This window comes from Hirsutella rhossiliensis, assembly GCF_020360975.1.
Source record: "Hirsutella rhossiliensis strain HR02 chromosome Unknown scaffold00010, whole genome shotgun sequence".
Lineage (NCBI taxonomy): Eukaryota > Fungi > Ascomycota > Sordariomycetes > Hypocreales > Ophiocordycipitaceae > Hirsutella > Hirsutella rhossiliensis.
The window spans coordinates 1427619-1499162 of NW_025408676.1; the positions used below are offsets into that span (position 1 = coordinate 1427619).

The window sequence follows — 71544 nt, forward strand, 5'->3', positions numbered from 1 at the left end:
GTCGCGCTATACTTATTAAGAGATATAAGTAAATATATTAATTAGTATAAAGGCAGTAAAGTATAGTCGCTTAGTATACTAAGAAGCGGGGTACCGCTATATAGAGTAGAGAAGCCAGCGGGCGTATAAGGGCTTATAGTAGTTATAATATAGCGCGGTACGGTAATAGAAGTTAGGTAAAGTAAGGGCGCGCGCGTAAAAGGAGTAAAGCTTAAAAGAGGAAAAAGAAAGGAAAAGGAAAAAGAGATAAAAGAAGGGTATTTATACGCGGCGGGGTATATATATAGTTAGTAAGGTATAGGGGTATATACGCGGAGGAGGGAAGGATAGGGTAGAACGGGCGTATAAAAGGGCGGTATATAAAGGGATAGGGCGAGTATAAGGTAGAAGGAAGCGACCGTGCGCGCTAAGAAAAAAGGGATAGTAATAATAAAAAGGTAGTAAGAGAGGAATAAAAGTACTATTAATAAGAAAGAGAGAGTAAGGGTAGTATTATAAGCTATACTTATAAAAGGCTAAGGTTATACTATAGCGACTATACTAAAGTTAAGCTAAAGTAGACCTATATATAGGTAAAGCTTAACTTAAACTTAGGCTAAATAGTACTTAAGTATAGGTTAAGCTAAGGACTAAGGAAGATAAATAACTATCGTAACTAAGATAGAGTTTTCCTCCTTTCTCCTTAGCTTTAAATAAATAATTATTTAGCCTTATACTATTATACTAAGTATATACTAGCCCTTAATACTAAGGTATTCCTTAAGCTTTAGTTCTTTTATAAGCTTATTATAGTTAACTATAAAAAAAACCCTTTTTACGATACTAATACGCGCTTATAGTAAGTTCGTATTATAACTAAAATATTAACTAATACTAGGAATTAATTTAGCGGTATTAATTACCCTAAGTAACGATACTATACTAAGGCTAAGGGGTAGGTAGATATAGTAGCGGCCCTTAATATACCAGGCTTAACTAGAGCGTATAGCGCGAGGAGATACTACCTAAATTTATATACCCCGATAGGGTAAGTTAATAAACCTAAAGCAGCGATACGATACCTACTTAGGCGCCGAGCGACCCTATAGAAAAAGTAGTATACGACGAACTCGCGGGCTTTATCCTAAGCGTATAGTTCGGTAGGGTATAGGCAGTAGTCGAATAGCTCTCTAAGGTAAAGAGCCGCGCTAGTAGCGCGTCGTCGGCGGTGCTCCGCGTAGATAAGAACTTTAAGATAATAATCTAAGAAGTAATTAAGGAGGCTATTAAAGAAGAACTCCGCTTAGGCGTCGCTTTAGGCCTAGAGGGCCTAAAGCGAACCTAGGCCGCGGTCGTAGCTAAGACTAAGGGACCGACCTAATATAAAGCCGCGGTAAAATAGGTCCTACTATACTACGAACGCGAAATTATTATAGTTCCTACTAAGGCACTGCCCGAAATCCTAGGCCGCGAACTAAAGGATATAGTAAAGGCGGTAAATACGGCCTTAAAGACTATAAGCGCTATAGCGGCGAGGCGCCTCTAAAGTAAGGATATCGCGGTTATATTTAATACCTTAGCGAGAGCCTATTAAAGGGACTAAGGCTAGGTTAAGGCCGCGTTTAAACTAGAGGCTATAATTACCTACCGCGCGTATATAGTAGTCGCTAAGATTATCCCCTTAAGGGTAACGATAGTAGATAGGGAGCGACTACTCTATAAGATTATAAAGGCGAATAAAGTTAAGGTCCTTTAGGCCTAGGCGCTATACCCTCGATCTAAGATATTAACGGCGATAACTATACTTATTAAGGTTAGTAGCTTAGAAGAGGCTAATAGGCTCTATAACCTAGGCTTAGTCCTTAAAGTATAAATCTTTTAATATAAACCCTATAATAAGTTAGTTTAATTATAGAGATACTATAATTACTATAGGTATAGCTATATCGCTAGGCGGTATATATTAATATAACTTTATAGCCGATATAAGAGCACGGTATATAATAAAGGTAAGGATAAATATAGGGCTAAGAAGGGCGAAATCCCTTATAACTATATCTTATACTAAGGAGACTACTTATTATAAACCTAAACTTACCTTATAGCGAATAAAGCCTAGGAAAAGGCAAGGGAAAACTACCTGCGATAACTTTAATAGTTCGCGAACTCTTAGACTTACGCCGAGCAATAGGTACTACCTACTATCGAAACCCGAGGCGTCCTTAAGCCGCCTATAGTCTAGAAGCGGGGACTAAGTAGACCGCGCTAAGATAAGAGGTCGAGCTCGAGATACCCGCTGGCTAATAGGGCTAGGGAGGCTAAACTAAGCACGAACGATATTTATAGGTATAATAGATAGAGAAGCGCTAAGAGATAGAGCGCCTCCCTCCTTATATAAACGAACCCCTTTACCCCGACCCTACCTATATATAACTAAAAGTACTATACTAGAATATATAAAAGAGATATAAGCTAGCTTAGTTAGCGCTTTACTACTAAGCTAGCTTTAACTTAATAGTACTATAAGAAGTAGAAGCTATACTAGGAGGTAGGGCCCTACCCCTTAGAGCGGCGCCTTATAGCTTAGTTTATAGGGAGGGGAGGTATATACTATATATATATAAAAGGCTTAGGCTAGGGATATAGTCGCCCTGGTCTAGACTAAACTAAAGTAAGGTAATTTTCGGGGATAGTATTAAACTAAGAGCGATTTACTTACTACTAAGGGCCGCGAGGGCTAGGGCGTTATAGGACCTAAGCGTAATCGAACTAAAGCACCCTATAGTAATAGTAAGGGACTTTAATATCTACTACCCGCTCTAAGATAGATATAATAGAACCTTAGATAGGGCGATATAACTTATATAAGAGGCGATAAGACTATAACTTAAACTTACTACCCTAAGAAGGGAGTATATAAGATTTTTCTATAGCTAAAGAGATAGTATTATCGACCTAGCTTAGGCAACGCTAAAGACTAGGATATAGTATACTAGGCTTAACCTAGACCTATCTAGGTTAGACTATATCCCTTAAACTATTATATTATAAGTTAATACCTAGGCTTAGGCGCTTAAACTAGCCCTAAGGTAAAAAGAAGTAAAAGTAAAGTAAGTTAAAGCCGAAACTATATCCTAGCTAAGGCTACTCTAGCTAACGCTTTAAACGCCTAAGGATATTAACTAGGACCTAGACTATATCTTTACTACCTTTATATAGATCGCGAAAGCTATAGTTCTATACTAAGGGCGAGTATTGCTTAAGGGCAACGTATAGTTTACCTTAGAGGTAAGAAGGGCGATAAGGGAGGCTAAGAGGGCGAGGAGGAAGTATAGGCGAGAAAGGAGTAAGGCGAACTAGGAAGACCTATATAAGGCGACTATAGCTTAGAAGCGGACCGTCCGCGAGGCGAGAAGGGCCTATTAGCGCGAGTTCTTAAAGGAATTTAGCGCGGATAATACTAAGCTCTAGAATATAGAGAGGTAGGCTAGACTCTATAGTAGGCTACTACTAGAACCGACTTATATCCCGCCGCTAGTTAAGGAAGGCGAGGACCGACTAATAGAAACCTTTAAAGGGAAGGCCTAGATACTAGCCGCTAAGTTCTTCCTACTAAAGGCTAGCACGACCTAAGGGCTACCCTAGCTTATAGCTAAGGCGACCCTTATAGTTAACTAATAGATCCGACTAGCCGACGTCGCGGCGGCGCTAAGTAAGATAGTAAGCTAGAAAGCGGCGGGACTAAATAGCGTCCTCTTAAGGTTTATTAAGAAGTATAAACTAGCCCTAGTTTAGTAACTAGCTACGATCTTTAACGCTTATACCTAACTTTTATATTTCCTAGGCCGGTTTTATAGCGCGAACGTAGTAGTAATCTAGAAGCTTAGTAAGAGGCTAGAAGCCTACTATATAGTAAGGGGATAGAGACCTATTTCCCTCCTACCTATAGTAAGGAAAGTACTTAAGTAGATACTAGCTTAGAGGATCGCGGGGGTAATAAAAGCAAATAATATCTTATTAAAAAGGTAAATAAGAAATAGGAGGGAACGCTTTATAGAGGCGGCGATCTTACTAGTAATAGACCTAGTACGCACGACCTAGGCCTATAAGGGTATTATATTATTCTTATAGCTAGATATTAAGGGCGTATTTAATATAGTTAACTATAATAAGCTTATAAGGGAACTAGAGCTTAAGGGATACCCTAGATAGCTTATAAGCTTAATATAGAGCTTTATAAGTAATAGAAGATCGACCCTTTACTTCGATAAAAGGACCTTAGAATTAACTTAGGTGCTATTAAGAGTCTCTTAGGGCTCCCCCTTATCCCTAATCCTATTCCTATACTATATAACCCCCTTATATAAGAGGCTTAGTATAATATATAGTATTTATACTATTAGCTTTACTAATAATATAAATATAGTTAGTATTAGACCTAATAAGGCTACTATAGTAGCGCGCTTAGAGGAGGCCTAGAAGGTATATATAAAGTAAGCGACTAAGTTCGCGGTTACTTTCGAACTATCGAAAAGCGAGTTAATATACTTTACGTAAAGGAGATAAGCGATAATAATACCGGTTAGCCTTAGGGCTAACGTAGTAATACCGGTCTAAGAGGCCCGCCTACTAAGGGTTTAGGTATACTAGAAATTATATTAGAAGGCATACTTAAAATAGCTTTAAGTAAAGATAAAGCGCTAGACTATAGCCCTAACTAGGCTTATAGCGTCTACGTAGGGCTATACCCTACCGCGCGCTAAGGAAGTCTATAGTAAGGTAATCCGGTCTTTAATCTCCTACGCTATAGTTATATTCTATAAGATAACGCCTATAGGGGGGAAACTATATAGGATCGCGCGGGACCTAGTATAGGACTAGTTAGCTTACCTCTAAGTAGTAATAGGTGCCTACCGCGCGACCTCGGTTTACTAAGTAAAAGTAGAAGTATAGGTGCCCTTAATCGACCTCTACCTAAACTAAAGAATAATAGATACCCTTTAGAAGCTAAAAGACTTAGGGCTCCTAGGCTAAATTTAACGCGCGTTTAATATAGTCGCGGATATACTTAAGAGGAGGCGACGCTAGAAGGAGAGTAGGCCCTTAGCGGCGCTACTACCTAGTAGGCCCCCCCTTATAGAGGAGATAAGGGGGGTCTAGAGCTAAATAGGATCGGATAACCTCTTAAATAAAGCTAAGTTACTCGAAAGGCTAAATAAAGAATAAGCCGCTTAGTAGAACGCTAAGGAAGACGCGATCTAATAATACTAGACTACCCTCTACCCCGTTAACTTCCTACTATAGTTCGATAAGGCGATAACGCTAGATCGCTATAAGGGCCTCCTTAAGTATATTAGTACGGTAATTATTTAGATATATATAAGAAAGATCGGGCTTAACGACTTCCTCTTTAACCGATAGGTCCTTAGCGTAGTCTCGCTAATATATACCTATAGATAAAAATAAGATACTATTTATTATATAATAATCGACTACCTATTAATAAAAGAGGTAAGGGAGTCCCTCTTAATATAGGCCTAGGACGTAGGCGATATAAAAGCGGGCCTTTAAGGGAAAAAGATAGTAGCGCCGCTAGCGTAATAGCTCCTTCGCTTAGGTAGGCTCTACTAGTTCGACCTAGCTTAGAGGCTATATATAGATAAGCTAGATAATAAGACTAGGGTCGCGCTAGAAATAGAGCGGCCTTAACTAAGACTACCTTAGCTAACTACTTCCCTTACTAAGGCGACCTAGGAAAGGGAGAGGACTTACAATAATAAGACTATAGTATTAGCTAAACTAAACCTAAACTAAGCGTATACCTTACTACTTAAACTATAGACTAAATAAAACTAATAAGACCTAACTATACTAGCCTTAATAGCTATAGAATAAGACCTACTATTAAAAGACTATAACTAAATAAGACCTAACCTAAAACTAAACTAAGATAGAGCCGATAACTAGCCCCTAAACTATAACCTTAGCTTAACTTATCGGTAGCGATATCCGCCTCGCTATCGTAACGGGAATAATAAGACCCCCTTAAGGTAGTACGCGGAGTACGGGAGGGAGTAACCTAAGACTTATAAGGAGTGCGAGGACTACTACTACTATAAGAAGCCTAACGACGGCTAGCTAGGCCCGACCCTAAACCTAAACTAAAGCTAGCCTAGACGGCTAGCTTATAAGATAGAGTAACGACTAGGGTCTATACTAGGGCAGGACCTACTCCGGCGGCGGCGTAGAGGCGTTCGCTACGGCCTATACTATAACTATAGATCTAATCGATATTAAGACTAGTAACGATCTTAGCTAAGACTAAACCGCGACGACTATAAATATACTACTAGATAAAGTCGGGAGCGCTAGTAGGGTCGCTAGGCGATATAAAACAGGGATACTTTAGGGCGGGTTCGGCGATAGGAGAACTACTAAGCTATAGCTTAGTATCGGAACTAATAGTAGGCAACGAGGCGGGCTCCTATACCGGCTTTAGGATAACTATAGGTATAAAGATAGCGACGGTCTCCCTAGCCTTAGCCTTAGATAGAGCTATAGATAAGGCAGCCGCCTTACCCTTACCCTTACCCTTCCCTTTATTAAAAGGGGCTAGGGCTAGACTAGGGCTAAGAAGATTAAAACTACTATTATCCTTACTATTAAGACCGTCGCCGGCGATAGAATAGAAATAGTTAGCGAGATCGTTAACCGCTATAAGAGTCTTTTAAGTAACTAAGAGCGACTTAGGCCCGACCTAAGCTAGGGTCTTAATAGTATCGCTAAACTTACCTAGGTACTTCTCTAAGGACTCGTATATATAGTAGGTATTATCTATAAAATAGGTAAAAGCTAAGGCGAGTATCTTAATATTCTTAGCGACTATAGCCGGACTAAGGGCGGACTCGCTTAACGCGCCCTTACCCTTAGCGGCGGGGGCCTTCCGACTAGCGCGGATATAGGTTTTTAGAGCAGCGCGGTAAAGGCGCTCCTATACCGAGCCCTTAATAAGAGAGGGGCGGTCGACCTTAGACTAAGCCTAGTAGAGAGTATAGGCGGCCTCCTCGCCCTTAGAGGTAATCTAAGATATAGATTAGCACTAAACTTAGACCGTACTATAGCGGGAAGGGGTTACTTACCTAGTAATAGGACTAATTAAAGTCGGCGTAAGCGATATACGCTTTAGCTTTTACGGCTAGTAAAGTTAGTAAAAAGTACTAGAGGTAGGACCGGCCTAGGAAAGGAGCGGGACTAATACTTATAAGACTAGTTTTAATAGCTAGTAAAGGACTTATAAGTAAGCTCGCCAATAAGGCGCTTAATATATATAAAATATAGGATAAAGCGCTCCGATCTTACTATAGTAGCGACTTTCTTATAGGGAGGGGGTTTTATAGGAGGCAAACCGCTACTACCTAAGTCGGCTTCTTAGTTAGATATTACGAAATAACGGCGAACGAACTTAATATAGTACTAGTAAGACCTAGGATATAAAGATAAGGCGGGTAAGAAACTAAGGCTTTTAAAGGAGAAGGTAGATAGAGAGGTAGGGGGAGGTAGGTATAAAACCGAGGGGAGAGGGTAGGTATATATATACGCGAGCCGGGCGCGCGAAATTAGTAACTATACGCTAGACGGTAAATATAAGCCGCCGTGCCCCCGATTAAGAAGCCGCGTAGCTAAACGGGAACCGATTTTCGATTAATAGAGCTAGCCGACCGAATTTTAATTAGCCGGCCCTACCTAGGAGCGACCTATACTAGCGCCTAGCCCGGTAACCGGATAGTACCTACCCTACTAACTAATAGACTAATAGGCTAACGTATACGCGGCTACGCGGTAGTAACGCGGGAGCTAAGGAGAATAAAGGTGCCCGCGAGCCGGGCCCTTAGAGAAAGACTACTACCTATAACCTTAGGCCTAGGCTAGTAAGCCCGGGCCGCGGCCGCTTAGGATAGTAGCGGCTATAGCCTAAGAGGGCCTATGCTAAAGAGCGAATACGCAGGAGGAGCCCGCGGTAGCTAGCGTAAATTTTATATATACTACTACTATAACCTCGTTTAAGGTAGACCTATACTAAAAGAAGGGAGGGTTTTTAATATAGTTAACTATATTAAATATACCCTTAATATCTAGCTATAAGAATAATATAATACCCTTTTAAGCTTAGGTTATATATATTAGTTTTATTACTAATAAGATCGCTTCCTTTATAAAGCGTTCCCTTTTATTCCTTATTTATTTATTTAGTAAGATACTATTTACTTTTATTACTCCCGCGATCTTTTAAGCTAATATTTACTTAAGTACTTTTTCTACTATAAGTAGGAGGGAAATTAGTTTCTATCCCCTTACTATATAATAAGCTTCTAGCCTCTTTCCTAGCTTTTAAATAACTACTATATTTACGCTATAAAACTAACCTAGGAAATATAAGAGTTAAGTATAAGTATTAAAGACTATAGCTAGTCGCTAAACTAAAGCTAAGCTATACTTCTTAATAAACCTTAAAGGGATACTATTTAGACCTATTACTTTCTAGCTTACTATTTTACTTAGTACTATAATAATATTAGCTAGCTAGATCTATTAGTTAATTATAAGGGTCGCCTTAGCTATAAGCTAAAGTAGCCTTTAAGTTATACTAGCCTTTAGTAAGAAGAACTTAATAGCTAATATCTAGGCTTTCTCTTTAAAGGTTTTTATTAGTTAGTCCTTACTTTCCTTAACTAATAATAAGATATAAGTTAGTTTTAATAATAGCCTATTATAAAGTCTAGCCTACCTTTTTATATTTTAAAGCTTAGTATTATTAGCGCTAAATTCCTTTAAGAACTTATACTAGTAAGCCCTCCTTACCTTATAAATAGTTTACTTTTAAGCTATAAACGCTTTATATAGGTCTTCTTAGTTCGCTTTATTCTTTTCTTACTTATACTTCCTTCTTACCTCTTTAGCTTTCTTTATAGCCCTCCTTACCTTTAAAGTAAACTATATATTACCCTTAAGTAATACTTACCCTTTAATATAAAACTATAGCTATTACGATTTATGCTAAGGTAATAAAGATATAATTTAAGTCTTAGTTAATATCCTTAAGCGTTTAAAGTATTAATTAGTATAGTCTTAGCTAAGATATAGTCTTAGCTTTAATTAGCTTTACTTTTATTTCTTTTTACCTTAAGGCTAGTTTAGGTACCTAGGCCTAGGTATTAACTTATAGTATAATAGTTTAAGGGATATAGTTTAACTTAGTTAGGTTTAAGTTAAGTCTAGTATACTATATCTTAGTCTTTAGTATTACCTAAGCTAGGTTAATAGTACTATTCTTTTAGCTATAGAAAAATCTTATATACTCCCCTCTTAAGGTAGTAAGTTTAAGTTATAATCTTATTACCTTTTATATAAGTTATATCGCGCTATTTAAAGTTCTATTATATCTATATTAAAGTAAGTAATAGATATTAAAGTCCCTTACTATTACTATAAAGTACTTTAGTTTAATTACGCTTAGGTTATATAACGCTTTAGCTTTTATAGCCTTTAATAGTAAGTAAATTACTTATAGTTTAATACTATCCTTAAAAATTACCTTACTTTAGTTTAGTTTAAACTAAAGCGACTAAGTCCCTAGCCTAAGCCTTTTATATATATATAGCGCGTACCTCCCTTCTTTATAAACTAAGCTATAAGGCGCTACTTTATAAATGCTTTTAATATAGCTTTTACTTCCTATAGTACTATTAAGTTAAAGCTAGCTTAATAGTAAAGCGCTAACTAAGCTAGCTTATATCTCTTTTATATATTCTAAAATAATACTTTTAGTTATATATAAGTAAGGTTAAAGTAAAAAGGGTCGTTTATATAAAGAGGGAAGCGCTTTATCTTTTAGCGCTTTTTTATTTACTATACCTATAAATATTATTTATACTTAGTTTAGCCTTCTTAGCCTTACTAGCTAGTAAGTATCTTAAGCTTAACCTCTTATCTTAATATAGTTTACTTAGTCCTTACTTTTAAACTATAGTTAATTTAAGAACGTATTAAGCTTTAATAGTAAAAAGTACTTATTACTTAGTATATATTTAAGTATTCGCGAACTATTAAGGTTATTATAAGTAGTTTTCCCTTACCTTTTCCTAGGCTTTATTTACTATAAGGTAAGTCTAAGTCTATAATAAGTAGTCCTTTTAATATAAGATATAGTTATAAGGGATTTTACCTTTTTTAGCTTTATATTTATCCTTACTTTTATTATATACTATACTTTTATATTATTAGAAGGTATAAGTAATAAGCGTAAAATCGGGTAATCGATACCGTAAGCGGAAAGATTAGTTAAAGGAGTATAGGGTAGGATTTCGTCCGGAATTTATAACGAGTATATAAGGGGCTAAATAATATATTAAAAGAATAGCGTTATAAAAGATACTTATAAACTTACTTATTCTATCTACTACTCCTAGGGAAATTATTCGTCTTTTATAGACTATTGCTCGCCTACTAGTAGACTAATTAGTTAGCTTTCTAGCATATTCTATAGTGCTTAAAAAGCTCTATCTATAGTATATCTTCCTAACTTAGTAGGTGGTCTAATTATAGCGTGATAGTTAACGTAAGACTATAGGTTCTAGTATAAGTAGTAGATTTAACTAGAATGTTCTATGCCCTACCTATTCTTATATCGCGGATATCTTCGGAACCGCTAGGCTAAAATAGGCAATAGGGTATCCGTTATGCTCGTAATTAACTTATGCATTTTATGTATATTTTTGTTTGTAAGGATAGGCTTATCCTAACCCGCTTTTCCTAGAGGAAGGTATAGATGTCTAGTAGAGGTCTTTGTCTTTTAAGGGTTATTCCCTTAGACTATATTATAGAGCCTCTTTTTACTAGCTTATTTTATAAAGCCTCCCTATGCCTATTATTTCTTTATAATAGTAAAATAGGAATATAAGGGTATATTCTTATAGCCTCCCTTAAAGAGTACTAAGTAAATAGTGCTCTTTACTAGTTATTTCTTTTATAGTAGAATTATCCTTATTAAGAATAAGGTATATAATAGGAATATAAGGGAAAATTTTTAAAACCCTTTCTAAGAAAAACCTTAGTAGGAAAAATCCTAGTTATAGTTATAATTATTTCTCCTCTTTTTAGGTAAACCTTTATAAGGAAAAAGCCTTATAGAGTTATTATTATAGGAAACCTTTTAATAAGGAAAAACCCTATTTTTATAAGTTATTTTTTATTAATAGGAAACCTTTTTAAAGGAAAAACCTATTAGTTATATATAGAGGAAAAGCTAAGAAAGTAAAAGACAGCTAAAAACCCTCTATTAAGGGGATATAAGCTTTTCTTTTTAAGGCTCTTTTAATTCCCTAAGGGAAAGAAGCTCTTAGAACTTAAAGAATTTTTCTCTTCTTAGTTCCTTAGTAAATATATTAGTAATATTATCTTCGGATTTAATATAGAAAATCCGAATCTTCTTTTCCTTAATATTTTCTTAGGTATAGAAGTAAGTAATGTCTATATACTTTATCTTTTTATAAAATTCCGGATTTTTAGCTAATTTAATAGCTGCCTCGTTATCCGTTAAGATAGGAGGTATAGTATTAGGAATTCTAATAGACAAGCTATTATTTATTATATAAAATAGCCGATTTAGATATAAAGCTTTTTTATTAGCCTCCTTAAGGGCAATAAATTTAGCTTCGTAGGTTAATAGGGCTATAGATTTTTGCTTCTAATAGGCCTAACTTATAATATTTTTATAAATATAGAAATAGTATCTAGAAACGGATTTTCTATCTATAAGGTTAGACGCTTAGCTAGCGTTAGAATAACCTTTTATAAAATCATAAGTATAAGGGATATTATAATAATAAATTATCCCTAGGTTAGGATATTTATTTAAATATTTCTAGATAGTATTTAACGCTTTAAAATACGTATTATCTAGTTTAGAAGTAAATCTAGCATAGGAAATAACAGTATATAAAATATCTAGCCTGCTTATTATAGCTAGATATAATAGAGCCCTTATTTCCCTTTAGTAAATAAGGATTTCTTTTTACGAAGGCGTTATAGTAGCCTTTTTAAGCTTTACTCCTACTATAGTAGGCGTATTAAAAGTCCCTAAGTCTTCTTTATTATATTCTCGTATTTTATTACGAGTATATTTTTCCTAGGATATAAATATCTCCTTTCTACTTTAGTTTATAATTATATATATTCCTAAGAAGTCTTTTAGTTCGCCTAGAGGCTAAACCTTTATATAATCTACTACTTTTTTAAGCAGACTATTTATTATACCTCTATTAGGCCCTATTATTAAGAGGTTATCTACGTAGATTGCTATCGCAATTTTATATTGCGTATTTATAAATACCCCTTTATTTATAAGAAGGGCCGAAAATCCTATCTTAGCTAATATAGAGCTAAGATAGTTATACTAAAGCTTTAGGCTTTATTTAAGGCTGTATAATACTTTCTTTAATTTTGCTACTAGCCTTTTCTTTTTATATAGCTCTATAAACTATAAATAGCTAATATTATACTTATACTAGTTTTTACTAAACTAGTCTTTAAGTATTAGCTCTTTATAGCCTATAGGGATTTTTATATAAATATCTATATCTATTTCGGTATATATAAAGGCATTTTTTATATCGTATTATAGTAGAGTATAATTATTAAAAATAGCTATTATAAGTAGCATTCTAATAGATTCGGGTTTTACTATCGTAGAAAAGGTTTCTAAATAATCTAGGCTATAGACCTAATTAAATCCTTATACTACGTAGCGGGCTTTATATTTAATAATATTATTATTATTATCCCGCTTTATTTTATAGACCTAACGGCCGCCTAGGGCCTCCCTATCGCTAGGAAGAGGCTTTAATTCCTAGGTATTTTAGTTTAAGAGCTCTTCTATTTCTAGAAACATAGCTCTTTTCTATAGCTTCTAAGCTATTTATAGCCTATTTAAATGTTTTAGGCTCTATAAGATCCTTATTTTCTAGTAAAGATAGAATAATCTCTTTACTTTTACTATTTAATATAGTGTTTATTTCGGGGTATACGATATAGTCTTTATAAAATCCGTTTAGCTTCTTAGGTATATTAATATAGATTTTTAGATCCTTATTTAATCCCTTTTCTAAAAGAGGATTATTTCCCTTTTTTATAAAAGGGTTATCTTCCTTTTCTATAAGAGGGTTATCTTCCCTCTCTATAGGAGGGTTATCTTCCTTCTCTATAAGAGGGTTATCTTCCTTCTCTATAGGAGGGTTATTTTTCTCTTCTTCTAAAGAAGAGTTATTACCTTCTTTATATATAGGTTCCCTTTATAAATAATTATCCGGGACCTTATTTATAAAAGGTAAGGTATTAAAGTCGAAGTCCTTAAGGTCTTCTTCCTTTTAATTTTCTATAAATTTATTTTCTAGGATAGTAATATCTCTAGAAATTATTACCTTTCTTTTTAAAAAGTTATATATTTTATAAGCATTTTTAGTATAGCCTATAATAATACCCTTATAAGCTCTTATCTCTAGCTTATCTAAGGGGTCTTTATTTTTATAATAAATAGTACTTCCGAAGGTCTTAATTTTCTCTAAGTCTTTTAAGGCTAGAGATTTATTTTCCTTCTTCTCTATAGGAGTTTAGAAGCCTATTCGTAAGTAAGGGGTCCTATTATATAAATAGGCTGCTATTAAAATAGCTTCTCCCTATAGATATTTAGGTAGTTTTACCGTAAATAAAATAGCTCGGACTTTATTTAAAATAGTCCTATTAATCCTCTCTATTACTCCGTTTAATTCGGGAGTCCTAGGAGGGCTAGTATAATATTTTATTCCCTTTCTTAAGTAGTAGGGTTTTATTTTATATAGGAATTCTTTTACGTTATCCGAAAATACTTCTTTTATAGTAATATTATCCCGGTTATTTTTAACTAAGGCTTTATATTCTAAGAATTTATCTAGGGCTTCTACCTTAGATTTTATTAAAGATATTTCTAAATATCTTATCCCTATATCTAAAAGGATATAAAGGAGGTATATTTATTATAAGTAGGGTCTTTATAGGTCCCTAAATATTAATAGTAACTCTATTAAGGTAATTATATACCTTATTAGATAGGATTTATTCCTCTTATTAGTTGCCTTTACTTTAATATAAGCCTTATATTCTTTAATTTTTATAATATCCTTCTTAGGGATAGTTATATCTTTATTATATCTTTTAAAGGTTTCTAGTAAGGCTTTAAGACTTATATATCCTAGCCTTAAATGCTATAAATAAAAGTTAAGGTCCTTTATATTATTCCTTATATTATTAATATTATATAGGAATATCTTCTTCTTTAAGAAAGGAATTTCTAAAGAGAAGATATAAAGGTTATCTTACTATTTTCCTTTAAATATAATATTAGCCTAGTTATTTAGTAGGAAAATTTCCTTGCTATTAATAAAGGTATAAGTATTTTTAAAATACGATTAGCTTATAATATTTACCCCTAATTTAGGTATAAAAAGGTAGTTTCTTAAGATAAATAGCCTTTTATTTTTCGGAAATCTAAAAAAAAGATCTCCGTAGCCTTTAATAATTATATAGGATGCCTTTCCCTAATTAACCTTAGTAGAGATAGTTCGAAAATTAATAAGGAATTTCTTTTCCGATACTATATACTTAGTAGCACCGGTATTATATATAAAATTATAGAAATTTCTATTCTCTAAGGTTTTATAAGGGATTTCCTTCTCTTTTACTATATATATAAGGTCTTTAATTCGAGAGGAATTTAAAGGTCCTATTTACCTATTATTAAATACGGCTTTTTTAAGGATATTCGAAGAGATATATACCTCTGCTTTTTCTTCGGAGCTTTTATAGCCTCTAGGGGTAGGAGGAGGAATAGAAAAATCGATTTCCGGTTCTTCGTCCGTTTAATTATCGATTTCTATTTTTTCTACTTTTAATATATATAGAGAAGAGGGTTTTTTCGTCTTCTTATCGACGTAAGAGTCTAATTCGATAGGATTTCCTTCTATAGAAGGTTTTCTAGGCCTCTTAGAAGGTATTCCTTTCTTTTAATTTTTTAAATTTTTAGAAAAGCCTTTAAGGGCCTTTTCCGGGTAAAGATAGTAGTAATCTTTAACTAGATGCCTTTTCTTCTTATAATAAGTATATTATAATATAATTTTTATCTTTTTCTAGGGCTTCTTAGTAAAGAAAGCCTGCTCGGGAGGATTTTCTAGAGACTTAGTCCTCTTAAATTCGTCTATAAGACTACTAGAGAGAGACTCTAGATTAAAAGCTTCTAAGTTATTTCGAAGAGCTTACGTTATATTAGTTATATAGCTAGAAAACGAGCCCGAAAGGCTGTTTAAAATCAAGCTATAATAACTACTTCCGGAATTATAATATTCCGTGCTTTTAGCTCTTCGAATACCTCTTTTACCTTATTTAGGTAGCCTTCTAGGATTCGAAATCCCTTACTAAAGTATTAAAAAGCTCCTTTATAAGTAAGTAATTCGAGGTAAAGGAAATAGGGTTATATAGGTTTTTTAACCTATCCTACGCCTCTTTAGCATTTATTATATGCTTTATTTAGGTTAAAGGACTATCTTTAATACGAAGAAAAATCAAAGTAAGTGCTTCTTCTATTTTCGAGTAATTTTCTTACTATATAGTAGTAGAAAGCTTCTCTCTATCTAAAAGAGCCTATATTCGAATAGCCTAGAAGGTATAGTTAGAACTACCCTTAAGTTTAGTAAATTCGAACTTATCCCTAGAGCCTATTTTAGATAATTCGAGGTCGTATAGTTAGTATTAGAATTTCGAAGATTTTTTAAAGTTATTACCTAACTTATAGAGAAGCCGGGCTTATAACCTGTTAGAAGGTATAAGCAATAAGCGTAGAATCGGGTAATCGATAACGTAAGCGGAAAGATCGGTCGAAGGAGTATAGGGTAGGATTTCGTCCGGAATTTATAACGAGCATATAAGGGGCTAAATAATATATTAAAAGAATAGCGTTGTAAAAGATACTTATAAACTTACTTATTCTATCTACTACTCCTAGGGAAATTATTCGTCTTTTATAGACTATTGCTCGCCTACTAGTAGACTAATTAGTTAGCTTTCTAGCATATTCTATAGTACTTAAAAAGCTCTATCTATAGTATATCTTCCTAACTTAGTAGGTGGTCTAATTATAGCGTAATGGTTAACGTAAGACTATAGGTTCTAGCATAAGTAGTGGATTTAACTAGAATATTCTATGCCCTACCTATTCTCGTATCGCGGATATCTTCGGAACCGCTAGGCTAAAATAGGCAATAGGGTATCCGTTATGCTCGTAATTAACTTATGCATTTTATGTATATTTTTGTTTGTAAGGATAGGCTTATCCTAACCCGCTTTTCCTAGAGGAAGGTATAGATGTCTAGTAAAGGTCTTTGTTTTTTAAGGGTTATTCCCTTAGACTATATTATAGAGCCTCTTTTTACTAGCTTATTCTATAAAGCCTCCCTATGCCTATTATTTCTTTATAATAGTAAAATAGGAATATAAGGGTATATTCTTATATATATTAACTATAAAGTTATATTAATATATATTATTTAGTAATATAATTATATCTATAATAGTTATAGTACCTCTATAATTAAACTAACTTATTATAAGGTTTATATTAAAAGATTTATACTTTAAGGACTAAGCTTAAGTTATAGAGCTTATTAGCCTCTTTTAAGCTACTAACCTTAATAAGTATAGTTATTATTATTAATATCTTAAATTAAGGGTATAGCGCTTAGGCCTAAAGGACGTTAACTTTATTCGCCTTTATAATCTTATAAAGTAATTACTCTTTATTTACTATTACTACCCTTAAAGAGATATTCTTAGTAACTACTATATACGCGCGGTAAGTAATTATAGCCTTTAGTTTAAATATAGCTTTAACTTAGCCTTAGTCCCTTTAGTAAGCTCTTACCGCGGTATTAAATATAACCACGATATCTCCGCTTTAAAGGCGCCTTACCGCTATAGCGCTTATAGCTTTTAGGGCTTTATTTACCGCCTTTACTATATTCTTTAGTTTATAGCTTAAGATTTTAAGCGGTACCTTAATAAAGACTATAATAATCTTACGTTTATAGCGCGGTAGGACCTATTTTACTATAGCTTTATATTAGGTTAGTCCCTTAGTCTTAGCTATAACCGCGGCCTAGGTTTACTTAGGGCCCTTTAAGCTTAAAGTAATACTTAGGTAGAGTTCTTTCTTAACTACCTCCTTAATTATATCTTAAATTATTATCTTAAAGCTCTTATCTATATAAAGTACTATTAATAATACGCTATTAGTATAGCTCTTTACCTTAAAGAGCTATTTAACTACTACTTATACCTTATTAAACTATATACTTAAGATAAAGCCTATAAGTTTATTATATACTACTTTTTCTATAAGGTCGCTCGGCGCTTAAGCTAATATTATATCGCTACTTTAGGTTTATTAACTCGCCTTATCGGGGTATATAAATTTAGGTAGCGTCTCTTCGCGCTATACGCTCTAATCGAGCCCGGTATATCGAGGGCCGCTACTATATCTACCTACCCCTTAGCCTTAGCGTAGTATTATTACTAAGGGTAATTAATACTAATAAATTAATTCCTAGTATTAGTTAGTATTTTAGTCGCGATATATACCTACTATAAGTATATATTAGTTTTATAAGAATTTTTTTTAGTAGTTTATATAAATTAAATAAGTTATAGAAATAAAAAAATAGCTTAAGTATATACTTAAGCTAGCTACTACTACTATAGCTAATTAAAATATAGGATTTAAAGCTCTTTATAATAGCTAGCAGCTAGAGTAGCTAGAAACACTAAATTTAATTATCGTGATATTAAAATACGGCTTTAATTGCGTTTAGAACATGCCTGCCTTAGTGCTGCGAAGGGTGCCGGAAGTAGGGGGTGCCGGAAGCTAGGTGTGCTGACTTAAGGTACCTACCTAAGGTAGATCTATTATTCCCAGAGGAGCCTACCCGTATCGTACCTTGACTAAAAAGTACCAGGTACCTACCTAGACAGACACCTACCTGACCTCTTGGCTCTAGGAAGCAACCTTCGAAAACGACACCTCCGCCTCGCCTGACTCCAAGCTCGGCAAGCATCGCAAAGCCTCCCTTTAACGCGCCTTTCCACGGGTTCTCAGGAGTTGAGATCTCCTGCTTTTTTCTGACTGGCCATCGAGGAGCTCCAGCAAGGCCACCGTTCAGACGCGCCTCCAAATCAGCGTTGTTGAGACTTTGCCGCTTCGCATGACAAGGAATCAGGTTGCTCAAGCCCAGGCGCGTGTGCTGAATTAAGATTAGGCCTGGTCGCTAACCGTGCGTGCAGCTCTTCTCCGCCCAGCGACAGACCATGAGCCGCGATGCTCAATTCTCGACCGCTGTTCGGGTCTCCTTGCCCTCCACGACCGCGAATCATGAAAACCAGACCAACGACGCTCCGAGGATGCGATATCGGAACAGCCCTGTCTCCGTTGCCGTGGATCCTATCTCACTAGTCATATCCGAGTGCATATCCATCACCTCTGCGATTCAGAAGCTTGCGCGGTCGCCACACTCTTCGGTCTCTGCTATCCTCGGCGGGAGCCCCAACCCCCTGCAGCTTGCTTCACCCAGCGCTGCTCCCAGGAGCCGAGCAAAAAGCCCCCTTGCCGCGATGGGCGCCGACGACAGCGGCTCTGATGCTATTGCCGCCAGCAATCGCTGGGGTCTGCGCGGCCAGAAGGGGAGGAGCATGCAGGACAACCCCATGGTGGCAGGTTTTGGAAAACTGCGTTACGAGGTTGCTGCCGTCAAGGGTGCGTATACGCCAACTGGACATATTTTATCGTGCCATGCACTCATCGCTCAACTGGGAAACAGACATCCGGTCTTTCGACGCCCCTTCGCTCTTGGCCCCCTTCTTGTTGGTCATACAGGCTAAGGGAACGGCGGCGCCCATCACCATCCTTGCGCTCGGGGCGTTGAGAAAATTCCTTGCTTATGGCTTTGTCTGCTCCGAATCGCCCCGGTTTGCGCTCTCCATGCAGTCGCTTTCAGCTGCCGTGACGCATTGTCAGTTCGACGTCAGTGACTCGGCTCAGGGTGAGGTTGTACTACTCATGATCCTCAACCTGATGGAGGACATGATGTCCGGGCCTGGGGGCGACATCCTGAGTGACGAGAGCGTTTGCGACATGATGGGTCGCGGACTGGCCATCTGCTCTCAGCCACGCTTTTCTCCCGTCCTACGCAGAACTGCCGAAGCTTCAATGGTGAGGATGTGTCAGATTATCTTTGAGGATGTCAAGCACCTAGAAGCCGAAGCTTGGAATGATCTTTTCGATCTGGACCAGCAGGCGCAGAGCGAAATAGGCCGTATCAAGATGGAAGCACCGGTTCCCACTAGCACCGACGAGGTGCCGGCCAACACCAACATTGCGGCATCAGATGCCCCCACCCCGTCTTCCCCGGGTCCTGTTGATGGCCGAAGTCGCAGCGGTTCTCTGTCTGACACCGGCCGCGACACCAGGAGCGAGAATGATGGCGACACAGAATCCCTGGACCTCAAACCCTATTCTCTACCATCCGTTCGAGAACTCTTTCGAGTTCTTGTCAATTTCTTGGACCCCAACGACCGTCAACACACGGATACCATGAGAGTCATGGCCATGCGCATTCTTCACGTAGCACTCGAGGTTTCGGGGCCATTCATAGCCCGCCATCCCGCTCTGGCGACTATTGCTGAGGACCGCCTTTGCTGCTACCTCTTCCAGCTTGTCAGATCCGACAACATGGCTGTCCTTCAAGAGTCGTTAATCGTCGCTGGGACTTTGCTGGCAACCTGTCGGGGGATTCTCAAGCTCCAACAGGAGCTTTTCTTGTCGTACCTGGTCGCATGTCTACACCCCACCGTGCATATTCCCCGCGAACCAGGCATTGATCCGGCTTTATATTCCGGTATTCCAGAGACCCCAAAATTGGTGAAGCCACCGCCGTCGCAGCAGAGCAGCGGACGTTCAACGCCGGTGTCTGTCAAGGACAGACAAAAACTCGGGCTGGAGGGCGGCACCCGCAAACCCGAGGCCCGGCAGGCCATGGTCGAAAGCATCGGGGTGTTGTCGCGGATGCCGACATTTGTCACCGAGCTTTTCGTCAATTACGACTGCGATGAAGACCGCGCCGATCTCTGTGAGGATTTGATTGGACTCTTGTCCCGCAACGCGCTTCCAGATTCTGCAACGTGGAGCACCACAAGTGTGCCCCCGCTATGCTTGGATGCGCTGCTGCGATATATCCAGTTCTTGGCGGAGAGGCTGCACGAGGTACCCGCTCACGAGGGATTCCCCGACCCTGCTCAGCTCCGGGAGCGACGACGGAGAAAGAAGATCATCGTCAAGGGAACCGGCCATTTCAATGAGAAGCCCAAGATTGGGCTGGGGTTCTTGGAGTCGCATGGCATCATTGCCGACGCTAAAGACCCTGTTGAGGTGGCCAAGTTTCTCAAGGGGACGTCGCATGTGTCCAAGTCTGTGCTTGGCGATTTCCTGTCCAAGAAAGGCAACGACGCCATTTTGGAGGCGTTCATGGACCAGTTTTATTTTTCCGGCAAGCGTATAGACGAAGCCTTGAGAGTGCTCCTCGAGACATTTCGACTGCCTGGGGAGGCGCCGCTCATCGCATCGATCGTCGAGTCGTTTGCCGAGAAGTACTGCTCAGGCAAAACGCCCGAAGAAGTTGCCAACAAAGACGCTGTCTTTATTCTGACCTACGCCATCATCATCCTGAACACTGACCAGCACAACCCCAATCTCAAATCCTCGAAACGCATGACTTTTGACGACTTCTCGAGAAATCTGCGAGGCCAAAATGACGGCCAGAACTTTTCCCCGAAATATCTTCAGGACATTTTCGATTCGATCAAGTCCAACGAGATTATCCTGCCGGATGAACACGACAACAAGCATGCATTCGACTATACCTGGAGAGAAATGTTACTGAAGTCCGAGCCTGCCGGCGGCCTGGTGACCTGCAACACCAACATTTATGATGCTGACATGTTCGCCGTTACATGGAAACCCATCGTCTCCACTCTTTCCTATGTTTTCATGTCCGCGACCGACGATGCCGTTTTCGCCAGAATAGTGACGGGATTTGACGAATGTGCTCGGGTGGCCGTTAAGTACGAGAACACAGAGGCGCTTGATCAAATTGTGTACTGCCTGAGCCATATGAGTACTCTGGCTACTGAAACCCCCTTCAACACCGCGCTTAATACCGAAGTACAGGCCGGCAGCGGCAGTGTCATGGTCAGCGAGCTGGCCGTGAAGCTGGGCCGAGACTTTCGGGCTCAGCTCGCAACGCTTGTGCTGTTCCGGGTTGTCACCGGCAGCGAGGCTCTTGTTCGACAGGGCTGGAAGAATGTATGTTCATTGCGCGCTTGTTCTTGCTGTCAAGACATTCCGTACATGGCACAACTAACTGGCCAAGGTCATACAAATCTGGCGAAACCTGTTCATCAACTCCCTGGTCCCATCCTTTTCTTCCGCTAGCCACTTCTCCCTACCAATCCCGTCCATTCCGCTTCAGACGCCTTCTCAAGTCATCGACAGGGTGAATCGGTCGATCGAGACGGGTTTCTTCAGTGCGTTTACGTCTTACATTTCCAGTTATGCGGCAGATGATCCCCCGGAGCCATCCGAGGAAGAACTGGAGAGTACGCTTTGCGCCCTCGACTGTGTGAAGTCTTGCAACATGAACAATGTTTTCAATAACATCGCGTAAGCTGCCAGGATGACGCCGGACCACGCGAGCTGCACTAACCTTTTTCAGGAATTTCACGGCCCCGTCAGCCTCAGTTTTGGTCCAGGCTCTATTAGACCAAATCCCCGAAAGCGACCACACAGCTGTCATCAGTGTCAAGCAGGATTCCTTGGCCGCTTCTCCCACCAACAGCCCAAGCACCGCAATGGCACTGCCCAAGTACGATCCGAGCACGGCCTACATTTTGGAGTTCAGCACGATCATGGCTACTCGGGATGCTGCGTCCGTCGAGGTCATGGGGAAGCGAGTGTACGATGTGCTGCAGGCTCTCCTGCGCGATTTTTCGCACTGTCATCCCATCATAATATCACGAGCGGCATTCTATGCCATGATGATTCTCAAGCATGGCTATGTAAGTGATATGATTGTCTGGCATGGAGTCATTGTACTATCCTTCGGCTGGGCTGAGACAAAAGGCAGGACAATGATTTCGTCAACGTTCCGTTCTTGCTCCATGCGATTTCGAGTCTCCCGCAAGAACTACTGGTCAAGTCCTGGGAAATAATCCTCAAGGGGCTCGCCGACTGCACCGACACTCCTGGGTCTCTGAGAAGCGAGATGATGACTTCCCCAGACTTTTGGGCAATCATGCGAGTTTTGGCTGGAAACCCAGCGTCGGCAGCATCGGTATTCGAGATTCTTGAGCAGGGCATCACAGGAAGCCCGCCTGCAGTCATGGCAGACAACTACGAAACGGTCATCGCCCTGCTGGACTGCTTTGCAAGCGCCGCCAATCCTCGTGCGCCATCCGGGCAACGCGTGGATGGCGAACAGCGCAAAGGCGACCGGCCAACTAAAGCCCTTCAGGGGTGAGTGATATTTTCCAGATGTCAGAAATCTGCTGTGCTATCCCGAGGTTTACTGACTCTGGCTTTCTCCCATAGTGGCGAGCAGGCCATAGCTCGGGCTTGCAAGGCTGTTGAAGCCTTGCATGGCATGACCAACCGCGTGCCTCAGCTCATGCAACAGTCCCATTTGGAAAGCGCTGAAGGTATGCCTCAAGATGCCGGTCGTGTTACGTTGACTAATTCGCCGTCAGCGTGGTCGGCGTACTGGCTTCCAATTTTCCAAGCCCTGACAACACAGTGCATGAATCCTGTCCGCGAGGTGCGCCAGCTAGCCTTCTCGGCTATGCAGCGGTCGCTTCTCTCGCCAGAGCTCACATGCACTGACGCAAAAGAATGGACGGCGATTTTTGGCAAGGTATTGTTCCCGTTGATTCTTCGGCTTTTGAAACCGGAAGTGTTCTCGTTGGATCGGGAGGGGATGAGCGAGATGCGAGTTCAATCCGCCTCGCTTTTGTGCAAGGTTTTCCTTCAGTACTTGGTACTTTTGACTGAATGGGAGGGCATGCTTGATCTCTGGATCAAGATCATTGAAATCATGGACCGTCTGATGAACAGTGGCCAGGGAGACAGTCTGGTAAGTGGCTACCCATCTGAAGTGTGGTCCAGTTGCACGGCGTTGACGCGAGAAACAGGAGGAGGCCGTGCGTGAGAATCTGAAAAATGTGGTTCTGTTCATGGCAAGCACCGGATTTTTGTCACCTCCAGCAGGCGACGCAAGCAAAAGCAGGGTGTGGAACGAGACCTGGGCACGTCTCGATCGGTTTTTGCCGGATCTGCGAAGCGATTTAGCCGCGGAGGAGCCTGAAATAGCCCGTGATGTGGAAGGTTCAAGCAATCATGAGAGTAAAGATGAGGAGACCAGTGGAGCAGCTTTGAAAAGTACGGTTTCAACGGACCGTTAGCTTCCTCTTCTCCAGATTACTACTTCAATATCGCGTTGTACATTATCCTATGAAATATGACATGAAAGAAGGAAACCCATTCCTGCTGGATGCTAGAGTTGAAATGAGGCGAGCGACCCGTATTAAACCACTTGTATAGGGCTGACAATGCTGAATATAGCTTACTTTTACTGTAGGTTGTTTTATGATAGTCGTAGCTCCTGGACGAACTTCAAAGATTGGTTCTACTGCCCACATCCGAATCCGGCTTAGCGCCTCAGGCCCAAACCATTGACATCGCAGCATTGGCCAACCGCATCGTCAGCGTCTCGCGCATTACATCACGCCCTGCGATGTGTCTTTAACTCTTCGTCATGGCCGACGCTCCTGCAGACGCAAGCTCAATTCATGGACTTTGGCTCGGCACGACGCCGCCTCCCCGTGGGAGGTCAGACTCAATAGACGGCGCCCGGGCCTTCCCGCTCCTCCAGAACAGTGAACAAGCAAAGCCCAATCCTTCCGATGCCACGGGCGCGCGCAGAAGCCCTGCGCGGGGTGGAAACGACGAAGACACCACCGTGTTTGAATCCTTTATCCGCACCACGAGCCCGGACTCGGCAACCCGCATACCCTCGTGCCCGACCGCCGATCGGAACAACGACGGTGGGATACCCGACCGGCTGGTATACAAGATGCACAAGTTCAGCCTGTATGAAACTGCCAGTCGCTACTACGTTGTGGGAGTTGATGTGAGCGAGAAGAGGTACAGGATCCTCAAGATTGACAGGGCTACCGAAGGAGCTGAGCTCAATATGACGGACGACAAGATCGTGTACAGTCTCAAGGAGATGAACCAGCTGTTGGATACCATAGACGACGGGAATCGGGGAACCGGGGGGATCAAGCTTCGCTGCACCACTTGGGGTATTCTGGGCTTCATAAAATTCACGGGTCCCTACTACATGCTGCTCATCACCAAAAAGAGCACCGTCGCCATGGTCGGCGGCCACTACATCTATCAGGTCGAGGGCACCGAGCTGATCCCGCTCACATCCGGGCGATTCAAGTCGGATTCGAGGAACACCGAGGAACAGAGGTTTCTGGGCATTCTCAACAACCTGGACCTGACCAGGTCATTTTACTACAGCTATTCCTACGACGTGACGCGGACTCTTCAGCACAACATCGCCCGGGAGCGTTCGGCAATCGCCAAGGGCATATTGTCCCCCCCGGACGAAGACCTCAACTCCATGTTCATATGGAACGACTACCTTCTTCAGCCGGCTGCCAAAGCCCTCCCCGATGCCTACGACTGGTGCCGGCCCATCATCCACGGCTACATCGACCAGGCAGGTAAGCGGGCCAGGAGGAGATGCAGCCGAAGCATGTCTGATTGTGTGCTCACGAGGACACAGCCCTCTCTATTTACGGGCGAACTGCGCACATAACCGTCATTGCACGGCGGTCACGCTATTTCGCTGGTGCCCGGTTTTTGAAGCGCGGCGCCAATGATCTAGTATGCCATCGACGAGCTCCTCTCGCCTGTCCATGTCCCCCACGCGGCGTGACGTTAAGCTGATGCGCAAACCAGGGCTACGTCGCCAACGACGTAGAGACGGAACAAATAGTGGCCGAGTCCCTGACGACGTCCTTTCACGCTCCTGGACCCCGGCTGTATTGCAGCCCTCAGTACACCTCGTACGTCCAGCACCGCGGGAGCATCCCCCTGTACTGGACCCAGGACAGCACGGGAGTCACGCCCAAACCGCCAATCGAGCTCAACCTTGTCGATCCATTCTACAGCGCTGCGGCGCTTCATTTCGACAACCTGTTCGAGCGCTATGGAGCACCAATCTACGTGGTGAACCTCATCAAGGCAAAGGAGCGGCAGCCCAGGGAATCCAAGCTACTCGAGGAGTACACGCACGCCATCGACTACCTCAACCAGTTTCTACCCCCTGCGAAGAAGATCATTCACAAAGCCTGGGACATGAGCCGAGCGTCCAAAGTGCGAGGCGGGGACGTCATCGGCAACCTGGAAGTGATTGCAGAATCCGTCTTGGGCACTACTGGGTTCTTCCAGAACGGCGATGGCCGAACGAGCCCCATGACGGCCCAGAATGGCGTGGCTCGCACCAACTGCATCGACTGCCTGGACCGCACCAACGCTGCGCAATTCGTCATTGGGAAGCGAGCGCTGGGTCATCAGCTGCACGCCTTGGGCATCTTGGAAGACACCTGCGTCGAGTACGACACGGATGCCGTCAATCTCTTCACCCACATGTGGCACGACCACGGAGACACAATCGCCGTGCAATACGGCGGGTCGCAGCTCGTCAACACAATGGAGACGTACCGGAAGATCAACCAGTGGACCAGCCATTCCCGCGACATGATTGAGAGCTTCAAGAGGTACTACAACAACTCGTTCCTCGACAGCCAACGTCAGGAGGCGTACAACCTGTTTTTGGGAAACTACATCTTTGCTCAGGGGCAGCCGATGCTCTGGGACCTAGCAACGGATTACTATCTCCACCATGCCGACCCCAGGGACTGGTCTGCGGCCAAACATGGCAATTACATCAACTGGTACGCGCCGTCCCACCTCGATGCCAGAACAATCCCGCTCTTGGCTCCGCTATGGGGGCCAACGGTTACCCTGCCCGTAGCCTTCTTCGACGATTATTGGCTTGAGTATTATCGACCAGCCACGCTCTCATCTTTCCCCAAAATGTTTGCATATAAGATGAACTCGACCATCAAGTACATTCCTCTCAGGTCGACACAGGATGGGCGATATGACCTGAGCCCTTTCCGGGTGCGCACCGACGGCGATATCGAAGGGGACAGGAAGAAGGTCAAGAAGGAAGCCGCAAATCCTAGTCCCTCGAACTCGCCGCGGCTTCCAACCGGAGACGACGACACAAATTCGACCGCCTCTGGGCGAACGGCAGCAAGAGGCATTTCGCTGCAGCGTTGGCTACAGCCAATGCACGACAAGGTACCGGGACTCTCGCCCAGGATCGACGAGGCGTCAGCAGACGACCTTGATCGAGACAAGGAAAACTCCACGTCGCTTGAAAAGTCCAAAGAGATGCAGTGGACATTCACAAAAGCCGTGCATGATTCTCTCAACCCGTCGGTCAAAGGCCACGAGGCGGATGACTACGAGCGATACATCCGTCACCCACAAAATCTGCCGCTCGTCGTCTCCAGCGACACGCCTCTGCATGTCGATTCTTCGGAGTACCAGGAGTACGTAAGCGGTAGCTGGCAAAACGAAGGGCTTGTGATGGCTGGCACCGAGGAGGCAGTAGACGTCTATGGTGACTTGTTGAAGGTTGCCGAAAATCCACTCACGGTGACAGAAGAAGACGGCCCGAAGAAGAGATATAAAGCCTATCAAAAGTGGCTTCACGGCAAGTCCTTCTTCAAGCAGCAGCCTCTGGACTAGCGCGCGTGACCCAGCTGCTGGAGCCCGTCTATTGTTTTTCGGCCAGAAAGCTCGCAATTGGCCGTATCTCTAGCATAAAGGCGTGTGGTGAAGAAGTGAGCGGAGCTGGGGTTCTCTTGACATAGTCTCCGAAAGCTTGTGTTGTATCTCTTCAGGCAGGCGGTCTTGCCAGATGGATTGAACCATTTTTGAGGTTAAGAGGAGTTCTTCGCGAATGCGAGCCAAATCATCCGTTGCGGGCGTTCCGGCTGTTACCGCCTGATTGTGCGAGTTCACCCAGCATGTTGTAATAATGCGAAGAACCTGTTCCGTATGCGCGGCCTGAAGCATTCTCGGCCAACAATTGGTCAAGAGAGCATTCAGTGCCTTGCCTGAAGCCACAATAGTCGAGGGGCGTACAGCAGCGAACGGATCCGTCATGATAGAGTCGATGTTTTGAAGGAGGATCTATTGAAAGAAGAATCGTTAGTCTGCGATTCCTGCTTTGGGGTTGTGCCAATCGGATTACTTCAAGATGCTTGGTAGCAAAGATGCCTAGGCGATCAACAGCGGTAGCCACATAGTGCATTAGGGTTTCGATGACAACGGCATGCGTGGACGTATTGAGGTGGCCAGCCAGGATCCCATCCCGTATGAGTCGATCTAGTAAGCGTCGCTTTCTTTGATGTCGTGGCTCCCGGTCTGCTCTCGCCAGTTGCAAAAGGACGTCGTAGGCCAGGCAAAGTGTGGTGATGCAATTTTGCGCCTCGACCGAGCTCGGGAGGGAAAGTAGTGAAGGAAAGATGGCGTCCTCGAAAAGAGCCCCCAGCCCTGTCGGGAGTAGCATCTCGGGGGGGCACATTTGCAGGAACTTGATGAGAATTTCGAGGCCATTCTCTCTTACAGAAACCTCTGGGTCCTCGATCAAAGTAAGCAGGACGGGCAGAAACAGAGGCCAATTGCCTGCGATGAGTGGTGTCTAAGGAAGTGGTTTAGCTTGTGCCGGGTGGTGTCTGGGCTCCAGCCACAGGCAAAGAGAGGCGTAACGGGAAGCTTACATCGGCATTGTCGACCGCCCAGCGAAAAACGGACACGACGAACGGGTCTTGCTCTTTCCAGCGAGGTCTCTCTAGAGACGACTGATGAGCGTCCCGAGTTTGGACTGGTCTGCCCGAGCGAAGAACCGTGCCACCTGATTGCGAGAAGATGGGACGAATGTAGGCCTGCAGCACGGGTCCAACGATGAATGGGATAAGCTTGCCATTGGACAGGCGTGGTGCTACTAGACCAGTGGCCAGACAAGCAGACGGCTGAGTAGTCCACGGGTCATGGACATCGGTGTACGCAACAATCAGCACGAGAGCCTGGTCGTCAAGAGAATCGAGCCCCGAGCGGGAGAGTAGCTCTAGCGCGGCTAGCACCAACTCGGCAACAAGGGCATGGGTAGCGTAACGGTTGTCTGCGGCAGTCAGGACGTGCGGGTGAGTTCAATTCCAGAGGTCGTGGACTATTGACATACCGGTGGCTTGGCCCAGTGGCCGGGCGATGTCGAGGAGAGCTCGGACGAGGCTCAAGGCGTCCGCTGCTTGCTCCGATTCCTGGTGGAGACAAGGAGGCTGTGGCAACAGGGTCGCGACAAGCTGCAGCACTGCATCGTGGCGGCTCTATACACGCCGGAACATTAGTACACGAATTGATTACTGTAAGCAGAGCACTTGTGCTCTAAACTCTCGCTTGCATACGACATGCATACCCTTTCGTCTGCCGCCCTTGACAGGCCTTTTGCGGCTTCGGTGAAGCAAAGCCGCCGTGCTCCCTTTGGGGCTTCCTCGCCACCGCGGCCAGGACTTGGTGGTGCTTCCTGGACAAGACGGTGAAGACGTTCGCTGTTGGTCGGACTGAGTGCGAGCTCAAGCATGGCCGCAGGCGACGACGAAGGGAGGAAAGGCGGTCGCGATGCCCGACCTCGATTGATTTACGTGTGTGGTTGGTTCCGTAGCCGCAGGAAGGCAGGTACAATCACTGTACGGAGTACTGTACTCCGTTCTGTAGGGAGTACTGTAGCTCGAGATCTCTAAGCGCGCGCACTAAAACCGGTCCTCGCACTTGCCTGCTCCCGCATATCGCCCGCCATAAACCAAGTACAAAGAAGCGTGATTTGTGCAGTATTACTTACCTACCTACTTATGATTCACACTTCGTAAACATCACTTATGTGTAAGTGATCACGTATTAATATATCAATATCATGCAGCTTTTATAACCAGAGATAGACTGGCACAGGATTATTGGCAGTATTTAACGCTTTATTTATTCCTTCTTATCTTAATTTTCTCTGTTTAATATCTATACGCTATATCGACCCGGCGTCTTGACGTCAGCATCCATGTCTACGCGTTGGCCACCGAACCTCTCGGCGGGCCAACCCTGCATGGTCCATCTCTCTTCTACAACGTCCCCGCCCATGATCAGTGTGTGTTCTAGCAGACAACTATCGTCCTTCATCATGGCCCCGCTGAGCAACCTGCTCCCGGTACGCAGGACGCAGCGGCTACCAATTTCAAGCCTATTCAGGTCGAATTTCCCACGGGTGTTTATGTGAGCAACGACACTCGCATCGTCAACCACTACACGATCGCCCAGAGTGATCAGGTCTGGCTCCGTGAACATGAGACTGGGGCAGCCGTTGGCAAAGATTGCGCAATCTTTCCCAATCTTTGCACCGAGGGCGCGGAAGTAGAAGACTATCCAGCTGGTCCCAGTCAAGAGACCGAGGACCCCCTGGCCGCGAAAACATTGTCTCCGAAGCCTTTCAATGCTCAGGAAGAGCTGCCACCGCTGACAATATGACGATTTGTCCCAATCGTAATTGCCCGGCTGTCGTCGGCCAAGGAGAGCCCACTTGGCCGCTATCACGATGGCCAAGGCGAGCACAGCTTGTATCGTCGTGAGAATGGCCATGGCCAAAGAACACAGGCAGAAGAGAAAGAAGGCCTGTGCCCCAATGTTGTTTCTGCGGTCGACCAAGTGATTCATCATTGCATCCACCACCTGAATAGATGAAACACTCGAAACATTCCAGTAGAAGGCGGTGAACACAGCCATGAATGTGGAATAGCAGAAGATCGAGAACGGTCCAAGCACGCGATACGGGGCGAGCTTCATGTAGAAGGCGCGTCCAAAGGGCGAACCGGTTTCAGAAACGGGCGGATCCTCATTGTCGTCCGAGTCGCTGTCAGATGAGGAGTATGGGTCCGGGTTCTTCTCGCGTCGTGCTTGTCGCGAGTATTTTCGCGTCTCAGTCAAAGTATCATCGCTGCTCATGTGTTGAATCCGCGCTCGCATCGGCTCCTTTGGGGGCATCGGGCCATCCCCAGTGAGCGTCACATCGCTGCCCATGGGGTTGAAGCATGTGCGACGATGCTTCTCGTTTAGTCGGTCGCGGCCCGTGGTAAGGCACACGGCGTCGCCGCCCTTGGAGCCGACGAAGGTACCACCTGCGTCATAACTCTTGCCTCTTCGGGTCAAAGAACCAGAGCCCATCGTCGCTTCCTCGCCGATGATGACGCCGGGGAGCAGGCAGACGCGGTCGGCGATCATGGCGTGGTCACCAATGGTGATTCTCTCAGACCCCGTACCGTCCGATGTGACCAGGTGAGCTCGGGAGCCAAAGACGACGTCATTGCCGACATCGAGCAGGTGGTAGTCGCCAACGCTTGGGCCTGTGCCGGGCCAATACACGCGCCTGCCAATTTTGCTTCCCAGCATGCGAAAGGCGACGGACGTCGCTTCGTAGTGTTGTCCAAAAAGAGCAGTTAGCTCGTGGAGCTTGCGGACAGGCATCAGCCTCCTAATCAAATCCACTCGCCACGCCGCGATTGCGCTGTGACTCATCGAAGAGCTGGGTCCAAGCTCGCCGAACAAGACATCCAGGACGACCTTGACGAGAACCGTGAAGGCGAACATGATGAATGGGGCGAAGAAGGTTCTCAGTATGAGTGCGAGGTAGTGGTAGGCAACCCGCTCTGCGGCGGCGAACCAGTCGAGGACGTCTCTCAGGGGTGTGTCGTGATCGTGAGGCTGCTTGAGCACCATGCCCATAAGCCCTCCGGCCCAGGGCAAGAGTGCCAAAACCCAAGCCACCAGGGCCAAGGGCATGGTGAGTAAGAGTGTCAAGAGCCAATGTGGCTTCGCGTGCCCGACAAGAGAAAGACCGCGGTTGGCCTCCTCGGCGTCCTCCATCTCCCAGCTGGACGAGTTCGGGCCAATGCAGGTGTTTGGCGGAATGCGCGACCCGGCTGCGACAATCGACGAGATCCCGACAGAGCTGTTCTCGCCCACGACAATCTTGCCCAGGTACATGGTTGTGTTACCTTCAGCGGCAAACGGTCGACATATACAGCGTGTCAGCACGGCTCCATCTCGTATGTCCAACAGATCCCATTCGCCCAGCGCGGCTCCGGCAAGCTTAACATTTTTGCCAACACGAGCACCCATCAGGCGGCAGTATATCCGTGTGGTGCTTTCACTCACGCCAAATAAACCCATGCCGCAAATGCTTTCGATCTTCTGCACCATCCACCAACGTGAATGATACCAACCCCACATGGGATATAGACCTTCGCGATAGCGGCCGATGATGATCCACTTGGCGGCGATTCCTGCGAAGGGGGCAATGCATCGGACGATGAGCCGCGCCAGAGTTATGCTCAACAACACGTTGACAAAACGGCCAGGCACAGATGCGTGTGTAGACCAGTTCTGAGTGTAACTGAGAGCCAGGACAAACAGTGTCCACTGGAAAGCTCGCCGCAATGGATATACAACTACCAGTGGTAGCAGCTGCAGGGCCATCAGCAGGGGGTTTGTCGAGCTGTTCGTCGTCGTACAACCGACGATGCGGCCGTCGCAGTAATCGTTCGGACCCGCTGCAGCGACTTTGTCGATGTACGCCGAGATGGCTTGGACCGTGCCCTGATTGAATACGATGCTGATCGGCAGCTGCACATTGAAAGTGGACCGGAGAGCCGACAGCAAACGGCCGGCTCGCAAGGAATCACCGCCAAGACTGAAGAAATCGACGTCGGCCGGGATATCTGTTGGGTGCCGGGATAAAACATCTGCGAACACCTTGACAACCCTGCCATCCGTGGTCTCATCAAGCTTGTGCAGCGTTGCGCCCAGTAGCGAATCCAGGGTTTGCCGAAGCTCAGTCTCATCGACATCCCCGTGCTTGTCCGCGGGCATCGGGTCCGGCAAAACGTGAAACTGCTGGGGCGACATATAGTTGTGTAAAGAAGCGCATAATTGCTTCTGCAGCTCAGTGGCAGCCCGGGGCTGCGGTTTAGGAGAAGTCGTCTTGGCCGGAGCCAATATTACATCAAACACATCGTCCGTGGGGTATTTGTGGCAGTGAAACCTGAGATTCGATGGCACTATACTGCTCAACGCTTGCGACACAAGCACATAGTCGATTGAACACGGTGATGACTGGATGGGGACCGACAGTGCCGAGTCTGCTGGCGGGCAAGAGGCCTGCCAATGCCTTCGCAGGTAGGGCATGTCGTCTTCCATTTCTGGAAGGCCAAGCCGTTGGGCGAGTTTGATGCGTAAGACCTTGTTATTCCTCTTCGGCAGATCGTCCATGTAGGCAATGAGTACAGGCCACTTAGCTTGCTGGAGTGACGACCGTAGCGCGCTGTGCAATGCTTTCAAATCGACCCGAGGCGTATTGGCAGGTGTGACCAGGGCCACGGCCACGACCTCCTGCAGGACGCTGTGAGAAGCGGAAAAGGCGAGGGCCTGGCTTACGCGGCCGCGAATAGGAGTGTCGGTCATGGTGGCCGTCATGATGGCGTTTTCCACCTCGAACGGCGAGATCAACTCGCCCCCGCGGTTGATTACCTCTTTACTCCTTCCGGTAATGTAAAGATAGCCGTCAGTGTCCATAAAGCCCAAGTCGCCCGTATCAAACCATCCATCAGCGTTGAATGGTCGCTTGTCAAACGAACCATCGGGGAGCAGATAGCCAGGGAAGACAGGCTCTCCCCGCACGCAAATCCGGCCGACTGTGCCGGGCGGCACTTCGGCTTCTGACTGGTCAAGTATGGTCAGCTCAGGGCCAGTGCTGATTCCCGAGGTGCCTTCACGATCCAGTCGATAGTCGAGCGGCGGTGTTGAGATTGGCATGCATCTGGTCGTCAGTTAGCATGTTTGTGGAGGCGGGTTCGTGCCAGGGGGTATTCTCACTCTGTCATGCCATAGCTGGGGAGCACCACGCAACTGAATGTGTCACGCAACTGGCACGCCAGAGAGGGCAAAAGACCACCGGCGGCGTTACAGACCAATCTGATTCGGCTGCGCTTCAGTGACGACGGGCGTTCCGCGGCTTGTGCCAAGATGACAGTGTGCATAGATGGTGAGGCGTAATACCACGTTGGCTGCACATCCTCAACAACGTCCCAAAACAAGCTTGCCTCGAAGGCGTTACAGCAGACGGTAGAGCCTCCCGAGAAAATTGGAGCGAATATATTCCTCACCAAGCCACCGCTGAGGAAAATGTCAAGTCAGATCGGAAACGGTCTCGTTATGCCGACTCAGCTTCACTTACACATGGTACAACGGCATCATGTTTAGGCAGATGTCTTTCGAGTCTAGGCCCCATGAGTCCATGACAAAGACTACCCCGGCAATGATCGAATGCAGCGTTAAGGGCACTACTTTTTTCGTACCCGACGTCCCGCTTGTGAAGAGAACAAGTCCCACATCATCTGCCGTGTTAGGCGCTGGACTTTCGTCTGGCGTCAACAGAACTTCCCCGCTCGGCGTCGTGAGCGCGATGCCGTCACCACCATCCCACTCAACAAATAGAACCTTGATGTTCGCGGCCTTGACCCATGCGTCGTTGAGCTGAAGTCGCTCATAATCTGCCGCCGTGGTGAGTATGAACTGCGCGCTAGCTTGAGCCACATCGGCACGGAATTGCTCAGGGCCTGCTGCCGGATTGATAGGGGCCGAGGTGTAGTAAGTCGTCACCGCAACGCATGTCGCTGCCAGCAGCGGCCCGTTGGGCAGGGCGATGGCGACCACGGGCTTCCGAGTCGTCACAGAATTGGGCAGTCGGAATTTCTTGGCGAAATCGTGCAAGCCTTGATGGGTGATGGAATCGCCCGATTGAGGGCTTCGAAGTGCTGGATCGGTGGTCCGGCCAAGGAAGTCCGAAAAAGAGTTGTACGAGCGCTTGACTAGTCTTGACGTGCTGCTGAGCAGTGAGGAAAGCTCTCCACCTGGGCTAGACTTGATCTTTTCCGGGAGCGATTTCCACAGACGCGAGTAGCACCTGATCAGGGGCACGGCAGGCCATGGACCCGGGATCTCGGTCAACAGAGTGTGTAGTAGGTGAAGTGGCCGGTGTGAGCGTCGAGACGGGACCGGGATAGACGATAGGATTTCGGTCTTGTCGTGGTAGTCTGACCGGATCGCTCGAAAATGGCTGCTCTGCCGCACCTCGGACGAGGGCAAGTCGTAAAGTTGCCTGAAGAGAGCCGGCAATCTCTCCAGCGGGGTTTGCTCGTCCATCCCAACTGTCTCGTCTCCTGAGCGCTCCCGGTATCTGATTCCGCTCTGCCTGGCCCGACGCAGTGATGCTGGATTCTGTGAGCCAGGTCGATGCTCATCCGTAGTTTCGTTACAGGATACCTGCCCTGCATACCTCAAGCAAGAGCGGACTCAGGTGTGATATAAGGCAATGGGCTGATGGACAGGAAAGGCATGGTTGCGCGTTGGGGGGGGGGCTCTGATCGATCGAAGATCGACACAGCGAAACCAGTGACAACACAACGCATGCCAGTTACAAGCTGAAGTCGTTGCCCATGGCGGCACTCGACGGCCATGCACTGCCATGTATAAGAATGGGGGTCCGAAGCTCCAACCAGTCATCCGGTGGGGCGTGCCGTGAGTGCCGATCATGTTATCGAGGACACTTCCAGCATACATGGACATCATTGGCAGCAAGACGGCGCCTCTAATCCGAGTAGAATGCGGTCCTCGCCCATGACAAGTGAGACATGTCTATCGATCAGGCTAGCATCCGTCCCTGCAGTAGGGTCAGGAGTTGGTGAGACGCGTCGAGGTTCTACTGCGTAAAATTGTTAGTCTCAAGTTGGCTTGTTGATCCATCTCCCTGTGCACCAACCAGCCAATTAACCCCGACGGAGCACCTTAGGCACCGACAGATTCCTGTTGAGAGAAGTCTGAGCTGGCGACAGTAGCAGCTAGGCAGACATCGGGACTGTAGGAGATGGCGCTTTCCAGCCGCCGAAGGAAGACTATGGGACTGCTGTCATGGTCGACGGTCGTAAGCCCAGCGACGTTGCACTTGTGGTCGGATGATGTGAAGGCCTTGGAGAGCTGCCGTGCCTTGCTCCGAATCCGACAAGTCTATGATCGAGCCCAAGAGTAAGAGCCTGTACAGCGAGCCCGTCGGAACGTGGATCCACCTTACTGCCTGACTATCGAGTAGCCTCCCGCGCAGATCGCGAACTCGACCGGAATGAAGGCGCGTTCCCGCCCGCCAGTCTATCACGTCGATAGTGGAATACTGACGGAGGTGCTGGCCGCAAAACAGGACATGCAGCTGTGCGTCATGCCGGGGAAGATCCATGCCAGTGAAGCCTACGGCGTGAAGCACCCCTGATGTCGTCAAGACCTCGTCCATCGAATTCGTGCATGGGCGACGGGCGGTCACTGGTGACTTTCTGCATCTGAGTGTAGGTTTCTGCGCGGCTGTGCCTGGCCCGTCGATTGACGAGCAAAAGACAACCCCGACACCACCTCCGGGTCCTTAGACGTTTAGTGCCTTGCCTGTCCTCACCCATTGAATCGTCTCTTTTCAACCGCATCCGTCGCCAGGATTCTGGACCTCGCAAGACCGGAAACGGGAGACCCTTGCCTTGTCAGTATCCTGTTGGCAAGCTTGCGCATCTTTTCTTACCAGGCTGCCTGGCGGACTGGAACGTAGCCCACGGTTTCTTCCAGCCTCTTGTACCCCTCAGACAGTCGCCACAGCGACTGCCTTTAAGACACTGCCGTAAGCTCATGGAAGCTCGTTGGGGCATTTGATTGGTTGAACATCCGGGCTAGCTGCGTAGGTGGCCTCGACGAAGCCGGCGATTCTGGATGAAGACAGCGGAAAATTCGACTCCGTCCGCGGTGACGAGTCGCGCTGGACGTCAGCACTGGAGATCTGCAGAAAGGAAAAGGCACGTTCTAGCCAACCGCGCTATCCACCGTAAATACCTGGTAATAAGGTGGGCAGTACGAAGTACCTACCGACGTGGGTGGCTTTCGCCAGACTACGGATATAGACTGCAGTCATTCATTTATCAAAAGAAACGAAGTTAATGCTTGAAAGATCTAGTATATCGCCTATCCAATCAACAATCCACAAGATGAGAGAAACTAATCAAGATGGAGCCATGTGTCTTGTACAAGAGCACAGCTGCTAGAATGAGGCGGCTTGGTAACTACTTAGGATCTGCACAAGGATCCTCATTGTTGAGACCCTTACAATTACGCCATGATCAGCAGTAAAATAAATATCCATGGTAAGTCTATGCCAGAATTATTCATCATCAACGCCGTCAATATCAATCGCATCTGGGTTTGCCGGATGCGTTGCCTCGATCGTCACCTCCCCCTTGGAGCTTGCACTCGCAGCCACAAACCCTTCCGGTGCCCTTGCATGCCTCTCGAACGATGCCTTGATGTCAGCAGCTTCGTTGCCGGTGCCATCGTCCACTCGCTGCTGGCTGCGGGCCAGGGCCTGGGATGCGATGAAGTTGACGTCCGTGTTGTATTGTGCCTGGACACTTCGCTTGATTCTCAGCATCTCCTTGAAAGTGTCTTCATTGCCGTGCTGAACTTCAAACTGCTCCCATCGCGTCCAAAAGTCCACATTAGTCCGTGGATCGCAGAACTGGGAGGCATGTCCGTAGATTGCTCGTGCACGATCGATCTCGCCTAGCCGTTTCTCCATGTCCGCGAACTTGAGGCACATCTCCTTTGCTTCCACGTCTGGCAGAGCCGTGATTGCCCTCTCGTAAATCGGTCGGGTAGATGGCAGACCAAAGTTGGAGGCGGATTTTGTGATGTAGAAGTTGAACATATCCGCGCGATCTTCGTCCGCGACGGCTCGTGTGGCCCTCTCGTAGATGCGCATGGCGTGCCGTGCAAGCCCGCGTTCCTCCTCCAAGTTGCCGTACATCAGGTAGATGGTTTTGGCGAATTTGGGAGGGCAGTCCTCCACAGCCTGCTCAAAAAGGTCTCGCAATCTTTCGATGCCGATTTTCCGGTCGACCGCCTTTGTTAGATACAAGTTCCACAGCTCGAATGCCACAGGGTAACTGAAGAGGTCTAGGCCGCGTTCATAGACCTTGAACGACTCTTCGTAGTAATGGTGCTCTTCCAAGAGATTGGCGTAGTTCACCACCGTCTGCGGCGTCGCAATGCGAAGCTCAAATATCCGTTCGTAGACCCTCTTGACCTCTTCCAGTGTCGAAACACTCTCCACAAGATCCACATAGAAACTCCAGAGCTTCCAGCTTTTGTGCACACGCTGTTGCGGAGACAGAGTCTCGTCAAAGTAGTCGATATTGGATCGTTTCGGAGCTTGGACAGCTTTTGCCATTATCCGGACCGCGTCGTCGAAGTTCTCATTGCGGAGCTCCATCTCAGCCCACTCAATCCACATGTCCGCCAGTTCAGCGACGGATTTGAAGGGGACTTTGACGGCTTTCTCCATGATGATGCGGGCGCTCCGCAAGTCCCCGCCTCGTTCGTAGAACCGCGCGTATCTGGCCCAAATCTTGTGAAACGAGCCTGTAGCTCGCTTCGGGTGGATGGCGGAAATGGCATCGGAATAGGTCTGCACAATCTCCGGCTTGTTGTCACCCCAGAGGGCGACCCTCTTCTCCCATTCGGACACATTATTCGGGTTCTGACGTAGGAGGACGTCATTGAGGAGGAACGGACGACGATCCATCAAATGCTCAAATCGCATCATCCTGAAGTCGAGCTCGAAATCTGCATCGTCATGCACGACGCCTTTCTCAGCGCGCTTCGATGCAGCATCCATCAAAGCACTGATGACGGATTCTTCGAATTCCACGTAAGCATCAAAGATGAGTGTGAAGTCCCTGACCGTCATGACAGTCATGATGGCCTCCTCGAAAACGTCTCGGGCCCGTTCGAAACTGCCTTTTCGAATCCAGTATGTCGCTAAGCTGGCCCAAAACTTTCCGCTTTGATCGGCAAAGCGCACGAGACCGCTCCTGATGATGCGCTCCACGTTCAATCCAGTCTCGTTCTTCGTGTCTATTTCCGCCGCATGTTCGACGATAACGTCTACCATCTCGCTCCAGAGCTCGAAATGACCCTTGCCGTGCTTGCTGGTAAAGCGAACGTTGTTCAGGAGATCGACGTAACGCTTAGCGGCTTCAGTGTATGCGCCCGTTCTGAGGAGCAGCTCAATAAAATCCTCCGCGCTCTCAGGATGTATGTGCATGTACCGTCTCCAGACCCTCACTGCCGTCTCTCCAGAAGCAGCATTGGCAAAATGCAGGTAGAGGGTCCATATACGCTTATGCTGCGTGATTGGGAGTGCTCTCAGAGCCCGATCGAAGGTTCGGCGGGCATGGGTGACCACAGGCTGCTGCAAAAGAAACTGCAGGTACATCTCCCAGATTCGAGGCATCTTGTTCAAGAGAATCAGGGCTTTCTCGAAAAGAGTATTGACCTTGTTGTACTCGACGGCCAAGGCGGTTGGATTCAATTCGGTGACATGATTTACCCTAAAGGTAAGGAACTGACTGGGGTCAGCAAGGATGTCCAGCCATGCCGGGCATGGAAACTTACGAGCTTCCAGAGCTTGTATGACCGGGGCAGCTGAAGGCATGCACGAGCCATGACGAAGTTCTGCTCCAAGAGACTACCATGGCGGAACTTGAAATCAATGTATGCTATCCATGGATTGACACTGGCTAGGTCACGGAGAATGGCCTGCTCGTAAACAGCATCATCGCTGGACTGAAGATTGATGTTAACTAGCGGAGTGAAAGACACAACATGCTCAGATATCACCTACAAGGACTTGCAAGTCAGGTCGTCCTGACTTGTAGCCGGCCGACGCCATAGCTGCAGCGGCAGCTTCGAGCAGCTGGAGGACAAGAGTTTATATCGCAACGTCGAAAGTGTGGTGCGGGTTGTGTTTCCAGGCTACCGGAAACATCGCACGACGGTGGGATCAGAGGTGAGTATGGCGGTTTCGTGGCCGCGGGCCTGGCTGCTGTTTCGTTTCGATGCTTGAATCATTACTGTACGAGATTGCAGTACATTTATGGCCAGAGAAGGGTGCTTTGCGGTGTGAAGCTAGCATCGCGGCACGGGCAAAAGTCAAGACCCTTTATAAGGATATTTTCCGATAAGCGGGTCGCAGCTTCACCGAGCCCACTGAGCGACGTCACTCCTGCGCGGGCAGCCGGCTGTGCCTCCATCATTCCCATTCTGAGGTCTACCCGTTGCGGCCATTGATCGCTGGGACAGCACTTTAGCAACGCACTGCCCAACATGTCTAGTGCTGCTGTATGTGGCATCTCCCTCCCCACGATTAGCTCATACCTGATTTAACCTGTGGCCAGGATCGCGAAGCCGTCTTCCCCACCCGGCAGTCGCTGGGGATCATGAAGGCGAAGCTCAAGGGGGCAGAAACGGGACACAGTTTGCTGAAACGGAAGAGCGAAGCTCTTACTAAGTGAGATTAAGCAGTCTCCCTCACTTGCATCGGAACTGACCTTTGCGGTTTCGTGCAGGCGGTTTCGAGGTCGGTCACCCCACTCCCAACTGGAGTTGGACGCCTTATTATACGGCTGACATTGCTGTGTGGCAGAGATTACACGGCGGATTGACGAGGCAAAGAGGAAGATGGGACGTGTCATGCAGATCGCTGCCTTTTCGCTTGCCGAAGTCACATACGCGGTCGGCGGGGACATCGGGTATCAGGTGCAGGAGTCGGCAAAGTCTGCTCGCTTTCGAATCCGTACGAGACAGGACAATGTCTCTGGCGTCCTTCTTCCGGCGTTTGAGAGTTTTCTGACCGAAGGCAATAATGACTTTGGGTTGACCGGCCTGGGGAAAGGAGGCCAGCAAGTTCAACGTTGCCGGGAGACTTATGCGCGGGCTGTCGAGGCCTTGGTCGAGTTGGCCAGCCTGCAAACCGCCTTTGTGATACTCGACGAGGTTATCAAGGTGGTCAACCGAAGAGGTTTGTTCCGTCCACCCAACGTTGGTCGCCTGTCTGCGCAAACTTGGCTAAATGGACTGCAGTCAACGCCATTGAGCACGTCATTATACCACGGACGGAAAACACCATCAAATACATCAATTCCGAGCTAGATGAACTTGACCGTGAGGAGTTTTACAGGCTGAAGAAGGCAAGCATGCCAGTGAAGATCGACTTTGTCTGCTGTGAGTGAGTGTCCTGACATCAAACAATAGGTAGCCAACAAAAAACAACGAGACACTGCCGAAGCAGATGCCGAGACGAAGGCCAAGCGAGAGGCACCCTTGGCCGACACCGGAGCCGCCCAGGATCACGGGGAACATGGCGCTGCCACCACAGATATCTTGGCTGCAGATGACGATGAGGACGTCATTTTTTAAGTCAGTTGCCCGCTGTTGGTTTGCTGGCGTTCTAACAGGCCAGTCGAGGATCTGTCAAGCAGGAATTTGGAGTCACAGGCCGCATCAACACCGGTATTCTTTAACGTGCGCACAGAAGGTGGCTTTGCTGTTTCATTGTACAAACGAGACATGGTGTTGGGCAAGGTCTGCGTCTATTGCCTTTGATATGTAACTTTAAGAACCTTGTCCTTCAGCGTCATCCCAGCAGTATTTTCCTTAGCAGCGATGGCCCCCTGCTCTGCCTCGTACTCCACAAACGCAATGCCCCGTCGCCCTGGCACGAGTCTGATTTCGCGGAATCCGTCGAACCGGCCAAATATTGCCGTCAGTCCCTCGACGTCGTAATCGTCAGGAACGTTCTGCAAGAACAGGATCTTGTTTGGTGGCAGATACTCGTCCGGAATGACCGCTGATGTCGTCACGCCAGTCGATTTCAGGCCAGAGGGCCTGGTCAGCTTGACTGGCCGATTGTCCGAGCCGCCTGTGGCGCCTCTCTTCAAGTTCCTCTGGGCTTCGGCAGCTTCGAGGGCTCTCCGTTTGTCTAGAGGCAGAGCTCATTAGCGCACGTCGATGCGGACTCGGATGACCGATTGCCTGCCTGCCTTACCTTTCTCGGCTTGACGATGTCGCTTGTGCACGGCGTACTCGTCGTCCGTGCATTTCATTTCAACCGTCTTGTCGCTCCTGCTTTGGGCTAAGGAAAGCTTCATTGGTTTGCCGAACAATTCGAAGCCCTGCATCTCGTCGATGGCATTTTCAGCCTCCTCTGCGCAGTCGAATACGATGAATGCTTGACCCCTGGCTCGGACATTCTTTCTGGCCACAACATCGACGACGCTGCCAAATTCGGAGAAAAGTGACTTGAGAGCCTCGGTAAGTGGCTCTAGTTTCACCCTCTCTTCCAGATTCTGCGCGTAGACGCTGTGAAGCCGGTCAGCTTTTAAGCCTCACGATGCGTGTCGGAGTGCAATGACACGCACGTTGATATAGACAGATCACTTGTCATCGTGATTGGGATCTGGCGGCTGATTCGAGTATTTTGTGTCAGTACGTGGAATCGAGCACATGCAGGGGATTCGACTGACCAACTGGAGGTGATGTGCTAGATAAACCCAAGCGCTGGGATTAATGCTAGTGCGGAGAACTAAAAGTAATGAGTATTGCTAATTGTACATATACGTATTGCTATCCGTACATTCGCCCTATTTTTAAGGAGTACTGCTATTTACATAATAGCATATTGCTGTTTGCACACTTACCCCATTTTTAAGATACGTACTAACGTCAGCCACCTAGCTTACAGCATACCCCCCTTCTAGCACCCTTTCTTACTAAAACGCAAGCTTTAAAACACTAAATAATAAATATAAGAAAAATAGTTATGCTTAGTAGCTCCTAGAATACTATTAGTTATTATTAAGATTATACTAGTAACTTATCTAGAGGTATCTAGAACTTTAGCGTTAAATAGTGTCATAGAGTAGACCTAAGAGGGCACAGGCTGTGGTCGCGCCACTACCCCCCTCTGCCACGTACGGCGTGTTGCACGCACGCGACAAAAGGTAACGAATTGACTAAGCTGCCTAGCTTATCAATTGACCACACTTATCAACTGTCTAGGCAACGCCTAGACTCTTATAAATAGGAGGGAAAAACTAAAGTGCCTAGAGGAAAACCCTCCCCTCTTTTATAGCTAGTCCGCCCTTATACCGGGTCGCGGTTATAATACGTAGGAATCTTACGCTAGCTATCTTAGGTATCGTTATAGTTAGTCGGAATTATATTAGTCCCGCTATAAAGTAACCTTAAAAAGTAACTCCTTTATATACGCGGGGTATATAGCGTTAATCGGTAGTATAAGCGTTTTTAGTTAATAGTTAATAGTTAATTATATAATTATCTCTAACTTTATTTTATAATAATATCTTCCTAGGCTCTATCTTATTTTTCCGCTATAAGGCTTAGCGGGCTATTTTTTATTAATACTAGCCTTTAGCTAGGCCGGTAGTTAGGTTATCGTACTAGCTTCGCGCTATACTTATTAAGTTACTAGTATCGGCCCTAGGTTTTTATTTTCCTAGTCGGGGGGCCTAGACCGGGGTTAAGGGGAGGTCTTAATAAATTCGTCGCTAGGTCTAGGTAGGCGAGGTCCGGGCTAGTCTACTTATAGCGGGGCTAGACTGCTAGTATATTTATAAGCGCTTCTAAAAGCGTTAATTAGCTAATTAATAAGTAGGTTAGCGTAGTTTATTAGTTTAACTAAAAATTAATTATACCTTTAGCTAGATTTAAACTAACTTTAGTATTATAGCTAGTAGGCTTCTTAGGTATATAAATACTATACTATAAGGGTAAATACTATTAGTAAAATAGCTTAAGTTAGTATTAACATTTACTTTTTATATATATTATATCTAATTATACTTATATAAAAGCTTAAAGCTAACTTAAGTATTTTATTAATACTTTTTATTACTTTACTTAGTAAGCTTTAATACTTTAAAAAGTATTAAATTAATATTAAGAAAACTTTAATAAAGTAAGCTAAGTAGTAAATAAGCTTTTTTATAAGATATACTACTAATAAAGTAGTTAAAGACTTATAACTAGCTTTTTCTTTTAAGTTATTAAGTAAAAAAAATTCTTTTTATTTAAAAAGGAGGTATTTTAAGAATATCTTATTATCTTTTTATTTAATAAATAAAATAGTAAATAGAAAGTACTTTTAAGTACTAAAAGCTATATAAAGATAAATAGTACTATATAAAATTATTTAAACTATTTATTTAGTATTTTATTTTTATTATAGGAAAACTAAAAAGTAATATAACTTATTTATTATTAAAAAAAAGAAAAACTTATAGTACTTTATAAATCTATTATAGCTTAGCTCTTTAGCTATAAAGTTTTAGTCTTTCTACTTATTTTAATAAATTAGTTATAGATTTATAAAAAACCTAACTTTTAATAGGAAAAGGGTACTAAAAAAAAGGTATACTATAAGCTAAGTAGCTAACGTTAACGTTAGCCCGCCCTACTTATTTATACTATACGCGCTTAGTAAGTACCTATACCGCTTAAATACCTATACCTACGCCTACGCCTACTTATATATATATTATTATTAAGATTATACTAAGGACCTAGCTAGAGGTATCTAGAACTTTAATATTAAATAAGAGGGAAAAACTAGAGTGCCTAGGGGAAAACCCTCCCCTCTTTTAGTATAGGTCCGCCTTAAATAAGGTCGTAGTAGTAGTATATAGGAAATTTACGCCGGCTACTACGGGCTCCTCCCGCGAAATCGCGTCTCGGTATAGGCCCTCTTAGGCCGTGGCCGCTACTATCCCGAGCGGCCGCGGCCCGGGCTCGCTAGCCCGGGCCTAGGGTTATAGGTAGTAGTCTCTCTCCGGGGGCCCGACTCGCGGGCGCCTCTATTTACCCTAGCTCCCGCGTCGTAGCCGCGTAGCCGCGGTCGCGTTAGCTTATCAGTCCGTTAGTTAGTAGGGCAAGTAATATCCGGTTACCGGGCCGGGCGCTAGTATATATCGCTCCTAAGTAGGGCCGGCTAATTAAAATTCGGTTAGCCGGCTCCGCTAATTATAAATCGGTTCCCGTCTAGCTACGCGACTTCCCGATTAAGGGCGCGGCGGCCTATATTTACCCTTTATCTTATAGTTATTAATTACGCGCGCCTAGCTCGCGCTTATATATACCTACCCTCCCCCTTTAGTTCTATATATACCTCCTCCTATCTCTTTATTATCTATTTCTTTCGTAGGCCTAACTACTACCTCGCCCGCCTTTTTTTTTTATATTATTACTTATATATAGCCTCTAGGGCTATAGCGAGGCTAATAAGGGCCTAGGCCCCTATTAGTAGTCCTAGCTAGCTATAGAGCCCGGGGGCTTATAACTAATTAAGGAAAGGGTAGCTATAAAGGTAAAGATAAAGGAAAGGTTTATTTAGTTCCTCTTATATAGTGTTTTTCCCCCTTAAGGGCCCTAGGGCCCCTAGGTTACTCTTTTTCGAGCTACTTAGCCGTTCCTATCTCTATTTTAGCTAAGAAGGTTAAAAGGGCTTCCCTTCCTTCCTTAGTACTATAGAGAAAAGGTAGGCTAAGGGCCTCCTTCTATCCCTTTAAGGCCTAGTAATAGACCTCTCTTTCCCTCCTATAGTTCGGGCACCTTAGGATAAGGTACTTAGTCGTATGCTTTCCTTAGCTATAGCGGTAGTCGTCTCGGCCTACCTTATTAATCCTCTTTAAGAAGGATAATAGGAAGCTAGCCCTATAGAGAAGTTAGTAGTAGGCTAAAAGGGTCGGCCTAGGCCTTCTTATAAGGTCCTTTTCTAGGCTAAAGGCTAGGCGGGGGGTCTTTCGAATAGACGTATAGTACTTACCTAAGCCTTTAGCCTTAGGGCCTTTAGCTTCCTCGGTAGCCTAGAGGCCCTTTTAATAGTCTTTAGCTACTTATTAGACCTTTCTATATAAGTAGCTAATAGAGACTATAAGGGTCCCTTATATAAGGGCCCCTAGGCCTCTCTTAGCTAGCTAGTCGGCTAGCTCGTTACCGAAGATCCCTAGGTAGCTAGGGCACTAGTATAACCGTATATTATAAAAGGCCTCTAGGCTAGTTAAGAGCCTTCTAATATATATAGCTAGGTCCGAGTAGCCCTTAACCTTTTATATAGCGGCTTAGCTATCTATAAAGATATAGGCCTTTATAAGGGGGTTAAGGGGGCTAGACCTTAGAGGCCGAGGCCTCTTAGCTAGGTCCTTTAGGACCCTTAGTATCGCGAATAGCTCTACGTTAGCTACTTCGATAGAAGGCCCTAGGTTCTCGTAGTATGCCTTACTAGGCTTATTTTCTAGGCCTATCTTATAGAAGGAGTAAGCGTTAGTCTCTATAAGGGACCCCTTAGGGCACCCCTTAGAGCCGTCGGTATAAAAGACTAAGGGCCGTAGCCCGAAGTCTTCTAGGCTGGCTAAGTTAGCTAAGAGGCGTTAGTACTACTTCTTAGCTAAGGGCTTAAGGGCCTCTATTATTATAATAGAGGCCTTAGGCTCTAGAGCCTACGGGGGCTCCTAGCTAGCTTTCCTTCTTTCTAAGCTATAGTTAGGCCCTATAATAGCTACTAGTCCTTTAAGGAGGCGGAAGAGTTACGTATAGGGCCTAATATAGCTTAGGGCTCCTAGGTCGGAGCCCGAGTCGGCGAGGTCATCCTATACGGCTAGGTTATAAGCCTGCCTTATAGGGTAATTCGGTAAGAGGTATAGGGTTCGAAGGGTATAGGAGAGGCATGCCTTTTTAAACCGTACCTCTAGTAGTAGGAGGGCTACTTCGGCTTCTAGGGCCCTAATAAGGGATCCTTTAAAGGCCCCTAGGACTTTTAGAAGGGCCTAGTTCTAAAGCCTTTAAAAAGGCTTTATTAGGCTCCTAGGGGTCTTAGGCCCCCTATACTAAAGCTAGGCCCCGTAGTCTACTATCGAGGTTACGTAGGCCTAGTAGAGCTGCCTCGAAGCTCTAAACGATAGGCCTCTTTATATAGAGACTAGGCGGGATAGCCCTTTAAAGGCAGCTTATACGGAGGCTACCTTCTTTTCGATATATTATTTAAATAGGAGCCTAGAGTCGAAGAAGACCCCTAGCTACCGTACTAAGGGCTTCGCTTCGAAAAATTGGCCTCCTACCTTTATACCCTCTAAAATAGGCTGCCTTTGCCTACTAAAGTAAATAAGTTCCGTCTTAGAGGGGTCGAAATAGACCCCTTAGTCCTTAGCTTATTCGAATAGGTTAGTAGCTATAGCTTCTAGCTGCCGGGCGTTCTTCTTTACCGAGGTCGACGTTATAGAGATACTAAAATCGTCTATATAGGATAGCTAATACCCCTTAGCCGCTAGTATCCCCCTTACGTATAAGAGGAATAGTATAGGGCTAATAGGGGACCCTTAGGGTACCCCTATTACTAGGTCCGTTAGGGGTTAGGTTTGCCCCTTAAAGGCTAGCTAGATCTTCCTTTCGGTAAGGAAGTAGTCTACCTAGCTTATAAGGGCCTTAGGGAGGTTTAATTCCTTTAGGACCCTTATAAGCTATTCCTTTAATACGAAGTTAAAGGCGCCTTTTATATCTAATAAGAGGGTGCTAGTAATAGCCTTCTTATTATACCTACTTCTTTTAGATATAGTATAGAAGGAGGAAGGCCGTGTCGATAGCTGACCGCTGTTTTCGTCCCCCTAGCTACGTAGGGTTTAGAAGCCCGGCCGTATTAGCTAAGTAGCTTAGCCGGGTAGCGTATAGCTTTTCGAGGACCTTCCTTAAGTAGTTAAGTAGACTTATAACCCTATAGGCTTTAGGGATAGTATAGTCTAGCTTATTTTACTTAGGGAGTATAATTCCTATAGCTTCCTTCTACGCCTTAGGGTAGTTTCCTTAGTTAAATAGGGCTTTATAGGCCCTATTAAAGACCGTAGGAATAACCTTATAAGCGTATTAGATAGGAAGGAAGCTAAGGGAGTCTAGGCTAGGGGCTTTCTTATTAAAAGAGCTAATAATAGCCCTTTTAATCTCGGGGTCCTTTAGCTCTTACTAGTCCTACTTAGCCGTGCCCTTACTACCTATAGGGCCCGGGGGCTCTTCTTTTTCTAGGCTCTAGGGGGGGCTAAGGGGGACTAAGGGTCCTAGAGGACCTAGCTAAGAGGCCTCGGCCTCTAAGGTCTAGCCCCCTTAACCCCCCTATAGAGGCTTATATCTTTATAGATAGCTAAGCCGCTATATAAAAGGTTAAGGGCTACTTAGACCTTGCTATATATATTAGAAGGCTCTTAACGAGCCTAGAGGCCTTCTATAATATACGGCTATACTAGTGCCCTAGCTACCTAGGGATCTTCGGTAATAAGCTAGCCGACTAGCTAGCTAAGAGAGGCCTAGGGGCCCCTATATAAGGGACCCCTATAGTCTCTATTAGCTACTTACGAAGAAAGGTCCGATAAGCCGCTAAGGACTACTAGAAGGGCCTCTAGGCTACCGAGGCAGCTAAAGGCCCTAAGGCTAAAGGCTTAGGCAAGCACTATACGTCTATTTAAAAGACCCCCCGCTTAGCCTTTAGCCTAGAAAAGGACCTTATAAGAAGGCCTAGGCCGACCCTTTTAGCCTGCTACTAACTTCTCCTTAGGGCTAGCTTCTTATTATCCTTCTTAAAGAGGGTTAATAAGGTAGGCCGAGATAACTACTACTACGGCTAAGGAAGGTATACGACTAGGCACCTTATCCTAAGGTGCCCGAACTATAGGAGGGAAAGAGAGGTCCTCTACCGGGCCTTAAAGGGACGGAAGGAGGCCCTTAGCCTACCTTTTCTTTATAGCACTAAGGAAGGAAGGGAAGCCCTTTTAACCTTCTTAGCTAAAATAGAGATAGGAACGGCTAAGTAGCTTAAAAAAGAGTAACCTAGGGGCCCTAGGGCCCTTAGGGGGGAAAAACACCGCGTAAGAGGAACTAGATTAACCTTTCCTTTATCTTTGCCTTTATAGCTACCCTTTCCCTAATTAGTTATAAGCCCCCGGGCTCTATAGCTAGCTAGGACTACTAATAAGGGCCTAGGCCCCTATTAGCCTCGCTATAGGCCTAGAGGCTATATACGAGTAATAATAATATAAAAAAAAGAACCCTCGCGAATAGCGTATTACGCCCCCCTAAGTATAGCCTCGCGTAGCTACTAGCGGGTGCGTAATATACTACCGAAGATAGCGAGCTAGGCTAGGTTTTCCCCTATATAGGTAAAAAACCCTTCCCTGCCCTCGCTAACTAATACGTACTACCTATAAACGTAACTAAGCCTAGACCCGACCTAGGACCCCGGCCTAGGCCCTAAGCGGGCCCCCTCCACCCCCTTTAATATAGGGGACGAAATAAGCACCCTAGAAGCTAGGGCCCGCTTAAAAGAAGCCTTAAAAGGCTAACGCCCTTTAAGGACCCCGGAAGGGAAGCCTAAAGCCCGAGACTAAGACTAAGGCTAAGAGGATATCGAGATAGAAGATAACGAAATAAGCCTAGTACCTACCTAGGTTACTAGCCCGATCTAGCCTAGCGGGCCTAGCGGGCCTAAGATTAGTATCTTTAGGCCTAGCTTATCCCTGCCTTAGGCTAGCTACTTCTAGCTAAACCAGCCCCTTAAGTAGGTAAAGGGACGAAAGAAGGCTGCTCTTAGTAGCCTTATTAGCCCTACGCCTACCCGGCTTATACTCTAACGCCTATAATAATAGCAGCCCTAACCCTAGCCCTAGCACCCCTTCCTAAGGGACCGGGCCTAGGGCTTCCTTTAATAGGCCCTCTAGGCCCTTAAGGAAGCCTAAAAAATCGAACCCTTTTATAAGACCCTTATAAAAGGGCTTAAAAAGGCAGCTATAGGGACCCCGGACCGCTAACAGCCCCCGCAATAGCCCCCGTAACAGCCCCCGCACTAGCCTAAGGCCGACTAGTAGCCTAAGGCTACGAAAGGAAATCTTAAAGCTAGCTCGTAGGCTAAGGTCGCCGTAAAGAAGGCGCCTAAGGCCCCGGCTAAGGCCTTAGCTAAGGCCCCGGCTAGGGCCCCGGCTAAGAGGAACGTAAAAGAGGACTTCTAGCTTATCCTAAAGCTAAAGAAGGGATCGCTAACGCCGACTATTAACCCTATTACTCTTTATAACGAGCTTAATAAGGCTATAAGGGAACTAGCTATATTAGCTCTATTAACTTCGAATAGAGGTAATATAGTTATAACGATAAAAACCCCTTTTATAGCGAAGAAACTTCTAGAGTAGCGGAATAAGTAGTCTAGGTCCTATACTTTAAGGGACTGCCTATTAAATCGGCCGACCTTCCTACTAGCTAGATTAAGCTAGTAGCCTAGAGCGTCCCTAACCTCTTAGAGACCCCTATCCTCGATATCTTCGTCGTAAAGGCTAAGACCTTTAGCGGGATCGATATCCTAGGGCAGCCTAGGTAGCTAGGCACCCTAGGCCTAACGTAAAAGACGGGGTCCGTCGTCTTTATAGTCCCTTCGGAGGCTATAGGGGCCGAATACCGGAAAAAAGGCCTCTATATAGTAGGCCTATAGCTTTAAGTCGAGGCCTATAAGGAATATACTATACGTACGTAGTACTATAGATACCTTTCCTTTAGCTATAACCCCTAGACCTACCGGCAGCTTATTAGGTATGCCTTTTGCCTAGAAAAGCACCTAACTAGGGATTATAGCTACCCTAGCTATAAGGCTAGCTAAGGGTGTTCTTACTTTAAGGCTTAATACTATAACTATAAGGGAGAACACTATATAACTATTAAGGCGTAATATAGAGTCTATAAGGGAATAACTAATGTCTAATAGCCTTAGCCCCCTTACGCCTATAGGGCCCCTAAAGCCCCCTAGGTCCCCTAGGCCTAACTACGACCCTATTAGTATTATATAGTATAATACTAATAGGTAGGAAACAGCGAACCTATCAATCCTAGAGCAGGCCCTAGAAATAAGAGCGGACCTTATCTTATTATAAGAGCCTTACCTCTATTAGATCGATAATAGCTATATCCCTATATAGTATCCGGCCTATAACGTTATAACCCCTATCCCCTCTACTAACTTTCCTAAGCTCGATAGGAGGCCTAGGGTTATAGCTTATAAGAGGAAGGAAGCTTAGATAGAAGCTAACCCTAGCTTCGACCTCTTTTACGATCCTAATATATAGGCTATAAAGGTAAAAGGCGCCGAGCCGTTTACCCTTATTAACCTATATAACGAAAAAGAGGCTAAAGGGGCCCTAGCTAGCTAAGGCTAGTAAGGGCCCCTTATAATAGAAAGCCTGCTACTAATAGCCTAGCTCCTATAGCAGCCCTTTCTATTAGCAGGGGACTTTAACCTATACCACCCTTAGTAGAACCCGTTTATATAATCCTCTAAGGCCTATAAGGTATAAGCCCTTATTAGCTAGCTCGACCGCTATAAGGCCTCCTTACTAACGGACCTTATAGTAGCTATAGAAGGTACCTATTAAAGGGAAGGCTTAAAAGGGACCTTAGTTATAGACCTTGCTTTCTATAGCCCCTTTAAGCAACTAACCTAGGCTAACTTCCGCTTCTTAGAGGTATTACGACTACGGTCTAGCGAACCGCGGGGACTAATATATATTACGAGGTTACGTAACGTAGGGAGCAAGGAATATTAGACGGACCGACGGGCTAATTAAGTTTTAGAGCGATAGGTTACTCTAGCGCTCTAACGCTCTATAGCTAAGATCGTAGGATCGCTTTAGCGCTCTAGCGCTCCTAGACGACGAGATTACCTAGCGCTCTCGGCGATCTAGGGAAGCTCTTAAGATATATAAGGAAGGAATAGAATACTCCTTTAAATAGATAGCTCGATAGCTTTTAATATTATAATTATTATAATCTCTATTACGATCTTATCTCTAATTCCGATTACTTAATTACCTAGTTATAGTCTATAGTTTACGACCTCTAACTTATTATTAACGTAATATACTTATTATTACTTAGACTACGCCTTATTATATCTATTAATATAAACCTCTCGATAGGTTTATCCCTTAAGAATAATACCGGTCGTTATATATTAAAAGCTCTTATTTAGTATAATACCGCGTTACTTTAAGTAATATCGTAACTATTAATATACCTATATAGTAAGCTAGATTAACTAACTTTAGAGCTACTATATCGCCTTAGGATATAATACGCGAAATTATCGCCCTTCGATATAAGGTATAGTTACTTAAGAATAGAGGAAGCAACGAATAAGTTAGGGACCTTAGAGAAGTAGTTAAACTAAAATAGCTAGGACTATTTAATAGTACTTATAGCACGCTTCGAGACTTTCTTACCTAACTTAAGGCCTATTACTAGTTTTACCCTATTAAACTCTCGGACCTAGTCGAAAAGGTACTTTATATAAGAAATTATTTATCTAAAACAGTACTTACTTAGTTTAGACCTATTATAAGGGACTTTCTTAATAACTAATTAGCGCGACGAGATAACGAAATAAATAAAGTCTTTACTAGTTTCTAAGGATTCGAAGAAGCTATTACGAAGGTATTTAGAATAACTAATAAGAAATAAGAAGCTAAATAAAAACTTTAAGAACTCCGATAAAGAATCTTAGTATTAGATTATACTATAAAGTTCCGTTAAGTTACCTTAAAGCTTAATTAAGACGACGAACCTCTTATATTACGATTCTACGATAGGCTTAAAGAAAAAGTTAAGGATAAGCTTTATAAGGAAAATCGACCTAATAACCTCTTAGACTATATTACTATAGTAGTATAAATCGACGATAGATAGTATACGTAACGCTAAGAAAAGAAGTAAGGAAGAGGAAACTAGAACCCTTCCTATAAGAATAACTTTAACTAACGCGCTAACTATAAAAAGAAGCGCGAAACTCTTATTACCTACGCTTATATAACTAACCTAAGTAGGATAGATCTAAATATAATATAGAAAAGTAAAAGAAAGTATTTTAACTATAGGAAACTTAGATATTACTCTAAAGAATATAAATAACCTTATAAGGAGAAGAAAACCTACTAGGTACTAGCCTTAGAAGGTAAGAAATACCTAAACGCTACTAATAGATAGGAACTAAAGTATAAACTCCTTAGTTAGACTATATACTATAACGACGAATATATAGTATACTTAAGCGATAAAAACGGTATTAAATAGTTCCTAAAGTAATTAAAGAAAACCCTTATAATAATATAATAAAGGGATCTTAAAATATAGAAATAAGTTAAATTTATAGAACTAAAGTACCCCTATCTTAAAGGAGTCTCCTAAGACTAGATTAAGAAGAATAGTAAACGATTCTAAGAAGATATATAAAATAAAAATCGATAATAATAATAGGTAGTCTATAAATAATATAATAAAGAAGATATAGATATAGCCCTTATATTTATAAAACTTAGATAATAGCCTAAGGAAGAATAATAAAGTATCGACGATATAAGCTCTAAAGAATAAGAAATACCTAGAGAAATAAAAGATAAGAACGAACTTATACTACTACCCTTACTATTAAAGGAAAATACTATAATTAAAGAATACGCTTTATACTTTAAAGAATTTAAAGAAATACTTAAAATTAGAACCTAATAAATACCTTAAATTCTTATAGAAAACTAATAAGCTATATTAATTCGATATTAACCGGTACTATATAAAGGAGACTATACTATAGCTATCGCCGTAGTTAATACCTTTATAGCTTTATAACGAGAATAGTAACTATAAGGAGAATTTAAAGACGATCTATAAATACTACTTACTTATAAGCACTATAAGTATATTTTATAGATATTATACGTTTACCTAGATTATATAATATACTTTTAGATAAAGGTATAATATAACGCCTTCTTAGTTAGGTTTAAGGGATAAGTACTTTCGAAACCCTACCTAAGTATAGAACTAAACTACTAGAAAATCGATTAACGCTACCTAAACGACTAAGTTATATTATTAGAACCCGATTACGGTATACTACTTAAATACTACGATAATTATAGTTTATTAACGAGATATCTTTTAGAGATATATAAAATCTATAGATACGCTAAAATAGAGGAATAGTATAGCGCTACTTGCTCTAAGGTATCCGAACTATTAATCTTTTAAAGATTTACGTAATAAATTAAATATAATAAAGAAGATTATAATAAATACGTATACCTAAACTATAGAGTTTATAAATATAAAAAAGCACGAGTATAGTATAAACGATATAATAGTATACTAAAAGATTATTAGTAATATATATAAAGGCTATAAGCTATATTTAACTAAGGGAGAATTAATATAAAAATACTATATATAAAATAGAAAAATATAAAACGAAAACTCGACCTTTAGTATAAAAATAAATAAAATTATAAAGTATAGTATATAATTAACTATAAAGTAGTATAATATAAACGATATAGCGTTAAGAAATAAGAAATCTTTAATTAGCTATAAGAAATTAGTCTCTTAAGCCCCGATATAATACTACGCGATAAAAATATGAAGAAATAATATTAATAATAAATCGAAGAAGAATACCTAAATAAAATAAATAAGGACTAGGTAAAAAACGAGGTATGCTATTTATAAAAGGGCTATAGACTAGCACGATATAATAAGATCTAAGGACCCTATATATAGTAACGGTAAGCTATAGCGACTAAATAGTATTAGATATCTAAATCGCGGGATATTATATATATATACTTTTAGACTATAGCGCGATAGGCAATTACGTTTTACTTAAAGTCGTTAATTATTACCGACTTATATAGAGATATAAGATAGATCTATATAAACTTATAAATATTAAAGGAGAGGCCTTTAACTATAATAACGGTATTATTAATATAGAGATTAATTACCTTAATATTAATATCTAGGGCTATAACGAACGAGTTAACTTTAATATTATAGATATTAAAGAATATAACCTTATATTAAGGCTTCTATAGCTATAAGAGAGCAACCTACTAATTAACTAGAAAACTAGCTAGCTATATTAGAACGAAGATATAAGTTTCTAAGACTAGTAGATTTAGAAGAAAGTAAAATTTTACGATAATTTAGCTACTAAATAGGATAAAAGGGATAACTATTTAAGTAAATTATTATAGGCTTTAGCAATATAAACGAAAATAGTAACCGAACTAGCGGATATAAAATCGACTAATAAGACCTATATACTAACTAATATAGCTATATAACCTAGCATCTAATATAAATAAAATAAAGGATATAATATAAAGATCTAAAGAGTTATTACTATTCTAAGGAAAGACCTTAAATAAATTAATAAAGAGCTTAAGTTAAGGGAAACTAGCTCTTAAAAGAAAGAATAAAGCTTATAAGATAGAATAAAGAATATCCCCTAGGAATACCGGAAATATAATAAACTCTTTAAGGAAGAACTTAAGATAGGGTTACCTAAATATAGCTAATAGGACTATAAAATTTATCTTAAGGATAAAATAACGCTAACGTTCTATAAAATCTATAACCTAAACGAAAAGTAACTATAAACGCTATACGACTACCTTAACGAGAATCTATAAAAGGGATATATATAAACGTTAATATCTAAAGTAGGCTACCTAATTATATTTATTCTAAAGAAAAATAGTAAGCTATAACTAGTTATCGATTATAGACGCTTAAACGATATTATAATAAAGGACCGAATACTATTACTACTTATATCGGAACTATAAGATCGATTATATAGTAAAAAATAGTTTATAGCCCTCGATCTTAAAGGCGCCTATAACTTAATATATATAAAAAAAGGATATAAATAGATAATAGCCTTTAGAACGAAATTTAGACTATTCGAATATCTAGTAATACTATTTAGACTTATAAATATACTAGCTACCTTTTAATAAATAATTAATAATATCCTACGCGAATACTTAGATATCTTTATAGTAGTATACCTAGATAATATCTTAATTTTCTTAGATACCTTAAAAGAATATAAGGAATACGTCTATAAGGTACTTTACGTACTTTAAAACGCGAAGTTATTAGTTAAACTAAAGAAAAGTAAGTTCTATATATAGGAAGTAGACTTCCTTAGGTATACTATCTTACTAGGAGAAATATAAATATAATAAGATAAGATTAACTTAGTTAAAGAATAGCTAATACTAAAAAACGTTAAGGACGTATAAAGTTTCCTAGGATTTATAAATTACTACTAACGATTTATTAAAATTTTTAGAAAGATTATAGCACTACTATATAACTTAATAAAGAAGGAAAAAGAATTTATATAGGACGATAAAGCTAACGAAGCTTTTAAATATATTAAAACTACGATTATATAAGAACTAGTTTTAACTACCTTTGATCTAAAACGATAAATCGAACTTAAAACCGATATATTAGACTTTACTTTAAGAGTATAAATTAAATAAAAAGATAATAAAGGAAGACTATAACTAATTATATTCTACTTAAAAAAGCTATATAGTATAGAACTTAATTACCCTATCTACGATAAAGAATTCCTTATAATTATTTAAGCTTTTAAGGAATTTTAATACTACCTTCTTAAAAGTAAGTATAAAGTTAAGGTCTATATAGATTATAAGAATATCTTATATTTTATAATAACGCAATAGTTAAACGGACGATAGATTTAATAAGCCGAATACTTATTAGAATTTAACTATAAAATAATCTATAGAAAAGGAATAGAAAACGGTCGAGCTAATACCCTTAGTCAACGAAGCGACTATAATATAAGGGCACCTATAGCGAAAGGATAGCTCTTAGAAATTAACGAAAACGGGAACTACTAGTAATAATAGCTAAACGCAATATTTAAAGTATAACCTAACGACTTAACTTACTAAAAGATCTTAAAATAGATAAAAGAATATAAAGTACTAAATAGATACGATATAGGATATTTAGAAGTTCTAATATATAAAAATAAAATCTAGATACTATTAAAATTACGAGATAAAGTTATATAAGATATATATAAATATCTAATATATAGATACTAGGGAATCTAAAGAATAATAAAATAGATTAAACGATAATATAACTTCCTATAGCTTAAGGAAGTAGTATAAAAAGTTATTAAAGAATATAAACTTTATATATAAAGTAAAGCTAAACGATATAAACTATATAGAGAATTATAACCGCTACTAGTACTAGAGAAACTATAGGATTTAATAGCCTTCGACTATATTATAAAGCTACTACCGTTAAAAGAACCTATAACTAACGTTAAGTATAATAGTATATTCGTTATTACCGATAGATTAATAAAGTATAGATACTTTTTACCGTATAAAGAAGCTAGTAATATAGAAGAGCTAGTATATATATTCCTATAAACTATTATTAGTAATTATAGACTACTAAACGAGATTATCTTTAATAAAGGAAGCACGTTTATAGCTAAATTTTAGTAAGCTCTTATAGTATAATTAAGGACGAAATATAAGCTTAGTATAGCTTATTACCTATAAATAGATAGATAAATAGAACGACTTAACTAATCGCTTAAATAATATTTACGATACTATATTAGCTACGAATAAAACGATTAAGTTAAATAGCTACTAATAGCGTAACTAGCTTATAATAGCTTAGTTATAGAAATAACTAAGCTCTTACTAGTATATACTAATTATAGATATAACCTAGAAGTATTTAAGGTTACTCGATAAGGACTATAAGTAGAACGAGCGATACTATAAGTAGATTAGCTATAAAAATTATATAAAGAAATATAATAAGAACTTTAATTCGTTAAAGAATAAATATCTACTTACTATAATTGGAAAAGATTATAGGGACTAATCTTTTAAGAGGGAGATATAGTCCACCTTATATAACGAAATATTAAAATAAAACGACTAAGTAATAAATTAGATTTTAAGAAACTTAGACCGTTTAAGGTTAAGAAAACTATTTTAAAAGTTAACTATAAACTTTCGCTACTAATAATAATACGGATATACCTAATATTTTATATCTTATTATTAGAACTAGTACTATAAAACGCTAAACTATAAGATAAAATTAAAGTCGATAATAATTAAGAATATAAAGCTAAATAAATACTAGATATAAGAAAATAAGGTTAGTAATAGGAATACTTTATTAAGTAGAAGGGATATAGGCTAGAGGAAAATACCTAGGAACTACTTAAGCACTTAACCTACTATAGCCCTCTACTTTAATAGTTCTACTAAGCGAACCCTTAATCGGAAATATAGGGTTACTAAGAATAGTATCTTAGTTTAATACGTCTAAGGCACTAAACGATTAAACCTCGCTAATAGTAATAGTTTCCTTATTCGATAAATAAACTAATTTATCTCGAGAAGAACGCGTTATACTATCTTCTTTATTAATAGCTTATATACCCCGCTAAAATAACTTACTACCTTAGTCCTTTAGGAAACGCTTCTATTTCTTAATCTAAGCTAGGCGAGCTATCGCTTCCTTTAACGCTTCTTTTACTTTCTATTTATCCGAATTAATCTTTTACTATTAATTTATAATATAACGAACTAGAAAAGAAGGAATATTAGTAAAAAGAATAATAGGGAAGGAAAGGGATAAAATAAATAGGCGGACGCTATATTATAACTATTATAAGAACGGCCTATAGAGGTATATTTAGAACACCGATTAGAACGCTCGCCGACTTTATAAGTTAGGCTTAACCGAAAACAACGGGAGTAAGTCATAATTTTAATACCGTAGATCTCGGTCTAGGATACTAGCTCCGATCGTTAACGCGATTTATCGGAATTATAGGAATAGGATTTTTAAATATAACTAGATATACTATTAGTAGTATATCCTAAAAGAATAAAAGAATAAAGAACGATATAGTTACGTATAACGCTATAAAGGTATATTTATATATAGCGGCTAAAGTAATAGGTCTTAGGGATAAGACTAAAAGGAGGGGAGGCATCCTATTACGACTATAGTCTAGCGAACCGCGGGGACTAATATATATTACGAGGTTACGTAATATAGGGAGTAAGGAATATTAAATAGACTAACGGGCTAATTAAGTTTTAGAGCGACGGGTTACTCTAGCGCTCTAACGCTCTATAGCTAGGATCGTAGGATCGCTTTAGAGCTCTAGCGCTCCTAGATAACGAGATTACCTAGCGCTCTCGGCGATCTAGGGAAGCTCTCGAGATATATAAGGAAAGAACGGAACACTCTTTTAGATAGATAGCTCGATAGCTTTTAATATTATAATTATTACGATCTCTATTACGATCTTATCTCTAATTCCGATTACTTAATTACTTAGTTATAGTCTATAGTTTACGACCTCTGACTTATTACTAATATAATATACTTATTATTACTTAAACTACGCCCTATTATATCTACTAATATAAACCTCTTAATAGGTTTATCCCTTAGGAATAACACCGGTCGTTATAAGAGGCTATAGGCTTAGACTATAAGCTTATAGCCTTCGAAGCTAGCTTTTTTTTTATTTTTATTATTACTTATATATAGCCTCTAGGGCTATAGCGAGGCTAATAAGGGCCTAGGCCCTTATTAGTACCTTCGAAGCTAGCTTAAGGGGCCCTAATAGGCCCCTATTAGCTAGGCCTACTACCTATAACTATAGGAAAGTAGACTAAAAGGCCTTCTCGGAATACCTAGCTAAGAAGGAATAGGACCTCCTTATAGCTATAGAGAGGGCTATAAAACGAGACGACTTAGAGGGGATAGCCTCCCTTTTAATAAGAACCCTTATAGAGGCCTCTAACGTAGTAATACTAAAAAAGAGGCCCTATAAGGGATCTAAACCCTAGTAGACTAACGAGCTAACCTCCCTTTAGAAAGCCCTAACTAAGCCTAGCCTAACGGGCTTATAGGCTAGCCTAGGACTAGGAGAGCTAGAAGAGCTTTATAGAGGCCTAAAATAGCTTTAAGTACGCTATTAGGGCTACTAAAAAGCAATACTAAGAGAGCTTCCTAGTAGAAGTAGTAGGAAAGGACGTCTTTATAGCCTTTTCCTATACTAAGGCTAAAGCTAACCCTACCCTTCCGAGTATCTCGTATATAAAAGAAGGGATAGAGGTAAAAGCTAATACCTTTACGGAAAAATACAAGGCCTTCCTAACGACCCTTTTTCCGACCCCGGACCCTAGCCCTAGCCCCCCTAGCCCCCCCTAGAGCCTAGAAAAAGAAGAGCCCCCGGGCCCTATAGGCAGTAAGGGCACGGCTAAGTAGGACTAGTAAGAGCCAAAGGACCCCGAGATTAAAAGGGCTATCGTTAGCTCTTCTAATAAGAAAGCCCCCGGCCCGGACTCCCTTAGCTTCCTTCCTATCTAATACGCTTATAAGGTTATTCCTACGGTCTTTAATAGGGCCTATAAAGCCCTATTTAACTAAGGATACTACCCTAAGGCATAGAAGGAAGCTATAGGAATTATACTCCCTAAGTAAAATAAGCTAGACTATACTATCCCTAAAGCTTATAGGGTTATAAGTCTACTTAACTACTTAGGGAAGGTCCTTAAAAAGCTATACGCTACCCGGCTAGGCTACTTAGCTAATATAGCCGGGCTTCTAAACCCTACGTAGCTAGGGGGACGAAAACAGCGGTTAGCTATCGACACGGCCTTCCTCCTCCTATACCACGTCTAAAAGAAGCAGGAGTCTAATAAGAAGGCTATTACTAGCACCCTCTTATTAGATATAAAAGGCGCCTTTAACTTTATATCGAAGGAATAGCTTATAAGGGTCCTAAGGGAATTAAACCCCCCTAAGGCCCTTATAAGCTAGGTAGACTACTTCCTTACCGAAAGGAAGATCTAGCTAGCCTTCGAAGGGCAAACCTAGCCCCTAATAGACCTAGTAATAGGGGTACCCTAAGGGTCCCTTAATAGCCCTATACTATTCCTCTTATATACGTAAGGGGGATACTAGCGGCTAAGGGGTACTGGCTATCCTATATAGACGATTTTAGTATCTTTATAACGTCGACCTCGGCTAAGAAGAACGTTTAGTAGCTAGAATATAACGACCGGTGTTATTCTTAAGGGATAAACCTATTAAGGGGTTTATATTAGTAGATATAATAGGGCGTGGTCTAAGCAATAATAAGTATATTACGTTAGTAATAAGTCGGAGGTCGTAGACCGTAGACTATAACTAGGTAATTAAGTAATCGGAATTAAAGATAAGATTGTAATAGAGATCGTAATAATTATAATATATTAAAAGCTATCGAGCTATCTATCTAAAGGAGTAAAAGTAGGTAGCTATATATACCTATAGAGACTATCCTTAGATTATAGGCCTAGCTATAATCCCTAACGTTAGATCGTATAGAGCGTAGTAATCCTATTAATCCTAGATTACTTAGATCTCTACGATCCCCTCGATCCTATATCTATTAGATAGTCGTGCTAACTATTTATCTATTAGACCGTGTTACGTGCTTAACGCGGTCGACCGTTAGCGGCCTAGTAGCCGTAGTCGTAATAGGAAAGGCATCTATAGCACTACGTACGTATAGTATATTCCTTATAGGCCTCGACTTAAAGCTATAGGCCTGCTATATAAAGGCCTTTTTTCCGGTATTCGGCCCTTATAGCCTCCGAAGGGACTACGAAGATAACGGACCCTGCCTTTTACGTTAGGCCTAGGGTGCCTAGCTACCTAGGCTGCCCTAGGATATCGATCCCGCTAAAGGTCTTAGCCTCTATAGCAAAGATATTAAGGATAGGGGTTTCTAGGAGGTTAGGGACGCTCCGGGCTACTAGCTTAGTCTAGCTAGTAGGAAGGTCGGCCGATTCGATAGGCAGCTACTTAAGGTATAGGGACTACTTATTCCGCTACTCTAGAAGTTTCTTCGCTATATAAGGGGCTTTTATCGTTATAACTATATTGCCTTTATTTAAAGTCGATAGAGCTAATATAGCTAGTTCCCCTATAGCCTTATTAAGCTTATTATAAAGAGTAATAGGGCTAATAGTCGGCGTTAGCGATCCCCTTTTTAGCTTTAGGATAAGCTAGAAGTCTTCTTTTATATTCCTCTTAGCTAGGGCCCTAGCCGGGGCCTTAGCCGGGGCCTTAGCTAGGGCCTTAGGCGCTTTCTTTATAGCGACCTTAGCCTATAAGCTAGCTTCGAGATTTCCTTTTATAGCCTTAGGCTGCTAGGCGGCCTTAGGCTAGGGCTAGGGCTATTATAGGGGCTGTTAGCGGTCCGGGGTCCCTATAGCTGCCTTTTTAAGCCCTTCTATAATAGTCTTATAAGAGGGTTCGATTTTTTAGGCTTCCTTAAGGGCCTAGAGGGCCTATTAAAGGAAGCCCTAGGCCCGGTCCCTTAGGAAGGGGTGCTAGGGCTAGGGCTAGGGCTGCTATTACTATAGGCGTTAGAGTATAAGCTAGGTAGGCGTAGGGCTAATAGGGCTACTAAGAGCAGCCCTCTTTTATTCCTTTGCTTACTTAAGGGGCTGGTTTAGCTAGAAGTAGCTAGCTTAAGGCAAGGATAGGCTAGGCCTAAAGATACTAATCTTAGGCCCGTTAAGCCCGCTAGGCTAGATCGGGCTAGTAGCCTAGGTAGGTACTAGGCTTATTTCGTTATCTTCTATCTTAATATCCTCTTAGCCTTAGTCTTAGTCTCGGGCTTTAGGTTTCCCTTCTAGGGTCCTTAGAGGGCGTTAGCCTTCTAAGGCTTCTTCTAAGTAGGCCCTAGCCTCTAGGGTGCTTATTTCGTCCCCTATATTAAAGGGGGGGGGGGGGTCGAGGGGCCCGCCTAGGGCCTAGGCCGGGGTCCTAGGTCGGGTCCGGGCTTAGTTATATTTACGGGGGGTACATATTAGTTAGTAAGGGCGGGGAAGGGTTTTCCCCCTATATAGGGGAAAACCTAGCCTAGCTCGCTATCTTCGGCAGTATATTACGCGCCCGCTAGTAGCTGCGCGAGGCTATACTTAGGGGGGCGTAATACGCTATTCGCGAGGGTTCTAGGCGTATGCTTTTTTCGTATTTTAAGCTCGGTTTTAAAAAGATAGCTAAAAAGACGTAATAATGTTTTACTAAGGTATCTATGCCCGCGGCTATCGCGGAGCCGGCTTAGGAGCTAACCGCGTCTCCCTCTAACGCCGAGCTATAGCCCGGTAGTTCTCCTAGCGCTAAGCCCGCCCTAAAGTGTCCCCGTCTTATATTACCTACCGATCTTACTAATACTCCCGACTTTATTTAGTAGCGTCTTTATAGCTATCGCGGTTCGGTCTTAGCCGAGATCGTTACTAGTCTTAACCTCGATTAGATCTATAGTTATAATATAGGCTATAGTAAACGCCTCTATACCGCCGCTAGTATAGGTCCTGCCTTAGTATAGACCCCGGTCGTTACTTTATCTTATAAGCTAGCCGTCTAGGCTAGCTTTAGTTTAGGTTCGGGGTTAGGTCTATTTAGTCGTTATTAAGGTTCTCGTAGCGGTAGTAGTCCTTATACTCCTCGTAAGCCTTAGGTTACTCCCTCCTATACTCCGCGTACTACCTTAAAGGGGTCTCGTCGTTCCCGCCGCGATAACGAGGCAGACGTTACTACCGACGAGCTAGGCTAGGGTTATAGTTTAAGGGGGGCTAGTTATTAGCTCTATCTTAGTTTAGTTCTAGGTTAGGTCTTATTCGGTTACGGTCTTTTTCTCGCGAAGAGAGATACGAGAAGTATATATAAAATATATAAAGGTAAAAGTAGAAGTAAGGGGTCGGATAGGCAGGGCAGAGATATTTAAATCTTATAGGGGCAGCAATTATAGTAGGGGAGTGATTATTATATTGCCTTAATTCTCCTTCTTTCCTTTATCTAACCCCCTTTTTATACCCGTCTAGTATCTTAATTAATAAAGAAGATCCTACTTAAAGAAGCTACTAATATCCCTTTAACTACCGAGCTTTTTGCAGGTTTTTCTCCTCCTTTCTAGCCGTTGCCGGTATATCCGTCTTATCTCTCGCTACCTCTATAGGAAGCTATCGCTACTTCTGCTTCCCCTTATGCCCCCACCCTCCTCCTCTTAGCTCCTTCCTTAAAACCTGTTTTTTAGCTTCCTAGGTCCCTCGTGCTAAGGGATATCTCCGAGAACTACGAAATCAGGCCACGCTTCGCGACACACCCCCTTAGCTATGGCCTGCCCCTTAAGGGCATAGCTAATACGGCTTCGGGCTAGTAAGCGTATAGAGGAGGTTCTTAGCTCTATACTTCTCCCTTTACTCGAGGAAAGCAAGGGCCCTTTCGGGTCCCTAGGCTCTTTAGACCTACTTAAGGAAAAGGGGCCTAAGGAGGAAATTAAGTCCTATAAGAAAGGGGCCTCTTAGAAGGGAAAACCTAATTAAAATAGGGCCCTCTAAAGGGAAAAACCTCTTCCTTTTCTTCGGCTATAGACGTTACCTTCTCGTACGTGCTATTAGCTCCTCTCGTAGACTCTTAAGGCGGGCCTCTAAGGATAGCTTTTCTCAAACGTCTTCTAGCCCTATTTACTATAAAAAGACAGCTAGCTTCTGCTTCGGTAGGGGCTTCGTAAGACCGTCGGCTTTTATCGATGCTATTAGAACCTAACGGACGGAAATAAGTCCCCTTTAGACCTCTTAGCGTAACCAATGCTAGTAGATATCGATATGCTATAGCCGGGTCGATAGCTTACTATTTTCCTCCGTAAGAATTCGTATAGTCTATATATTATCGCATTCTATAGCTAACGGGGACGGAATTTATAGTTATAACGATATTAGTAGCCGGCTAAGGAAAATCGCTTCTTTTAACGCTTCTAAAAGAGCTAGTAGCTCTACCTCCGTACTTAAAGTTATAACGATAGCCTACTTCGAAGCTCTCTAAGCAATAGTTCCTCTAAAAAGGGATATAATATACCCCTATAAGCTCTTTCTATCTAAGGAATTGTCTATAAAGGACGAATCGCTTAAATAGAGGAAGATTTCGGCAGCTAATTTCTTCCTTTCCTACCCTCCTAGGCGTAGACTATATAATCTCGTTAAATAGAGATAAAGGATAGCTCTATCTGCTGCTTCTTAATGCCTAGGGCTAGGATTCTAGTTATACCTAGCTAGCCGGGAGACCGTAAAAGAGATATCCGGTCTAGTAGAAATAGCTAAAAAAAGCAGGGAGCCTACCTTCTATTAATATTAGTGTTTCTCTTGCTCCCTAGCTTAAAAGGACGGATTAGGTAAAAGCTCTTCGTTTAATATAGGCGTAGAGGGAAGCTTCTTATCGAGGGTATTAAGGAGGAATTTATAAGCGACCTTATCGATATAGGCGTCCTAGGTAAGCTAGATAGTCCGTTAGGACCTATTCCGAAGGATTCGTATCCCTAGGAACCACTTTAGCTCCCCTAGCCTAGTTATCTTATACCTTTATTATAGGCCTCGTATAGCCTCCCTAGTAGTAGCTTCTTCCTCTTTTAGGTAGGCCTAGATAATATTATCGACGTAAAAGAAGACCGTAATTTTACCCTTCTATATTATACACGGTTCCTAAGGGACTTTCTTAAAGCCTAGGGCTTCGAGGGAACCTATTAAATGCTGTTGCTAAAGAAGGGGTGATCTTCGTAGTCCGTATAGAGCTTTCCTAAGCCGTAGAACCTTTCCTAGCTATTAGAAGCCTAGTAGAAGGCGTATATAGACAACTTCTTCTTCCTCGAGTAGGCAGTTAATAAAGGCGTTAACTATATCTATCTAATCGAGTTCGAGGTCGAATTCTACTGCTATAGCTATAAGGGTCCGAAAAGATATCCTAGCTAGGGTAGTTGCCCTAGTAGGAAGATCCCCTTTTTCCTACTAGTTCCCGTATATAACTAGCCGGGCTTTATACTTTTAAAGGAAGCTATGTTTATTAGTCTTATAGATAAAGACCTACTTATAGCTAAGGACCTATTTTCCTCTTACTTTTTCCTTAAGGACCTCTTCGAAAGACCCTATCTCTTTGTATAAGGCTAGGTAGTCTTTCTAGGCCTAGAAAAACTAGTCTCTAAAGGGGTGTTTTTCTAGCTGCTTCTAGTTTGCTAGTAGGTCTAGGAGGTCTCTTTTATATACCTTCCTTACTAATAGCTATAGCTTAAAGAGCCGGCCTGCTATAAACGCTCCGTGGGAACCGTCTTCTATTAGCTTTAGGTAGAAGTCGGAAAAACGATCGAAATAGGGGAGAAACTAGTCTTCTTTCGTATCGGGCCCTATACCTTCCTTTGCTTCTCGAAGCAGGGACAAAAAGGCAGCCGGGTAATCCTTCGAGAGAGGTGCCTTTCCTACCCCCTTAGGGGTCGAGATAGGAAGACTAACTAAAAAAGCTGCTTCTAGATCTTCTTCTTATTCCGTAAGAGGAGGCGTAGGGAGGTAGGCGTATTCTAGCTCTACTGCTTTCCTATAGTCTCCTTCTTCGTCTAGATTATCTAATCTAGCAGCTTCCTCTTTAAAGTCGGCGTTATCCTCGACTACTTTAACGTCGGTTTCTTCTTCCGTTTCCTTATCTAGGACCTCTTCTTAAGACTATTAAGAAGGGGGGATTTAAATCTTCTAAATTAGCTAACGTTAAGAGAGTAAGAGGGGCTGTTGATCCCTCTTTCCGTCGAAGAAGCTAGATTCGTCGAAAATCATATCCCTAGTCGAAATAACCTTCCATAGAAGAGGAATCTAGATCTAGAAGATATTCGTAGAATTATAACTAACGAGGTAACTAACAAAGGCTCTAAGATTAAGCTTTCTTTTCTTCTTCCTTTTTAGCTATGCATCGGCAGTTATAGCGTATACCTTATAGCCGTAGGCACGAAGGTGGGCTAGCGAGGCCCTCTTCTTCGTAAAGAGCTTAAGGGGGGATATCTAGTCTGTTCCTTAGGTCCTTAGGGTCCGGTTCCGAAGGTAATAGGCGGTCTTAACGACTTCCCTCTAAAGGTCGTAGGGAAGCCTCGTAGTAAGTCTTATCGTACGGGCCCTTTCTATTATAGCACCCCCTAATCTTTCTGCCCCTCCGTTCTAGGCCTAGGTATTCGGTGCTAACGGGAGGGGTAAAATGCCTTTTTCGAAGCTAATTTAAGATATCCTTCGTAAATAGCTCTCCGTTAGACCGTATCTTCTTTACCTCGTAGCCGAAGTAGGATTTTATCTAGTTAACGAAGTCCCGGAGGGCAGACTAGTTATGCTTACTTAGGTAGGTCCGTAAGAAATAAGGGAAAACCATCCCTAAAAAAGCGTCTATAAAAAACATCACCCTAACGAAACTTTCCTAATCCCTAGAGACGTCGGTCTAGTCGACCTAAATTTCCTTACACGGCTGGTCCGGCCGTAAAGGCGTTCGTCTAGAAATTCGTCTCCTAGTCTTTCCTTAGCCGCAGTGTTCGCATTCGACGGTCTTTGGGCCCCTTATTCGTACGCCCTATTATTGGCCTAGCTTATGCAAAGCTAGGGGGCCCGGGTAACTAAGTCGTGCGTGCTAAAGAATGCCGTCTCCTTAGGCTGCTAGAAGAGGGTCTTTTATAGTAGACCTATTCCTCCTAGTAGGGAAAGCTAACTTCTCGAGTATTTCCTTCCTATAAATAGGTTAGAATTCGAGAACGAATTAACCGAATTTCTCCTCGATAAGCCTAATAGTCTGATTCTTCTAGACTAGCCTCGTAGGCTTAGACGTCGTATCCTAGAAGATTCCTTCCTCTCGAAGAAGGCGGAAGGAAATTAAGCTCGTTAAAAATCGAGGGCAAAAAGCTACCCTTTTTCTTCGAAGAATTCGCATAGATCTATTAGGTAATTTTATCGTGAAATTCACCCTTCCGTATCCTTCTATCCGTACGGTTAATTCCCCGGCAATAAGATATTCCCTTCGTGCCTTCTTAAAGGACCGGAATCGTAAGAGTATATTATAGATATCGAGGGAAGCACCAGAGTTAAGGATAGCTGATTTTCGTAGGGGATAGTCGGAGGGTCCTAACGGTTAGTCTTGCTAATCCGTAAGGAAGATAAATGCCGGATTTGCTATACTAACGATTTTTCCTCGAATTTGCGGCTCGAATAAGGGCAGCGACGTTAGTTGCTATTTCTTAGCAACCCGAATCTGGTCTATTTTCTTCTATAACGAGGGGTCCTCCTTAAGAGACTATTATACTATTTCTCGTAGCCTCTTTAAAGGGTTAATTCCTTTAGGTCGGTTTTCCTCGAAGACCTGCTAGCAGTCTTCTAGCCGATAGGGCTTTTTGCACGCTTAGTAGGTAGGTCGATTCCTCCTCGTACGTTGTTTCTTCGAGGAATCCTCGTCCCGGTCTAGAAGGTCTGCTTAAAAACCCCCCCTTTTCACCCCTTATTGCTAATTTTAACGAAGAGGTTCGATTTCGACTAGTTCCCTGATTTTTCGACTAACGGACTAAAAGGTCTATTAGGGGACTAGTCGGGCCGGTCTAACTAACGGGACCGGGGCCGGGCCCGGAGTAAGATACGGAGCCGGGGCCGGGCCTAGGGCCGCAGCTATAGTTAACGACGGCGTTGAGGCTCTCGAGGGAGGAGGAGCCGGAGGGGCAACAGCCGCAGCAGCAGCAGCGGGAACCGTAGTAATAGGGGCTGTAGCAGCTGCAGGGGCAGCAGGTCGAGCCGTCTAGGTCGAGAGCTAGCCACGAAGGAATAAGACTACTTGCTATTATACTCTAGCAGCCTCTTCGTCTAGTTCCCGGCTAGCTTCTCGAAAGATAGTCGAGTAACCGTTACTAATAGGCTTTATTAGCAGAGATATATCCCGTAGCTACTAGCCGGAAAGAGCTTCTATAAGGAAGTATTAGTTAGCTTCCTTAAGGATCTCTTCCTACTTAGCTAGCTACGAAGAAGCTAGCAGGTTCCTAGCAGAAAAGGCTCCTAGGTATGCCGTATAGGTCTTCCTAATACGGTTAGTTATATACCCTCTCGAGGGAGCTGTCGAGGTCTCGAGCTTTAAAAGCCACTGCCTAGGAGTCTCTTCTTCTCGAAGAGAGATTAGCTTTACGGCACTAACGGATTCCGTTATCGCCGTACGAGCAGCTATTAGTAGCTTCGTTTCGTAGAGGTATTCCTTCCGGTGACTCTCGTAGTCGCCTAAGGCAGTAGAAAAAGCTCTCTATTATATAGAGGTTAGCTCGGAGAAGAGGGTAGCTCCCTCTATAAAGTCCGTCGCCCTAGGACGAAGAGGGGGCTCGAGAGGGTCCTGCTTATTAGAGAAGACTAAATTATAGATGGTTCTATTATAAGCCCGTAGCTCCTTTACCTATTTATCCTAATCTTAGGGCTCTATAAGAATCGTCCTACGGACCGTAGGGACGGTAGAGGAGTCGGTTTTCGTTATCGTTACGGGGAAAGGTAGAAAAGTCGGTTAAAAATCGGCTTTTTTAGTAAGAGGGGTAAAAGGAAGCTACGAGGGATATAAGTAAGGTGCCTTTTATAGCAGCCGGAAGGTATAGGAATACTATTCCTCCCGGGCTTATAACTCTCGCGAAGAGAGATACGAGAAGTATATATAAAATGCACGAAGGTAAAAGTAGAAGTAAGGGGTCGGATAGGCAGGGCAGAGATATTTAAATCTTACGGGGGCAGCAATTATAGTAGGGGAGTGATTATTATATTACCTTAATTCTCCTTCTTTCCTCTATCTAACCCCCTCTTTATACCTATCTAGCATCTTAATTAATAAAGAAGATCCTGCTTAAAGAAGCTACTAATGTCCCTTTAACTACCGAGCTTTTTACCGGTTTTTCTCCTCCTTTCTAGCCGTTGCCGGCATATCCGTCTTATCTCTCGCCACCTCTATAGGAAGCTATCGCTACTTCTGCTTCCCCTTATACCCCTACCCTCCTCTTAGCTCCTTCCTTAAAACCTGTTTTTTAGCTTCCTAGGTCCCTCGTACTAAGGGATATCTCTAAGAACTACGAAATTAGGCTATGCTTCGCGATACTTTTAGTAGTAGGTCTTATTTTATAGCTATTAAGGTTAGTTTAGTTAAGTTATATTAGTTTTATTTAGTCTATAGTTTAATCGGCGAGGTTTATACTTAGTCTAGGTTTAGTTTAGTCGAAGCTATAGTCCTATAATTATAAGTCCTCTCCCTTCCTAGGTCGCCCTAATAAGGGAAGTAGTTAGCTAGGGTAGTCTTAGTTAGGGCCGCTCCGTCCTTAGCGCGACCTTAGTTCTATTATCTAATATATTTACGTATAGCCTCTAAGCTAGGTCGAACTAGCGGAGCCTACTTAAGTAAAGGAACTATTACGCTAGCGGCGCCGCTATCCTTTTCCCTTAAAGGCCCGCTCTTACGTTACCTACGTCCTAGGCCTATATTAAGAGGGACTCCCTTACTTCTACTATTAGTAGATAGTCGATTATCGTATAGTAAATAGTATCCTATCTTTATCTATAGGTATATATTAGCGAAACTACGCTAAGGACCTATTCGTTAAAGAGGAAGTTATTAAGCCTAATCTTTCCTATACGTATCTAGGTAATTACCGTGCTAATATACTTAGGGAGGCCCTTATAACGGTCTAGCATTATCGCTTTATTAAACTAAGGCGGGAAGTCGGTAAGGTAAAGGGTAGTTTAGTATTATTAGATTATATTTTCCCTAGCGTTCTATTAAGCGGCCTATTCCTTATTTAGCCTTTCGAGCGACTTAGCTTTATCTAGGAGGTCGTTTAATCCTATCTAGCTCTAGACCCCCCTTATCTCCTCCGTAAGGGGGGGTCTACCTAAAGGTAGTGCTGCTAGGGGTCTACCCTCTCTCTAGCATCGCCTCCTTTTAAGTTATAAGGAACGGTGTTCCTACTATAAATAAAGCAGCTATAATATACTCTCCCGATTATATAAGCTAATAAGTAGTATATTAATTATAGATAAAATTATATCCTATAGAGTAAGAATCGCTCGTTATTTTATATATTATTATATATTAAACGGGTTGCTGGTTATTATATAATAGGGAATCGAAGGAATAGAGCTAGCTTAAAATGCTAGCTAAGACCTCTTAAGAATACCGGCACGACTAACCTCCTTTAAATACGAATATTAGTAGAACTAAGACACTTCTAGATTTACTCGAGGTATCACGGAATTCCCTAGTCTTAGGGCTATACGGCAGCCTAAATCTAGTCCTAAAAGGTTCTTCCGTTTAGCTATAATTGTCTATATAAGATAGCATGTCCGCTAGTAGATAGATAGAGAATTATTAACTTTAATACTTTTATATACTAATATATTACTAATAAATTCCGTTAAAAATCCTACCTTATACTCCTTCTTCCTCTATTACGTAGTCTTACGTGATTCCTTAATTTCCTAAAATTCCGCTTATATACCTTAAGAGGTTATAAGCCCGGCTTACTCCTTTTAAGATAGGAAATCAACTACTTATACCTTTTAAATTCCTCGTCGAAATATTTAATTAAAATTCCTTTCGAAATTCCCCTTAACTTCTTTTACCTTCCTACGCTCTTAAACTCCCGTCTAGACTTCTCGATCCTTACGAACGAAATAATACCGAATTTATATAAAATAGGTAGATAGAAAGAATACGAATTTACTAGACTTAAGGGAAATTTAAATTATACCTTATAGACTATAAGGATAGAAGCTATCCTTATAAAAGAAAAGCTTATTACTACTCTAGAGTAAGTAAATTATATATAGACTATAGATGCTTTATTTATAATATTCCTTTAAGTTAAAGATAGTCCCTTAATATAAATTCGGCATCTAAAAAATACTAAAGAAGTATAGGATAAGCTTAAAAAGCTATATAATCCGTCGAACTTTTCGTCGAATTATCTACTTATTAAGTAGCTCTTTAATCTTAGTCCCTCGGACTCTAATTTAAAGAAATACCTTTATAAGGTAAAGGAAATCTACAAGGATTTAAAATCCTATAATATAGAAATTCTAGAAGTTATTCTTATAGTATAGATTCTTAATTACCTTAATAAGGAATTTAGAAGCTATATTATAAATATTACATAGAGCCTTAGGCATAATTCTATAGCGTTTACCCTCGAAACCCTTATAGCTAGTCTTTTAGACGAAGCTAGAAGAATAGAGGATATAGACGAATCTTCGGAGAAAGCCTTCCTAATATAAAGGAAGCCTTAGAAATCCTATAGAAATTCTATAGATACTCCTTATTATAAGGAATATAAAAAACCAAGGCATTTTATAGTAAATTGCTATAAATTATACCCGAATAAGGCTCCCGCTTAT

At 42.7% G+C, this 71544-nt stretch overlaps 6 protein-coding genes across 6 annotated transcripts; 2 read left to right on the forward strand and 4 right to left on the reverse strand.

Moving 5' to 3' along the window:
* Positions 1–18420: 18420 nt before the first annotated feature.
* HRG_08490 (sec7 domain-containing protein) lies at positions 18421–27052 on the forward strand (the record flags this gene model as incomplete). The annotated part of the gene is made up of 16 exons (XM_044866961.1): positions 18421–18865; positions 18930–19321; positions 19403–19939; positions 20087–21469; positions 21537–21826; positions 21879–22221; positions 22290–22678; positions 22754–22860; positions 22909–23111; positions 23178–23291; positions 23350–23358; positions 24090–24951; positions 25014–25114; positions 25190–25296; positions 25345–26568; positions 26620–27052. The coding sequence occupies 16 exons, from the start codon at positions 18421–18423 to the stop codon at positions 27050–27052; spliced, it is 6939 nt and encodes a 2312-aa protein (XP_044717848.1).
* Positions 27053–27278: 226 nt separating this feature from the next.
* HRG_08491 (tti2 family domain-containing protein) lies at positions 27279–28949 on the reverse strand (the record flags this gene model as incomplete). Its single annotated transcript, XM_044866962.1, has 6 exons — positions 27279–27383; positions 27452–27499; positions 27561–28010; positions 28090–28490; positions 28551–28695; positions 28785–28949. The coding sequence occupies 6 exons, from the start codon at positions 28947–28949 to the stop codon at positions 27279–27281; spliced, it is 1314 nt and encodes a 437-aa protein (XP_044717849.1).
* Positions 28950–29377: 428 nt separating this feature from the next.
* On the reverse strand, positions 29378–34609 carry HRG_08492 (AMP-binding enzyme domain-containing protein; the record flags this gene model as incomplete). The annotated part of the gene is made up of 5 exons (XM_044866963.1): positions 29378–33224; positions 33281–33313; positions 33464–33580; positions 33642–33711; positions 33763–34609. 5 exons carry the CDS (start codon positions 34607–34609, stop codon positions 29378–29380), a joined length of 4914 nt encoding a protein of 1637 aa, XP_044717850.1.
* A 2044-nt stretch (positions 34610–36653) lies between these two features.
* On the reverse strand, positions 36654–39221 carry HRG_08493 (pre-mRNA-splicing factor syf1; the record flags this gene model as incomplete). Its single annotated transcript, XM_044866964.1, has 3 exons — positions 36654–38894; positions 38945–39115; positions 39174–39221. The coding sequence occupies 3 exons, from the start codon at positions 39219–39221 to the stop codon at positions 36654–36656; spliced, it is 2460 nt and encodes an 819-aa protein (XP_044717851.1).
* A 434-nt stretch (positions 39222–39655) lies between these two features.
* Positions 39656–40747, forward strand: HRG_08494 (ATP synthase subunit D domain-containing protein; the record flags this gene model as incomplete). Its single annotated transcript, XM_044866965.1, has 5 exons — positions 39656–39670; positions 39727–39805; positions 39975–40349; positions 40412–40518; positions 40583–40747. The coding sequence occupies 5 exons, from the start codon at positions 39656–39658 to the stop codon at positions 40745–40747; spliced, it is 741 nt and encodes a 246-aa protein (XP_044717852.1).
* Positions 40748–40920: 173 nt separating this feature from the next.
* Positions 40921–41774, reverse strand: HRG_08495 (RNA recognition motif domain-containing protein; the record flags this gene model as incomplete). Its single annotated transcript, XM_044866966.1, has 3 exons — positions 40921–41309; positions 41376–41689; positions 41749–41774. The coding sequence occupies 3 exons, from the start codon at positions 41772–41774 to the stop codon at positions 40921–40923; spliced, it is 729 nt and encodes a 242-aa protein (XP_044717853.1).
* Between the last annotated feature and the right edge of the window lie 29770 nt (positions 41775–71544).